Source organism: Dendropsophus ebraccatus, chromosome 11, assembly GCF_027789765.1.
Source record: "Dendropsophus ebraccatus isolate aDenEbr1 chromosome 11, aDenEbr1.pat, whole genome shotgun sequence".
Taxonomy (NCBI): Eukaryota; Metazoa; Chordata; class Amphibia; order Anura; family Hylidae; genus Dendropsophus; species Dendropsophus ebraccatus.
In genome coordinates this window covers 11195327-11267415 of record NC_091464.1, presented here as the reverse complement: position 1 = coordinate 11267415, position 72089 = coordinate 11195327, and the positions used below count along the sequence as shown (strand labels likewise).

General features: G+C 45.2%; 1 protein-coding gene across 4 annotated transcripts; it reads left to right on the top strand.

Annotated features, from left to right (window-relative positions):
* The first annotated feature begins 17204 nt into the window (after nucleotides 1–17204).
* On the top strand, nucleotides 17205–68788 carry RASSF5 (Ras association domain family member 5). 4 transcript variants are annotated; one of them, XM_069944537.1, is made up of 6 exons: nucleotides 17205–17758; nucleotides 26507–26616; nucleotides 55883–55987; nucleotides 58610–58904; nucleotides 67227–67342; nucleotides 67991–68788. In XM_069944537.1, the coding sequence occupies exons 1-6, from the start codon at nucleotides 17605–17607 to the stop codon at nucleotides 68141–68143; spliced, it is 933 nt and encodes a 310-aa protein (XP_069800638.1). In that variant the 5' UTR covers nucleotides 17205–17604; the 3' UTR covers nucleotides 68144–68788. The 4 variants fall into 4 exon arrangements, with proteins under 4 accessions (XP_069800638.1, XP_069800640.1, XP_069800641.1 ...); XM_069944539.1 differs by lacking the exon at nucleotides 17205–17758 and adding an exon at nucleotides 20260–20434; XM_069944540.1 differs by lacking the exon at nucleotides 17205–17758 and adding an exon at nucleotides 20268–20352.
* Nucleotides 68789–72089: the final 3301 nt, after the last annotated feature.

Sequence of the window (72089 nt, the reverse complement as noted above, 5' to 3'; positions counted from 1 at the left end):
CAGAAGTATATAGATGATACATATATACAGGAGTACATAGAGGATACATCATATATCCTCTATGTACTCCTGTATATATGCATCCTCTATGTACTGCTGTATATATGTCTCCTCTGTACTGCTGTATATATGTCTCCTCTATGTACTGCTGTATATATGTCTCCTCTATGTACTGCTGTATATATGTCTCCTCTATGTACTCCTGTATATATGCATCCTCTATGTACTGCTGTGTAGGTCTCCTCCTGTGTATATATGTATATATATATATAGTTACACTGATCAAATTTTCCTGCATTGCATATTCCCTCGTGAATATTATATATATATATATATATATATACGCACACACAGGAGGAGACCTACACAGCAGTACATAGAGGATACATATATACAGCAGTACATAGAGGATACATACAGTATATACAGGAGGAGACATACACAGCAGTACATAAAGGATACATATATACAGGAGTAGACATACACAGCAGTACATAGAGGATACATATATACAGCAGTACATAGAGGATACATACAGTATATACAGGAGGAGACATACACAGCAGTACATAAAGGATACATATATACAGGAGTAGACATACACAGCAGTACATAGAGGGGACATATATACAGGAGGAGACATATACAGGAGTACATAGAGGATACATATATACAGGAGTACATAGAGGATACATATAAGTATGTGTGTTTGTTGTTTTGTTTATTATTATTTTTACTAATGGGGGGTGCACACACGAGGGGGGTGTTCTAAAAAGAAAAATGCCTATACCCACAGGACCACAGCAGTGATATAAACTATTGTAAAAAAAAAAATACAGAAACCCCAGCTTTCCCAGCATCTTGTATTTGTAGTCAGTATAATGGAGGTCACCCAGCTTTTCCACCATCTTATACTCAGTATGATGGAGGTCACCCAGCTTTCTCAGCATCTTATAGTCAGTAGGATGGAGGTCACCCAGCTTTCTCACCATCCTATACTCAGTATGATGGAGGTCACCCAGCTTTCCCAGCATCTTATAGTCAGTAGTATGGAGGTCACCCAGCTTTCCAGCATCTTATACTCAGTATGATGGAGATCACCCAGCTTTCACAGCATCTTATACTCAGTTTGATGAAGGTCAACCAGCTTTCCAGCATCATATACTCAGTATGATAGAGGTCACCCAGCATTCCTAGCATCTGTCTATGGGTACGTTCCGTGTCATCGCTGAGCCGCCCCATAGACTTATACAGGAAAGTGACTTCTGATCCCTTCACAGGGCACAGTAGGATATTTGGTCACAAATGATGAAGATGTTATAGGTAAGGGCCAGAGTGGTCCTTAAAGCATGGGCCGCCAGCCTGCTACTTATGGGCCAGTGCTGTGTGCTTGCCCCCCGGGCTAAAATTTGCCAGCCAGCCCCTGATAAGGGGGCTATGTATAAGGGGGGCTTCCTATAGGCAGATTTTCTGACTTTGCTGATTGAAAAAAACAGACTAAACACAGGAATTCCGTCCAGTACAGAGAGTCACGGCTCAATGTGTCCATCAATCACATGACTGCCTTCTCTCTGATCGCTAAGATGCTCTGGGATACACAGGATTTCCTGTTTTCTGACTTTTTTTCTCAAAAAACAAAACAGTCAGAAAACAGGAAGTGCCGTGTTCTCCATGACAACTAAAAAATAAATAATGAATGTAAATTGCAAACTTACTTCGTATCACATCTACTGCTGATTTAGATTTTGAAAGTTATAACGACAGGGACACATTAAGTGCCCAAACCTCACCGTGTCTAGCACACACATGTAGGCTAGTTTCACACAAAGTAAAATAAAAACAAAATACAACAGTAGCTTAAAGGGAACCAATTAGCCATCCTAATACCCCCAACACACCTTCCAAACCTATATCTAGATCTTGTTCTTTCTAGTGATCTCCTTACTCCTAGGTCTGTAACCCTGACAAGGGGGCATTCTCTACGTCTAGAGGAAAGAAGGTTTCACCATTAGCTCAGATTCTTTAAAGTAAGAGCAGTGAGACTATGGAACTCTCTATATTCTTTACTGTACGAGCAGTGAGACTATGGAACTATCTGCAACATGATGCTGTCATGGCTGACTCATTTTATATGAGTACAATGGAGGTCTGGAAGCCTTTCCCACACCTCCCAACTTTAGCTGGATGCAAAAAGGGACATAGACACGCCCCAACTACACCCTAAGACACGCCCCTAACTACATCCACATCTGAATACACACCCCTTAACCATGCTCAAACACTTCTCCCCCTGTAAGATGTAAACGAGCGCCATGTTTGACAATGCGGCCCAATGTACATCTTGTGCGATGTATGCAATCCTTGATCAACCGATCGAGGGTGCATACCATTGTGGGAGATGTGTGCATGTTGCTGGTTTGGAAGCCCAGATCCTGGATCTAAATGAGCAGCTGCAACGATTGAGATGCATTGGCAAACTGGAAAGGGGTCTGGTGCTCACTGAGCAAGCACTCCAAGGGGTAGATGGGGGAGAGAGTGATAGCATGGAGGTACAGGAGGAAGAGGCAGCTAGTTGGGTCACAGTTAGAAAAAGGGGTAGAGGGAAGAGTGTGAGGGAGGCCAGTCCTGATCTGGCACACCCCAACAAGTTTGCCAAATTGGCGGATGAGGGGGATGTTGATTCAGGGGTGGCATTGCTGCAGCAGGACACTGCCTCTGAAAGCCAGGGGGGTGTCTGCTCCAGTAAGGTGGGAAACAGGAGTTCAGGGCAGGCCAGGCAGGTACTGGTAGTGGGGGACTCAATTATTAGGGGGATAGACAGGGCAATCTGTCACAAAGACCGGGATCTTCGAACAGTGTGTTGCCTTCCTGGCGCTCGAGTTCGTCACATCGCGGATCGGGCTGACAGATTACTGGGAGCGGCTGGCGATGACCCAGCAGTCATGGTGCACATTGGCACCAATGATAAAGTTAGAGGTAGGTGGCGGGTCCTTAAAAACGATTTCAGGGACTTAGGCAGGAAGCTTAAAACTAGGACCTCCAAGGTGATATTTTCCGAAATATTACCTGTACCACGAGCCACACCTGAGAGACAGCGGGAGATTAGGGAGGTAAATAAGTGGCTCAAGAGCTGGTGTAGGATAGAGGGGTTTGGGTTCATTGAGAACTGGGCCGACTTCTCGGTCGGTTACAGGCTCTACGGTAGGGACGGGCTGCATCTCAATGGGGAGGGTGCAGCCGTGCTGGGGGAGAAGATGGCTAAGAGGTTGGAGGAGTGTTTAAACTAGGGACCGGGGGGGAGGGCAACTACAATATAGTAAGTAAAGACAGAGTAGATGGAGAGCTGGGCCTAGATTATGGAACTGGGGGTGGAGCGGCGGGAGGGGTTAGAATAGTCACTAGTGATAAAAGGAAAGGGAATATGGACAAATATATTAAATGTATGTATACTAATGCTCGAAGCCTCACTAATAAAGCTGAGGAATGAGAACTCATAATGGTTGAAGAGAAATATGAGATAGTGGGGATAAGCGAGACATGGCTGGATGAGACCTATGACTGGGCTGTTAATATCCAGGGTTATAGTCTATACAGAAATGACCGTAAAAATAAGAAAGGGGGAGGGGTCTGTCTATATGTTAAATCCTGCCTTAAACCCATACTGCGGGAGGATATAAGTGATGATAATGTGGAGTCTCTTTGGGTAGAAATAAGAGGAGGAACGAAGAATAATAAAATTCTTATAGGAGTGAGTTATAAACCTCCAAGTATAGTGGAAGAATCAGAAAATCTTCTTATAAGACAAATAGATGTGGCAGCGAAGCAGGGGGAAGTCATTATTATGGGGGACTACAACTACCCAAATATAAACTGGAAAGCAGAAACCTGCAGCTCCAGGAAGGGAAGCGTGTTTTTGGAAATAGTAAAAGATAATTACCTTTCCCAACTAGTAGAGGAACCAACAAGAGGGGGGGCCCTTCTGGACCTGATCTTAACCAATAGGCCCGACAGAATATCAAAAATAGAGGTGGGGGTTCCCTAGGTAATAGTGACCATAACATAGTAAGTTTTCAATTATCCTTCAATAAAATTATTAGTAGAGGGGCTACAAAAACATTAAATTTCAGGAAGGCTAATTTCCAAAAACTAAGAGAGGACCTTGGGAACATAGACTGGGACAATGCCTTCAGAAATAAAAGTACACAAGAGAAATGGGACATATTTAAGAGCATCCTGGGTAAATCGTGTGAACGACACATACCATATGGGAATAAACGTAGAAGAAATAAGAGAAATCCAATGTGGTTAACTTCAGCTGTAAGGGGTGCAATAAATGATAAGAAACAAGCATTCAGACTACTAAAACAAGAAGGTAGTGGGGAAGCATTGAGCAACTATAGACAGAAGAATAGAACGTGTAAAACGCAAATAAAAGAAGCAAAAATAGCAACAGAAAGAAGGATGGCGACAGAAAGTAAAACAAATCCCAAAATGTTCTTCACCTATATAAATAACAAAAGACTTAAAACCGAAAATGTTGGTCCCCTCAAAAATAATCTGGGTGTAATGGTGGAGGGGGAAGAGGAAAAGGCCAATCTACTAAATACATTCTTCTCTACTGTATTCACAGAGGAGAATCCCATAACAGACGATATGACTAGGGATAATATAAATCCTTCCATAAATCTCACCTGCCTAACACAACAAGAAGTGGGGAAACGCCTTAAAAACATTAAAATCCATAAGTCACCGGGCCCAGAAGCTATCCATCCTAGAGTTTTGCAAGAATTAAATACTGTGTTGGACAGACCGTTATTCCTATTATTTAAAGATTCTATTACGACAGGGATTGTTCCACAGGACTGGAGCATAGCTAATGTGGTGCCAATATTCAAGAAGGGGTCAAGGAGTGATCCTGGAAACTACAGGCCCGTAAGTCTAACATCTATAGTAGGTAAAGTATTTGAGGGGATTGTAAGAGATGCTATACTGGAGTATCTTAATGAAAATAATCTTATGACGCAGCACCAGCATGGATTTATGAGGGATCGGTCCTGTCAGACTAATCTGATCGGCTTCTATGAAGAGGTAAGTTATAGACTGGACCTGGGGGAGGCTGTGGATGTTGTGTATCTGGACTTTTCAAAGGCATTTGATACTGTGCCGCATGAAAGGTTGGTCTACAAAATGAGGATGCTGGGACTCAGGGAAAATGTATGCAAATGGGTAAGTAACTGGTTGTGTGATAGAAAACAGAGGGTGGTCATTGATGGAACATATTCAGATTGGGTTTTAGTTACTAGTGGGGTACCACAGGGGTCAGTGTTGGGTCCACTTCTTTTTAATATTTTTATTAATGATCTTGTAGAGGGGCTACAGAGTAGAATCTCCATTTTTGCAGATGATACTAAACTGGGTAAAGTAATCAGTACAGAGGAGGATAATATCATATTACAGAGGGATTTGGAGAAGCTAGAGGCTTGGGCGGTGAAATGGCAAATGAAGTTTAATGTGGATAAATGTAAGGTTATGCATTTGGGCCATAGAAATAATAAGTACAGTTATGTGCTAAATAATAAAACACTGGGTAAAACTACTTCCGAAAAGGACCTGGGGGTATTGGTGGACAGTAAACTCAACTTTAGTGATCAGTGCCAGGCAGCAGCTGCCAAGGCTAATAAAATAATGGGGTGCATCAAAAGAGGTATAGATGCTAAAGATGAGAACATAGTTTTGCCTCTTTATAAATCACTGGTCAGACCACATATGGTATATACTGTGTACAGTTTTGGGCACCGGTATATAAGAAGGACACAGCTGAACTGGAGCGGGTGCAGAGGAGGGCAACAAAGGTCAGTAAGGGAATGGGGGGGTTACAGTACCAGGACAGGTTATCACGCTTGGGGTTATTTACGCTAGAAAAAAGACGTCTTAGAGGCGATCTGATCACAATGTACAAATATATGAATGGACAGTACAGAGATCTTTGTAGTGGTCTTTTTTCTCCTAGGTCTGTAACAATGACAAGGGGGCATCCTCTACGTCTAGAGGAAAGAAGATTTCATCATCAGCATCGACGCGGGTTCTTTACTGTACGAGCGGTAAGACTGTGGAACTCTCTGCCACATGAGGTTGTCATGGCCGATTCATTAAATAAGTTCAAGGGAGGCCTGGATGCTTTTCTTGAACAATATAATATTACAAGTCATGGGCATTAGATTTCTGGTGATACGTTGATCCGGGGATTGTTCTGGTTGCCATTGCAGTCGGGGGGGGGGGGGGGGGGGGGGGGAGTTTCTCCCTGTGATGGGGCGGTTGTCTTCTGCCCCATAGGGGTTTTTCGCCTTCCTGGATCAACACAGTAGGGTTCACCTAGGTTGAACCTGATGGACTCTTGTCTTCTTTCAACCTTATTTACTATGTTACTATGCTGGGTGACCACTAACATACTGGGTACAAGATGCTTGGGGAGCTGGGTGACCTCGATCATACTGACTACAGGATGCTAGGAAAGCTGAGTGACCTTCATACACTGACTACAGGATGCTGGAAAGCTGGGTGACCTTCATACACTGACTACAGGATGCTGGAAAGCTGGGTGACCTCCTTCATACTGAATATATGATGCTGGGAAATATGGGTCACCACTTTAGGCCCCCTTCACACGTCCGTGTCAGTTTTTACTGTCAGAAAATCCTGATCAGGAGACCTCAAATGTCATCAGGAAAGTATCAGGATTTCCTGACAGTAATCCGTTTTTACCTTCAGGAAACCATCAGGATAAAGTCTTTAAGGATTTCCTGATCAGAAGAAAAAATAGGACATGATGGGAGATGTAGTTCTGCAAACTGGATGGTCACACCTCGCAGAACTACAACTCAAATCATTTCCGGCTGACGGTCATGATGGAAGTTTTACTTCTGCAGCCTGTGGCCACCCAGGTTGCAGAAGTACAACTCCCATCATGACCTGTCAGCAGGGCATGATGGGAGTTGTACTTCTGCAACCTGGATGGCCACAGGCTGCAGAACTACAACTCCCATCATCAGGGGCGCCGATAGGGCAGTACAAGTGGTACTGCCGTATGGGGCCCGGACCCTAAGAGACATGGGTCTCTTGCCATGCGTCCGCTAAGCTAGGGGGGCCCGCACGGCCCCCCTTGCCACCTGTTTTTGAGCATCCCAAGAAGCTGCGGCCGCGCAGCTTCTCAGGATGCACAGATCGCTTTGATGTTCCGCCCGCACAGTGAGCACAGTGAGCGGGCAGAACATTAAAGCGATCAGAATACAGGAGCAGGACCTGTCAGCGTCCTCCTCCTGTATTCTCTCCCATAGGCTGCCGGCACTTCATACCAGCAGCCTATGGGAGGCCGGGCCGTGAGCTCTCCGGCAGGCGTGATCATGTGACGTCATCAGGTCTGCCGGAAGTCCCGTCCCTGCGGCTCGCAAGATGGAGCCAGAAGACGAGGAGGAAGAGCTGCTGCCTGCACAGCGCGGATTAGGTGAGTAGGATGTTTGTTTTTTTAGGGGCAGAGCAGGGGGCATCATTAGCTCATGGGGGGCACCTCTGGGGGCATTATTAGTATATGGGGGCACCTCTGGGGGCATTATTAGTGTATGGGGGCACCTCTGGGGGCATTATTAGTGTATGGGGGCACCTCTGGGGGCATTATTAGCTCATGGGGGGCACCTCTGGGGGCATTATTAGCTCATGGGGGGCACCTCTGGGGGCAATATTAGTATATGCGGGCACCTCTGGGGGCATTATTAGTATATGGGGGCACCTCTGGGGGCATTATTAGTATATGGGGGGCACCTCTGGGGGCATTATTAGCTCATGGGGCGCACCTCTGGGGGCATTATTAGTATATGGGGGCACCTCTGGGGGCATTATTAGTGTATGGGGGCACCTCTGGGGGCATTATTAGCTCATGGGGGGCACCTCTGGGGGCATTATTAGCTCATGGGGGGCACCTCTGGGGGCAATATTAGTATATGCGGGCACCTCTGGGGGCATTATTAGTATATGGGGGCACCTCTGGGGGCATTATTAGTGTATGGGGGCACCTCTGGGGGCATTATTAGTATATGGGGGCACCTCTGGGGGCATTATTAGTATATGGGGGCACCTCTGGGGGCATTATTAGTTCATGGGGGCACCTCTGGGGGCATTATTAGTTCATGGGGGCACCTCTGGGGGCATTATTAGTTCATGGGGGCACCTCTGGGGGCATTATTAGTTCATGGGGGCACCTCTGGGGGCATTATTAGTGTATGGGGGCACCTCTGGGGGCATTATTAGTGTATGGGGGCACCTCTGGGGGCATTATTAGTATATGGGGGCACCTCTGGGGGCATTATTAGTTCATGGGGGCACCTCTGGGGGCATTATTAGTATATGGGGGCACCTCTGGGGGCATTATTAGTTCATGGGGGCACCTCTGGGGGCATTATTAGTATATGGGGGCACCTCTGGGGGCATTATTAGTGTATAGGGGCACCTCTGGGGGCATTATTAGTGTATGGGGGCACCTCTGGGGGCATTATTAGTATATGGGGGCACCTCTGGGGGCATTATTAGTTCATGGGGGCACCTCTGGGGGCATTATTAGTTCATGGGGGCACCTCTGGGGGCATTATTAGTATATGGGGGCACCTCTGGGGGCATTATTAGCTCATGGGGCGCACCTCTGGGGGCATTATTAGTATATGGGGGCACCTCTGGGGGCATTATTAGTGTATGGGGGCACCTCTGGGGGCATTATTAGCTCATGGGGGGCACCTCTGGGGGCATTATTAGCTCATGGGGGGCACCTCTGGGGGCAATATTAGTATATGCGGGCACCTCTGGGGGCATTATTAGTATATGGGGGCACCTCTGGGGGCATTATTAGTGTATGGGGGCACCTCTGGGGGCATTATTAGTATATGGGGGCACCTCTGGGGGCATTATTAGTTCATGGGGGCACCTCTGGGGGCATTATTAGTTCATGGGGGCCCCTCTGGGGGCATTATTAGTTCATGGGGGCACCTCTGGGGGCATTATTAGTTCATGGGGGCACCTCTGGGGGCATTATTAGTGTATGGGGGCACCTCTGGGGGCATTATTAGTGTATGGGGGCACCTCTGGGGGCATTATTAGTATATGGGGGCACCTCTGGGGGCATTATTAGTTCATGGGGGCACCTCTGGGGGCATTATTAGTATATGGGGGCACCTCTGGGGGCATTATTAGTTCATGGGGGCACCTCTGGGGGCATTATTAGTATATGGGGGCACCTCTGGGGGCATTATTAGTGTATAGGGGCACCTCTGGGGGCATTATTAGTGTATGGGGGCACCTCTGGGGGCATTATTAGTATATGGGGGCACCTCTGGGGGCATTATTAGTTCATGGGGGCACCTCTGGGGGCATTATTAGTTCATGGGGGCACCTCTGGGGGCATTATTAGTATATGGGGGCACCTCTGGGGGCATTATTATTTCATGGGGGCACCTCTGGGGGCATTATTAGTGTATGGGGGCACCTCTGGGGGCATTATTAGTGTATGGGGGCACTTCTGGGGGCATTATTAGTATATGGGGGCACCTCTGGGGGCATTATTAGTTCATGGGGGCACCTCTGGGGGCATTATTAGTGTATGGGGGCACCTCTGGGGGCATTATTAGTTCATGGGGGCACCTCTGGGGGCATTATTAGTATATGGGGGCACTTCTGGGGGCATTATTAGTTCATGGGGGCACCTCTGGGGGCATTATTAGTATATGGGGGCACCTCTGGGGGCATTATTAGTATATGGGGCACCTCTGGGGGCATTATTAGTGTATGGGGGCACCTCTGGGGGCATTATTAGTGTATGGGGCACCTCTGGGGGCATTATTAGTGTATGGGGGCACCTCTGGGGGCATTATTAGTGTATGGGGGCACCTCTGGGGGCATTATTAGTTAATGGGGGCACCTCTGGGGGCATTATTAGTTCATGGGGGCATTATTAGTTCATGGGGGCACCTCTGGGGGCATTATTAGTATTTGGGGGCACCTCTGGAGGCATTATTAGTTCATGGGGGCACCTCTGGGGGCATCTGCTGTTACATAGGACTGCAGGTGACATCTACATTATCTGTACTCAGAGGGATATCACTGTTATCTGTGCTGTTACATAGGACTGCAGGTGACATCTACTACATGATCTATACTCAGAGATATCACTGTGTTATCTGTGCTGTTACATAGGACTGCAGGTGAAATCTACTACATTATCTGTACTCAGAGATACCACTGTGTTATGTGGTGTTACATAGGACTGCAGGTGATATCAGGTGATTTCTCCAGGTTGCAGAAGTTCAAACTTCATCGTGCCCTGGTGTGCTGGTGTCTGTATACATGTGTGCTGGTGTCTGTATACATGTGTGCTGGTGTCTGTATACATGTGTGCTGGTGTCTGTATGTCTGTATACATGTGTGCTGGTGTCTGTATACATGTGTGCTGGTGTCTGTATACATGTGTGCTGGTGTCTGTGTGTGAGATCAATTCTAGAGAACTGGCTCATATATCCCATTTTCCCCAGTGGCTTAAAATGTAACCTCTGTTATACAGTTATAAAATTGTAGAACCTAAATGTGAACAAGGTGCAATTGAAATAGAGACTTACTTGTATAGCTGTCTCTTGTGCTCTGTATGCAGTGCATTATACTCACCCCTGCAACGTACAATTTATAGCGTGTCTACAAGCCCAGCGGGGCTCATTATGATGGAGACTAAAACTTATACAAGAGTGGGGTAGGGGTTCCCCTGTATTCAGAATGCTGTTGAGTACTAGGCAATGCCCCGTCTGGGATTATTGAATTTCGAGGGTCTATGCAGAGCAGGATAAAGAGACCTCTGCTGCACAAACAGGATCTCCTAGAAAGCGTTCTCACCGCCATGTATTCGCTATCACTGGCTTGGGTGAGCTAAACTAGTCTGCCTGGGGGGGGGGGTGATTTGTATATGCTCACTAACATGGAACAGCCTCATTATATTAGCCTTATCAACATATTCTATGTTAGTGAGCATACCGGGGGGGGGGGGGGTATTGGTGAACATATACAAATCAGACAGCCCCCCAGACCCTCGAAATTCAATAATCCCAGACGGGGCATTGCCTAGCACTCAACAGCATTCTGAATACAGGGGAACCCCTACCCCACTCTTGTATAAGTTTTAGTCTCCATCATAATGAGCCCCGCTGGGCTTGTAGACACGATATAAATTGTACGTTGCAGGGGTGAATATAATGCACTGCATACAGAGCACAAGAGGCAGCTATACAAGTAAGTGTCTATTTGAATTGCACCTTGTTCACATTTAGTTTCTACAATTTTATAACTGTATAACAGAGGTTACATCTTAAGCCACTGGGGAAAATGGGGTATATGAGCCAGTTCTCTAGAATTGATCTGAACCAAATTATATCTCCCAGCAAGGCGTGGGTCGAACACACAATTTTTTTTTTATTAATGTGGGGGGCCCAGACACTTTGGTTGTATGGGGCCCCGAAATTCCTGATGGCGGCCCTGCCCATCATGACCTGTTAGCAGGACATGGTGGGAGTTATAGTTTTGGGGGGGAGAGGTGATCTCACCTGTCCCGGCGTCTGGTGGCTGTCCAGGGTGGTAGTGAGGAGGGTTCCTCTGCAGTCCGGCGGCGGCGGGGCTTTCTGCCCCCAGATATGCCATATTGTGATATAATCAGTGCGGAGTGAGCGTGGGAGGAGGGGGAGGAGGGAAAGGGGGGTTGCTGTCGGGCACCGCTTGGTGAGGTCCGGTATAGGCAGCAGGTTAACCTATCTGGTCCTGGGTTAGTCTGATGCGGCCGTAGGAGCTTCTATTATTCCCCACTGCTAAATGAAGCAATGAAGGGGACACTTTGGGTGCCGTTCCGGGACGGCGGGACAGCACCCCAAAATCGGGACTGTCCCGACAGATCCGGGACAGTTGGGAGCTATGCTTTCCCTATAAATATAATATTAAAAGTAATGGACCCTAGGTTACATGTGATAGGACGCTGATCCAGGGATTATTCTCATCACCATTGGAGTCAGGAAGGAATTTTCTCCCTGTGATGGGGCATCTGCCTCATGGGGGTTTTCGCCTTCCCCTGGATCAGCACAGTAGGGTTTCTGTAGGTTGAACCTGATGGACTCTTGTCTTTTTACAACCTTATTAACTATGTTACTATGTATGATGGAACAGGGGGGCCTTTCTAATTTCAACATCCAACGGTGACAGCAAGTAACCTAGTACAACGTCCATAGCGAGTCCATTAGTAATTTCATCTATAATATAGATAAATGACATAAAATAAAGCCGTTTCTGACTATTTAGAACAATCACTTGTATCTGAACCTGTGTGTGATTAGAGCTGTGGTAATGACTGGCACCAGTAACTGGAGGGCACTGTGTCACCGCTATACACTACAGCAACGGAATAGAACAGCAGCAAAATGCTTTCACTGCCACATCACAACTTCAAGATAATAATATAACGTCTGAAAACGGAGGTCTACTGGTTGTTATAATACTGTGCAATAACCCTTCTAATCGTATAAAAAAAGGGGGGGGGGCAAGGCAAGCATCGCAGCTGAGGAGCAACCTCCACCCCCATATAACCAAAGGTAACTTCGCTGGCCTATACAGGATACATGAGGAGTGTCCCTACTGCCTCCGCTCCATGTAAGAAGAATACCAAATCTCCAGCCAAATCAACAGGTGTCAAAAAGTTATATAGACTTGTCATTTACTTCTTAAAAATTCCAAGTCTTCCAGTATTGATCAGCTGCTGTATGTCCTGCAGGTAGTGCTGTATGCTTTTCAGTCTGACACAGTGCTCTCTGCCGCCACCTCTGTCCATGTCAGGAACTGTCCCCTTTAACCCCTAGACGACCCTGGCGTACCTGTACGTCCATCAGTAGCTAGGGGAGTTCAGAGCAGAGCACTCTGATTTGCCGCAATCCTGGGTGCTATATGTACCTCGGGACAGCGGCTTTTAGAGGGCACAGTCCGATCGCCGTGCCCGCTAATTAAGTATTCAGATGCAGCTGTCAAAGTTGACAACTGCATCTGAATACTTATTGCAGCCCTTCCCTGGTGGACTAGTGGGCGGATGACCCGCCTCCCCCCCCCCCCCGCGCACAACACGATGGCGGAGGGGTGATCCTTGCTTCCGGCACCGGCCAGGGTCTGCACTGTGATGGCGCTGATCCCAGTTCGGCACTCTATTGCTTAGAGAATAGAAATAGAATAGACTGCCTATCTCATTGATCTATGCAGTATTACTATACTGCATAGATCTCAATGAGAGATCAATGTGGCTATACTAGATGTCCCCCAGGGAAATAAACGTTTGTTATAGCCGCGTGCGTAATCGCCCAAACTGTTAATTTATTTCATTACTGATCTCGCACGGTAAATGGTGTAAGCGCCAAAAAATCCTAAAGTGCAAAATTGCGCATTTTTGGTCGCATCAAATCCAGAAAAATTCTAATAAAACGTGATCAAGTCGCATATGCGCAATCAAAGTACCGATAGAAAGATCACAACGCAAAAAAATAACTTCTCACACAGCCCCATAGACCAAAGGATAAAAGCGCTATAAGCCTGAGAATGGAGCGATTTTAAGGAACGTATATTTGTTAACAATGGTTTGAATTTTTTACAGGCCATCAGATAATATAAAAGTTATACATGTTACATATCGTTGTAATCGTAACGACTTGTGGAACATATATAACAAGTCAGTTTTACCCCAGGGCGAATGGCGTAAAAACAAAAAATCTCCAAATAAAAAAAAAAATCTTATTTTTTTTTCAATTTTACCACACCCAAGAATTTTTTCTGGTTTCGCAGTGTACTTTATGCAAAAGTTCAGCCTGTCATTGCAAAGTACCATTAGTGGCACAAAAAATAGAGGCTCATGTGGGTTTGTAGGTGAAAGAATGCAACTGCTATGGCCTTTTAAGCACAAGGAGGAAAAAATGAAAACACAAAAATTTAAATTGGCCCGGTCCTCTAAGGGTTAAAGGTCATGTATCATCTGAATTTTTGTTTTGTGATTTCTTCAAATTTTTTATATCTAAACATTATTCTAAAATCTTATTGACTTTTCCAACAATATAATCTAGAAACTTTATTAATCGCAGCTATGCCTACAAAATGAGCAAACAATTGTATGAATGTAAACAAAGCAATGTGGGATATTAGGATACCAGCTCAAAATAATAATGGAAATGTAAACCATACAGGTATATGCTGATGCAGAAACTAATGCCTCTAGGATGTTGGTATATAATTTGATCAAACCATTTTGCCCCATGTACCACGTGCAGGTCCCCTACACTAAATCAACGCTGTGTCGGGGAGGGGGGCCCCTGAATGGCCTTGCAACCCCAATGTCACAGGCCAAACCCACTGGGCCCCCCCAAACCCCACAGGCACCGCTGGCGGAGAAGGGGGCCACCAAGCAACACCAGTGTGAACAAGGTGCCATCAGAAGTGGATTAAAATAGGGGCGTTTTGGGCGGCAGCCCGGGGCCCTGAGCTCCTGGGGGGCCCATGACCACCCAAAAAGACTTATACTTTCAATGGTGTACTGTCTCCTGGCTACACTTCCGCCATGATTTGCAAAAAATCACAGTTTTTTTATGGCAATTTTGCACAAATCTGGACATCATGACATTATCTGTCCTGTACTATGAACGTACTATGAACGCCAGGCTAGTGCCTCCATAGTTACAGTGGGGTGGGGGGGCCCAGGCTTGGTGAGCAGCCCGGGGCCTATGGTAAAGTTAATCCGCCCCTGGGTGCCATACTCACCACTGCACCAGGAGGTAGAATGGGAAGAATAGGAGGTACTTGCCATGTGTACTCAGGTGCTTCCTGCTAATTGGGGTCACATGGGTCTTACCAGGAGGAGTGCTAGCCAGAGAAAAGCAAAATACGGACACCTGTGAACATATGGTTAGTACCTCCTCTTTCTCCCACTCTACCTGCTGGTGCATTAGTAAGTGGTAAAAGATTGTTCACATTTGTGTTGCTTGGTGGCCGCTTTCTCCGCCTGCAGGCTTTGGGGGGCCCTTGGGGTTAGGTCCTGTGTCAGTAGGGTTGCAGGGCCATTCCGTGGCCCCCCTTCCCAGCTTGCGCATGCTTTGCGGGGTTGGCAGTCGCTGACCGAGACAGTGTTGTTTAGTTAGGGACTCAGTGTATCAGAGACCTGCACGTGGTACATGAGGCAATATGGTTTGATCAAATTATATACTAACTTCTGATGTTGTTTTTTTAACTGATAGGCTTTCGTATCAACCATGGGTGCGATGTGCAGCGATTTCTGTTTCTCTGTTCAGCCATTTCTGTTTCTCCAGGCTTTTCTCTGCCGGACCTGCGCCCACACTTGTGCTACCCTTTACAAAAGCCCAGTGCCAGTGTGTCCGGGGTGGTATTACTACTCCTGGCCATCGTGACAAGTGCCCCAGTAGAAACACCAGAGGCCCACCTGCTGTTCCCATCTAGCACCCCGGGCAACGGCATTAAAAAACAGGATGGCGTCAAGGATAAAGGTATGAAAAATACCATCATCCTCAGTGCCCTGTGTGCAGTAGGGATGTAGTGTTCCACTATGTGTTTTTTTTCTCTTCTTACACTTTGGTAAAACTGTATCACTCTAGTGTCACAGGATAGGACAAGTGGCTGCTGTTCCTTACTGCAACCACTGGATGGCACACTTTCACAGCACAGCTGCAGCTAACACTAGGTTCAGCTATACACACACTTTCTCTCTGTAGTCTGCACTTCCTGGAGATATTCAGTCTAGTTGTAGACAGAGAATAGAACAGAGTTTTCACTAAGTTAATTACCCAACCACTATGGGTTGCTAGATAAGACCCCTAGGGAATCCAGAGACAAGGGAGTCTTCACCCTTGCCTACGCCAAGAACCGACTAGCTAAACAGAAATCCCTTAGAAAAGGGACAGACAAACTCAAGACTGATACTACAGTAGAGCACAGTGCTAGTACACCACTCTCTACTGACAGGCGCTCAGCTTTGTAGGAGGGACACTACATGCCAGCTCCACCCAGAGCAGAGACCTGGGACTCGTACTACCCCAGAGGACGGGTCACCCGACACTGTGGGGCAGAAGGTGCTTAGGTGAGATAACTGGGACTCATCTATACGTGAGGACTAGGATTTCTTCAAACACTTCACCACATTTGGGCAGAGTACAAAGTACATTAGGCAAGGGCCCTCCTATCTGGTCCCTATCTCCTGTCATCGTTTATTCTATCTACTATCTACCTGTTGGAGTATTGTATTGATTATTTTTTGCATTAAGTACTTGAGCACTGTCTGTAACTGTTTGCACTAAGATACCTTTTCCAAGTAAAGTTTACAAGTTGTTAAAAGTGGGACTCTGCCATCTCTACCATGGCACTTGCACCTCACCCTAGTCCTAACCAAGGTCTGGTTGCCGTGTGTCTGGGTGTTACCGCTCCTGGCCACCGTGACAAGTAGCCTCCAGAACCCACCAACAGGCCCAATATCAGCTCCCACAACCCGGGCCACGGTGGGGACATATCAGCGGATTAGATTGGTGTAACCTGCTGATAGTTTCCCTTTAATAATTTTTTTCCTATTTCCTATAAATAACAGGACATTGGTTACCCCCCGTAATCTATATTTCCATGCAGGTCCTTGTTCAGTACACTCATGCCATTTCTTTCCCTTCGCTGATCTCAGTTTCCACAATACTAATATTCCTATATAAAGGTTCCATCTAAAAGCTTCTAGAATCCCCACGCAGAGAGTGATTACGTGTAATTTAAGCATCAGTCTTTATTTGTTTCTGTTCTATGGAAGTGACAGGAAGGTTCATGTATGAAGACCCTCCAACGCTGCATGTGAGTACTGCCAGAAAGCGTGTCCTGGTGCGGTGGGTGGCGCAGTATATGGCTGACTGGCTTGTCACGCAGCTAACGGGGTTACATGATGAAACGGATAGAAAAGCTGAGGAGATCTGACTAAGGGAAAGGGGAAAGGAGAGTATGCACATGGGTCCCTGTGTAACACTGCAGGGTTTTAGGTTACAGTCTTAAGCACTCCAGCATTTTATCTTATCTTACAGAAATAGAAAGTTTTTTTTTTTTTCCATGAGCTGGTACAAAGAAGACAGACGGATGCGAATCTTGACGGAGAAATCTGTCTATAAGCCAGTGCAGCCAGAAGCTGTTGTCAGCCGGAATTTCATTCCTATTTACCTATTCACTGTGGCGACAGGGAGTAAGAAAACTCCTTCCTGCGAACCTGTTCCCTGTGCCGGGCAGTCCTGGAGTGTGACGGAAAGCAGCACTTTTCCTTCTCTATGAAGGCTTTTCATCTGCTCCGCTCTGATCATCGCCTTCTACTTTCTTTGGAAAATACTTCCTGCTAATTGTCTCGCTGCTTTTGTGGACGGTCAGAGCTGCCAATTGAATCTTCCATTAGGGCATCATCATGGTGATGTGCGGAGAGAGATCTCTTCTTCTCGCTATTCCTGCGGAGTTTGACCTCAATGAGCAGGACTGAAAACGGGAATGGCACACCGGAGGACGGAGACCACCGCAGCATGTTTTGGAATTGTGACAAAGAAAATCCGCAGCCTTTTCCGACACTTCCCAAAGTCAAAGTCATGGTCAGAAGGCTTCCAGCTTGTCCCGACCCCCAGCCATGAACTACTGATAGTGAGAGGTATGTCTGTTATGGATGCCAGGTCCTATGCTTGTAGCTATATTACTCCAGATATGAGAAGTGCTGCCTGCTTCAAGGAAGGGAAAGTTGTAAAAGAGTTTCCCATTTCTTTTTCCACATCCACGTCGTATAGTAAGGATCCTAAAAACAGGTAAGTTACAAAAAAGACTGTACAGAAGGGAATAGGTGAGAGTCTATTACATCCTGGCAATGTGCCCCGGGCGTTGGGTGTCAGGGAAGAGGGGCGATAGTAAGGCACTGTGCCTAAACCACAGTATACCGGGCTAGGGCGGTAACCTGATCAAGGAAATATATAACTATATAATTACATTAAGTATTGATCTTTTGTATGTCTGCATCCATAGATATCACATCCACCATCGGTGCCACGTACACTACAGCAAAATATATTATTCCATATATTAGTTGTATACCTGTGTATACAACTAATATATGGAACAATTTACAACTAATATATGGACACTAACTATAGAAAAAATACAGGTCCAGCTGATTGATAAGATCCACTGTAACACTGATGTGGATGGAAATGTTTATGGAGTTTTTCAGGACTGGAAGGAACCCATAGATGGAACCTTTTCCTGGACTTTTCCTTTGATCCGGATAAAAATACCTGAATCTTTCTATATAAAAGTGTGCGTAGTCAGAGAGAGGAGTCCTCTATATATAGTGAGTAGTGATTCATCTAAAAATATATACAGAGCATTCATTCTTCTGATTTGTGTAATGAAACTTTTGGGGTCTCTTTCAATCCCAGTTGCCACATGTGCTATTATATTGTATGAATGAATACGGAGTATATATATAGCCTTCTGCTGGCTCCCTGAATATTATGTTTTTACGTGAAGTTCCCATGCCATGATATCATTTCTATACAATAAATTAGCTTCTCTTACCGTGTGAAGGATAAATGTATTTGTGTGTAAGGCTGGGTTCATACTACGTTTCTGCAATCCATTTTTTCGAATGCCTTTGTGTGCATCTGTTTTGGTCCTTTTTTCCATTGACTTTAATTATAAACAGACACAAAAATGAGGTCAACTACATTTTTGTGTACGTTAAAAAAAACTGATCCTTAATATCCTAGGACAGCCTGGCTCTGCACATGTATAGGCAGCATGCAGAATACAGGAATGTCCTGTTGGGCCCAAATTTCCTCTATGATTCCCAGTGACACATAAGAGAAATACATGCAGGCACTATGGGGGGCAAAGTGGTGTGCAATGCTATTCTAAACATTCTAAGCTATTTCAGTTGAGTCTTAAACTGTATCTAAATCCAATACAGTATGCTGGGATCACATACGGTGGACCAGGGGCGTAGCTAGGATTCATGGGGCCTTATTGCAAAAATCTGTAAGCCCTTCTTGGTTGGTAACCTGCCCAGTATGTAGCACCCCCCACTATAGCACCGCCTACACACACACACCACCCCCACCACCACCATAGAATATCTGACTGTAGGAAGCAATAAACTACTGTGGCAAACCCCATCTTCCCTCAAAGCACCACCAGATTGATCCCCCTCCCCCCCACAAATGTTCACTGGTAAAGGCTAGAACAGGTCTTGTGGCTTCCACTCCAGGCCTGCGGACCCCCTTAGTGCACAGGCCCTGTAGCAATTGCGTGGTCTGCCTTCATGGTAGCAACGCCACTGCAGTGGACAAAAAGTTGTCATCTATTTAGTTAAAGAAGAAGTCTGTGAAAGTAAAAAAAAAAATAAGCAGACTTGAAGCGGGACACTGGAACATAATAAACAAAGTTTACTTATCAATCCTCGTGCCCCTTAGTGCCACTCCCAGGTCCAGCTGTCAGATACCTGCTGCCTGCAGCTCTTCTAGCTGCAACTTTACGTACCCAGCTGAGTGACTGTCCACTCAGCCAATTAGTGACTGCGGCAGGACACCATAATGTGGGACCATAATCACGGGACCCGTGATCGGTGTTACAGAGGAACAAGAAATTGTAAGTTTACCTTGTTTATTATGTTCCCACAAAACCCCCCCCCCCCCCCCATTCTGCTTTTTTTTTACTTTGACAGGACTTCTCCTTTAAGCTTTTGCACCTTGGACCATATAATATATATATATATATATATATATACCTCCACTGCAGTGAAAGGGTTATAGATGAGGCTTGGGACCACTGCGATTCAGTAACACTCCTAGTAGTTGCCATAATCAATGACTTGTGAAACCCCAGAAGAAAGGTCACAGGCTCCTGTGCAGGGCTCAGTTACAGATGGAGAAGCTGGGAAGAAGACGGCCAAGCCGAGGATCGATGAATCCGACTGTTTCCTATGCGGATCCAAAACCTCTCTGCTTTCTATTTCTTCCATCTCCCCTCATCTCCTTATAGTTCCATATTAATCGCTGTAATATAGAATCTGTCAGGTATTAATAGAGTCTTTAAGCATTCCCATTTCATTTGCAGCCATGCTCCGGCGTTGCTATAGTAACCCAGCAACACTGCCATCGTTGCAGAAGGGAATCTTGGGCGCTTCTGGAAAGGCTTTTATGCCCACTGTTACTATGGAAACATGCCAGCCATATAGATGGAAAACATTTATATAGGGTAAGCTATGCCAGATACCGGAGCCGTAAACCATTCCTCTCTCGCTGAAATTAACTCTTGTGAGTCAGAATAAAAGACTTAGGTAAGGCCATATATATTAGTAATGCTGAATGGTGTGGACAGTACTTAAGGTTTCAGCCATAGGCTCATATGACCATGGTAGGCCCACAGGCCTTAAAAGGGTATTCCACTACTGGTGGAATCATCCCCCCTCCTGGAGACTAACACTTCCTTCCATACATGTTATTACCTTATCAGTCTCCTTCCCCCAGTTCTGAGCTGCTGCTTTCTGCTGAAGACACATCTTCTCTTCATCCCCCCTTCCATCCGAGTAAGCTCATGTGAACAGTGTCCCTGGCCGTCTGTTTCTGCACTGTGTAATGCCAGGAGATTTAATCTTAGCTCAGGCTACTTGTGACCTTACTGTGTGATTATCCCTACCGGCCTCACGAAGAACAGAAAACCAGCCAAGTACACTGTTTCCATGAAGGGAGGAGGGGGAGACAGAGAGAATAGCTCACACATAGTTTTCTGTGTCTTCAGCAGAAATCAGCAGCTCAGAACTGAAGGAAGGGGACAAAAAAAGGTAATGACATGTATGGAATGAATTGTTAGTCTGCAGGAGGGGGGGGGGTGATTTAACATGTATTTTACCCAAGTGGACTACCCCTTTAAGGCTCTATTACACATGGCAATTATCTGCAGAATCATCTGTGTAAGAAAGAGAGCGATCAGCTGAGGAGCTAGCAAACATTTGCTTGTCTGAATCGGTCTCTGCAGTAACAGCCTGCTCAGCCAATCACTGACTGAGAAGAGACAGCGCTGCGGCCAGTGATTGGCTGAGTGGGCTTTCACTGCAGAGACTGGTTCAGAAGCGTCTTCCCCTCAGCAATAATGTCCCTGTGTCCCCATATAGTAATAGTGCCCCATGTACCTCATATAGTAATAACATGTTGTGTGACGCCATATAGTAATTGTGAACCCTGTGCACCCTTATTGTAATGATGCCCCCTCTAACAATGCTCCTGTGCCTCCATATTGCCCCACTGTGCCCCCCTCATACTAAACCCCTAATAATATGATGCCCAGACAGACACAATGATGTGATAGCATCGTGTTAGCCAGTGCGGCGATCGCATACTGGCAGCTCATTGGCTGTATGCATATGAATAACAGAGGAGAAAACTCATAGCTCCCCAATCTGCCATCCTGGCTCCTTCCTATATCCCGCTGCTCCTCTTTTCTTCCTGCTTCTGAGATTAGATTCCCCAGCAGGATCTGCCCACTCAGCCAAACACAGTGGGCAGGAACTGCTCTCCTCATCTCCTCATATGGGAATGAGAGAAGAGGATCTAGAATGGAAGCTGCGGGGGAAGGTTCTGTTGTTTTGCTTATGGTGCAGGGTGTAAAGTGAAGGATTAGGCTAAATGCACAGATCCCTTTCAGCTTTTACTGTCAGGAAATACCCATCAGGAAGTGCTTCAGGAAACCATCAGTATTTCCTCACAGTAAAAGATGCAAAACAAGAGTCCGTGGAGCCTCAGTTACGAGTCTCAAAACACGGGATAGCCAGATATCTCTAGCCTGTTGCCAACGGGGTGCCTCCATGATGGGGAGAGCACCACACCACCCTGATAAATAACCCCTTAAGCCCCGCTCAGTTGCGAGTATTGGAACATAGACAGGGAAAAAACAGGGTGGCCCCTTTTGTCAATGTCTAACTCAAGGTGCGAGTATTGTGATCATGACAAGGGCTTGCAAAGGCAGGCTTCCATCCACAGACAGCCATTTCGGGGTTTTTGCCCCTCGTCAGTGTGGGGTAGGATTCTGGCTAGTTGGGGCAATGAAAAATCAACCAACAAAACACAGTAATCACTGAACTCAAGGAGAACAGCGAATACTCGCACCTTGAGTTAGACATTGACAAAAGGGGCCACCCTGTTGTTTCCCTGTCTATGTTCCAATACTCTCAACCGAGTGGGGCTTAAGGGGTTATTTATCAGGGTGGTGTGGTGCTCTCCCCATCATGGAGGCACCCCGTTGGCAACAGGCTAGAGATATCTGGCTATCCCGTGTTTTGAGACTCGTAACTGAGGCTCCACGGACTCTTGTTTTGCATATTTAAATTTTTGGGGGCATCAGTGGAGACTCTTGATTGAGTACTTCATTGGAATTTTTTTCGCTGTTCTCCTTGAGTTCAGTGATTACTGTGTTTTGTTGGTTGATTTTTCATTGCCCCAACTAGCCAGAATCCTACCCCACACTGACGAGGGGCAAAAACCCTGAAACGGCTGTCTGTGGGTGGAAGCCTGCCTTTGCAAGCCCTTGTCATGATCACAATACTCGCACCTTGAGTTAGACATTGACAAAAGGGGCCACCCTGTTGTTTCCCTGTCTATGTTCCAATACTCGCAACCGAGTGGGGCTTAAGGGGTTATTTATCAGGGTGGTGTGGTGCTCTCCCTATCATGGAGGCACCCCGTTGGCAACAGGCTAGAGATATCTGGCTATCCCGTGTTTTGAGACTCGTAACTGAGGCTCCACGGACTCTTGTTTTGCATATTTAAATTTTTGGGGGCATCAGTGGAGACTCTTGATTGAGTACTTCATTGGAATTTTTTCCGCTGTTCTCCTTGAGTTCAGTGATAACTGTGTTTTGTTGGCTCACAGTAAAAGATAAATAAAAATACATACCTGCTGCATGCATACAGCACCGCGCTCTTTCGGAATTCTATGGGGTCACCTTACCAGAATTTCAGATGAAAATAGGAGAGGTTGTAAAATTTCCTGACCTTTTCTTTTTTTGGAACAGACACCCTTCAGGAAAAAAAACTGAGAGGTGTCCATGCCCAATTGTCCATGCCCAAAAGTCTAAAGGTCTGAAAATTTATCCAGATTTCCTAAAAAGAAATCCAGTTAAAGGATAACTATAATCTTTAGTGGGTGGCAAGATACATTGTAAAAAAAAACCCCGGCCGCTGTGCTCCATATGCAAGTACGTGTCGCATACGGATTTCTTCCAGCAGCGCAGATGATTGCATGCAATGCAACTGCAATCACTGCACTGCTGAAAGAAATCCCTATCTGGCATGTTCCTGCATCAGGAGCGCAGCAGCAGGTTTTTTGACAGTGTATCCTGCCGTCTGCTAAAGATTATAGTTACCCTTTAAATTTACTAGACGTGTGCATGTGGCGTTACTCAGCACACTGCCACTATCTGGTCACACTGATGACTATAATACCCAAGGTGCCGTAATTACACTTAAGGTGCACTTGGCAAATGGCCATTAACTCCAATAACCAACAATAACACGTTAGAAGAACCCGTCTTCACACAAGGGGCTCCTATGCCCCTTATACATTAAAGCAAGCAGACATTGATGGGTACTAATGGTTGATACAGCCATAGGTCAAAGGCCGTATCCATGTTTTCCAAGACTCCCTGTGGCTGCATCCAGCTTCTTCAGCCACCGGTAATCAAAGGCCGAATGATCGTACTTGAACATGCTCGAGTCGCAGTCATCTCTAGTTGAGGACCATAGACATTCTGTGCCTAAATGATTGGTCCTTACCTAACATGGCCAGGAGAAGCATTCATTTTACATGATATCCACTGGAGGGGCCTGGGGGGCTTCGGGAGGCTATTAATGATTATCTTCAGTGGAATAGGAGGACAGAATAGAGAACAAGACTTTCCTGACGTACGACTGACGCAATGTCGGTAATTATGCAGCAATTAGTGTCTCATTCTCATTTCCCAGGAACGTGTAAATTGTTATTGCCGCTTTATTTCCATCAATGGCTGCAGGATTGGTAGCTTACACAAGCAGGCGCTGCTCTGTCACAGGGTTGTGAGCCTCGCCAATGGGTCAGCAGAACAGCTGAATAATACAAGAATAAATATAGCTGCCAATGTTTCAATCTGTTTTCTCTTCTTTTTATGTTTCTACTTATTAATGTGTTTGTGCAACTAAAATTATTAAAGGAGAAGTCCCACGAAAATCAAACATCACTGATACCAGAACATAATAAAGATTGTGTACTTACCTGTCCAAATGCCCCCGCAGCACTGCTCTCACTACTCTCAGACAGCCTCCAGATGTCATTTTCTCACGGCCCCAGTGGTGGATTGCCTGCTCAGCCAGTCAGTGACTGCTGTAGTATCCCGCCCCACACACTGATTGGCTGAGCAGGCAATCCATCAGCAGGGCCGTGACGTGCAGTAGGCCAGTGGTCAACGGATGGGTAAGTATACATTCTTTAATATATTCCTCCACCCCCAGCCTGCCAGTGATTTTTTTATTTTCACATGACTTCTTCTTTAACCCTTCACTGCTTATATTAAATCAAGGCTACACAGTGACAGGGGCTGCAAGACCAATATTCAGCTGAAGGATTTTTTTTGCAATTTCTGGGCCACTTTTGTGTCACAGTTAAAACCCATTTACTTACCTTAGGTGCCTGATTTACAGGCAGTTTTTGGTTGTGCAACCCCTCTGACCGTCAAGATCACTGTGTAGACATTGCTACTGTTGTAGATTGTGTGCTCAAAGGGATCGTCTGGGAAAAATTTATACTAAGCCATGCTGCTGTGTGGGGGACATGACAGTGATGTATACAGTGGTACCTCGTTCAAGAGTAACTTGGATTAAAAGCGTTTTGCAAGAAGCGCTTACAGTTTTTCAAAATTGTAACTTGGTTTAAGAGTATTGCTTTGGTTTAAGAGCTCCCTGTACTGGGTGGGGGAGGGGGGGGGGAGGGGCATGGTCTACATAGCAGGGTCTACAGCCCTGTACTCTGACCCAGGAAGTCTCCCTCACCTTCCAAATCATAGCAGATCCACTTCAGGCTGGGGCTTACATCAGGGGACAGGACTGTAGAGATAATCTCTTCATAGCTGTAACCCCTCTCTACCCGGACAGAGTGTGGCATTTATGTGCCCACATGTGCCCTGCTCATTCCTTCATGCTCCCTGCAGTCTCTGTCAGCCCGTGTGTTCCCCATTCTCTCCATTCCTGCTAAAATGTGCCTGCACTTACACTCAGCTATACACACTGCTGCTATAATGTGCCTGCACTTACACTCAGCCATACACATTGCTGCTATAATGTGCCTGCACTTACACTCAGCTATACACACTGCTGTATAGAAAGGTTTCTGTCACTGACCTCCTGCACACCTCTGTGATTCTCACTTCCTGATTGGTCCATGCTGAACACCCCCCCCTTCCCCCATTGCTATCATGTGACCACATAGACCTCTGACAGCAGCCCTGCTTCTCTATTCTAGCCTGTTCTACTACGCTACTGCATTATGGGGATCTGCAGTTCCATTCTGTATCTACAAACTGTTGTGTTATTAGGTTTATGCTCTTACTATACATTATACACCACATGCTGATTGCTATACTGTACAGTAAATTATAATATCACATATTCAACTGTTTCTAAATGTTTGTTTAACATGTTATTCAGAATTTTAAAAAATCCTTATTTGTGGGGTGGGGAACAAATTTTCTGCATTTCAATGATTTCTTATGGGAAAATTTGCTTTGATTTGAGAGTGGATTTGGATTATAAGCACGGCCCCGGAACAAGTTCGTAATCCAAGGCCCCACTGTACTTACCTGTCCCACTCCTCCAACCTCTGCCAGATCCTAGGCCAGATCCTCTGCATTGCTGTTAGCATTTTAAAAACATTCAATAACATGCCGCTCCCAGTGGAAATGGCCTCTCAACATAGGCTCTATACTGACTGGCCATTTCCTATGGGAACAAGATGTCAGCAGATGTAATGAGAACGCTGACAGCAGCGGTGGGGAGCGGGACAGGTAAGTATACACCACCCGTCATGTTCCCCATAGCCCTGGCAGTATGGCTAAGTATTATTTCTTCCTGAGCAGACATACTAGCAGATTTAATAGAGGGAATAACTCCCTGTAAGAGCTGCTACCAGTCTTCTCGTTCCTGTTCCAATCTCTGATAGAGTTTGGACAGGGTGAAGAAGTCAGGATTGAGCAACCACTCTCTTTAAGGATATCAAGGGTTTAATGATCTACAAATGTCATCTTGAATAAAGGCCATGTATCTAAAGAGGCAGCAAGCCCAATGATGAGCTATCACGTCTGATAATGTGCACTTATCCTTATACACAGATTATAAATTATCTCGTCACTGGGAATGTCAGAGCCTGATCCATCTCGAGCACAACCATGAGAGCGGCCCCGTATCTCCGGAGAAGAAATTCATCCTCCAGATGCAGAAGGTAACATCTCTGCCCTATGTTTTATCGCTCGGCCACCAGATACAGCAGCTATTTTCAGCTACACTTTCCCAGTCTTATTTTTAGTAGATCCTTTAAATGATTTATTATTTAGGTGCAGAAAGGCGGCGTATAGTGTTTCCCTCTATCGTTCCCCATGCTCGGTCTCGCCATGCACTGATTACACATCCAACACAAATACTAATCTTCTAGCACCTTCTCCTAGCAACCCCATCCGTCTCCATGACGGGAAGCAAACGATTCTTATATGCAGAGCCCTGCAGGCCCAGTGCAAGGTGATATAGCTCACATCATTGATCTCCCATCAATGGAATGGTCATCTACTGGCAACACCTACTGTGTCCATAGGAGAAGTATAATTGTCTTATTTACTCTCTCCTCCCATGCATCTTCAGCATTATGGGTTATATACTGTATACTGTGCGCTGTATGACATGTACAGTATTTGCATGTCCAGCACTGAGTAGAGGGAGCAAAGGCTGCTCACAGTCATATTGCAAAGCAATAGACATGTCAAATCTTTGGGCGGATTGCGCTTGAGAAATCACAAGTATTGTATTGCCCCCCAAAAGTTATACAAATCACCAATATACACTTATTACGGGAAATGCTTATAAAGCGCTTTTTTACGCATACTACTGCATTAAGGCTTCACTTCCTGCATAACATGGTGATGTCACTTCCTGGATAACATGGCGACGTCACTTCCTGGATAACATGGTGATGTCACTTCCTGGATAAAAATGGTGATGTCACTTCCTGAATAACATGGTGATGTCACGACCCAACTCCCAGAGCTGTGCGGGCTGTGGCTGCTGGAGAGGATGATGGCAGGGGGATGCTCAGTGTCCCTCCAGTGCCCTGTGTCCCTCAGTGTCCCCCTGCCATCATCCTCTTCAGCATCCACAGCCCGCACAGCTCTGGGAGTCGGGTCGTGACATCACCATTTTATCCAGGAAGTGACATCACCATTTTATCCAGAAAGTGACATCACCGTGTTACCCAGGAAGTGATATCACCATGTTATCCAGGAAGTGACATCACCATGTTATCCAGGAGGTGAAGCCTTGATGCAGTAGTAAACGCAGGGAAAAAAGCACTTTATAAGCATTTGCCGTAATAAGTGTATATTGGGGATTTGTATAACTTTTTTTGGGGGGGGGGAATACAATAGTTTAATAAAAATTTTCACTGGACTTCTCCTTTAATTCTGTAGTGTGAACATACCCTAAAACTGCTTATCAAGGGGCATGTTCTGGGTCCAGATCTCCAGTTTTAATAAGAGCTAACTACACACTGATGGTGTCCTGCTTAGTCCTTCCCCATTATCTATAACGGTGGAGACTGCAGGCTGCGGTGATATACCTTCTGTTTTACAGATTGAGGTCATACTTTTTTTTTTTGTCCTAGTAAAAATATTGTCAAATGAGTATTTCCTTTAACCCTTTTAGGACCATGGCTTTAAAGTGAATGTATCATCAAAAAATTACTTATTATTCAAATAATTATGTTAAACATATTTTTAAAGAATTTTTGGTGACGTGTTTTCTAATTTTACATTTTTCTATACATATATAATAATCCTGAGATCTTGCAGTTTTCATTCTCACCACTCAGGCCAAAACTAAGATGAGACTTTCTGTTGTGTCTGTGGTGATAAGAAGCTGCAGTAAAGTGATCTGAACAGCATTGCAGCGTCATGTGACACCAGCAGATAGAGGAGACTATAGCAGCTCCCGGTGGAATGACCTTGTTATTTACAGGTCACAGAGTGCTCAGTAATGTTTTATATTCACCTCAAGGGGAGAGTCTGTCTATCGTCATCTATGTCCTTGAGGCTTGCTGTAAAGCATGTTACTAAATGCTGTTAAGAACAACCCAGGCAATATGGCCACCCCCATAACAATGTACGAAAAGTGACATAAAAAAAAATTATAGTCAGAAAATCTGATTCTATTCAGTAAAAGAAAATTTAGGTGACACATTCCCATTAAGGACCCATTTAGAAATCTGACCTGTCTGAACTTATCCTAATGATTCTGATACCCATACAATTTTCTTGTGAAAAATGCCCCAATTGCATGAAAAAGTGGCAACATTAGTGTTAAAGGAGTTCTCCACCTAAGAGCGAAAAAATTAAATGCTAGTTGCTCTTACTCACCAAGCACCCCTCTTTAGTATTTTGAGCCATCTCCTGTCTTTCTAGCTGCTGCCATTCCTGAGTTACAAGTTTTTCTAAAAGCTGATGATTTAGCAGAGCTGATGCGCGAATGGTATAGCAGAGCTGACGCATGCATGGTGTAGCAGAGCTGACGCATGCATGGTGTAGCAGAGCTGATGAGTGCATGGTGTAGCAGAGCTGACCCGCGCATGGTGTAGCTATGTGCTGCATAATGGGCATCTGTTTACCCTGGGTGGGGGTCTAGTGTAGGTTTAGATCTCTGCTTGCTGACTGTAAATAAAAACATACTAGTTCCATCCAGACTCTAAGAACATCTATAACACTTACAATATGCAGAGCTGTAACACAAAGACAGGTACAAATGCCTGCATTCACTGACAGCAAGCAAAGATAGAACTATAACTTTTCATATTATAGAAACCTGGGCTCAGGGACACATGGAAGCAAGCACAGGTGCATGGAGATGATGCAGATAATGTCTCCTGGGGGTCAGGTTACCAAGTCAATAGACAGCTAAACCGCCCCCCAGAGATGAGATCACATGTCCTGTGACTACAAAGGAAGGGGGGAAGATGGAGCTGAGCATGGTCAGAGCGGACCCAGAGTAGAGTATTTTATATGTCCAGAGCGGATAAGAATGACAAAAAAACAGGGATAGGGTGCAAGATAGGTTATACCTGTGTATTAGACATAGGGTGGTATTGGGAAGAGGGACTGTTTAGAATATTGTTTTTGTTACCAGGATAACCCCTGTAAACCATGTAGGTTTAATTATGTGATAACTTTATTTATACACATGCGACAATACCAAATATGTGTATATTTATTATTTGCATTGGGGGATATGGGGATTATGTATGTATTTCAATATATATATATATATATATATATATATATATATATATATATATATATATATATATACATACATACAGTATATATATATATATATATATATATATATATATATATATATATATATATATATATTTATTTATTTATTTATTTTTTACTTTAGATTTTACTGTCCCACCTTGGGGACTTTATCCGACAGATTTTTAAAGCCAAAGCTAAGAATGGATTCGAGAATCTCAGTCTTTCCTTTATGACCTGTTCTCTGTTTATTGTCTGTTCCTGGCTTTGGCTTCAAAAATCTGTCAGATAACTGTCTCTGTGTAAAGGCACCCTTAGGGCTGAGCCTGACCATCCACCATAGTTATGGCCCTTGAGGCCTCCAGTTGTCATAGCTATTATCGGGGCTTCGCACAGCCCTAATGGTGAACAGAGGGAGAATTCTTCCTCTGTTCTTCCGTATAGATGCTGCAATCGCACTGACTGCAGCATCTATAGGGTTAACTGCCTGGATCTGAGCGCAGTAGTTGCAGCGGGTGCCTGGCTATCACTGACAGCTCCTGCATCCGTTCCATCCAAGGACGTAACTGTACGTTCTTGATCAGGAACGTACCACAAAAATGGACATACAGTTAGATCCCTGGTACCAAAGGGGTTAAAGGGGTTTTTCTCCAAACCAAATCACAACGGTAATTTAGGTGGGATTGTTCCTAAAGCGCTATCTTTCTGTCTCTCATTACACGGGTGTTTAGGCTGGTAAGGGAGAGGGATCTTGATCAATGTAATATACCAGTTGCCATGGCTATTGTCATAATAATACACCTTTGAATGAGATATTTCATGTGTGGGTGGCTACACGTGGGCAGCAGCTGCTTTGTGATATGTGAAGTTACTGGCAATCTATGTATGCTCGGTTTTAATATAAGCGGATATTTCGTCTCTTAACCAGCAACCTGGAAATACGGTCAAGAAGCATTTCATAGAGAAGGAGATGAGCACACTGATGGAGTTTTGTTGGGTAGGATGCAGTAAACATGGCCGCTTTCTTCCAAAAACAGCACTGCTCTTGTCCTCAGTTTGGGTGTGGGGGGGTTTGCAGCTCAGTTACATTAAAGTGAATGGAGCTGAACTGCAATACCAGACACAACCTGAGGACAGGGGTGGTGCTGTTTCTTTTTTTTTTTTTTAAGTAGCTGTGCATTTCTTAAATTATCACATAAAATGTTATTAAAGGGATCGATCCTGTCAGACTAATCTGATCGGCTTCTATGAAGAGGTAAGTTATAGATTGGACCTGGGGGAGGCTGTGGATGTTGTGTGTCTGGACTTTTCAAAGGCATTTGATACTGTGCCGCATGAAGGGTTGGTCTACAAAATGAGGATGCTGGGACTCGGGGAAAACGTATGCAAATGGGTAAGTAACTGGTTGTGTCATAGAAAACAGAGGGTGGTCATTGATGGAACATATTTAGATTGGGTTTTAGTTGCTAGTGGGGTACCACAGGGGTCAGTGTTGGGTCCACTTCTTTTTAATATTTTTTATTAATGATCTTGTAGAGGGGCTACAGAGTAGAATCTCCATTTTTGCAGATGATACTAAACTGGGTAAAGTAATCAGTACAGAGGAGGATAATATCATATTACAGAGGGATTTGGAGAAGCTGGAGGCTTGGGCGGTGAAATGGCAAATGAAGTTTAATGTGGATAAATGTAAGGTTATGCACTTGGGCCGTAGAAATAATAAGTACAGTTATGTGCTAAATAATAAAACACTGGGTAAAACTACTTCCGAAAAGGACCTGGGGGATTGGTGGACAGTAAACTCAACTTTAGTGATCAGTGCCAGGCAGCAGCTGCCAAGGCTAATAAAATAATGGGATGCGTCAAAAGAGGCCGAGATGCTAAAGAGGAGAACATAGTTTTGCCTCTTTATAAATCACTGGTCAGACCACACATGGAATACTGTGTACAGTTTTGGGCACCGGTATATAAGAAGGACACAGCTGACCTAGAGCGGGTGCAGAGGAGGGCAACAAAGGTCATTAAGGGAATGGGTGGGTTACAGTACCAGGACAGGTTATCAAGCTTGGGGTTATTTACGCTAGAAAAAAGACGTCTTAGGGGCGATCTGATCACAATGTACAAATATATGAATGGACAGTACAGAGATCTTTGTAGTGGTCTTTTTACTCCTAGGTCTGTAACAATGACAAGGAGGCATCCTCTACGTCTAGAGGAAAGAAGATTTCATCATCAGCATCGACGCGGGTTCTTTACTGTACGAGCGGTAAGACTGTGGAACTCTCTGCCACATGATGTTGTCATGGCCGATTCATTAAATAAGTTCAAGGGAGGCCTGGATGCTTTTCTTAAACAATATAATATCACAAGTTATGGGCATTAGATTTCCGGTGATACGTTGATCCAGGGATTGTTCTGGTTGCCATTGGAGTCGGGGGGGGGGGGGAGGGGAGTTTTCTCCCTGTGGTGGGGCGGTTGTCGTCTGCCTCGCGGGGGTTTTTGCCTTCCCTGGATCAACACAGTAGGGTTCCCCTAGGTTGAACCTGATGGACTCTTGTCTTCTTTCAACCTTATTTACTATGTTACTATGTTACTAAATTATCACATTCCTGATCTTGCATGAAAAACGGCGCAAACTGAATAAAAACTCATTCAAAAGTCACATATATGCAAATGAGCCGTCACACAGCCCCATAGACCAATAAATAAAAACGTTATAAGAGTCAGAATAGGGCAAATTTGAGCGCGTTGAGGGTTTTTTTTTTTTTAGATGGCTGTGATTGGGCTGTCATTACAGATGGACCAATCACAGTGAGAATGACAGGAGGAGCTGGCTGTTGACAGGTCTCTCCTCCTCTGTGTTTTGGATGGGAGAGAACAGCAGCGTCAGCACAGTACTGGAATCACAAGCATACACAATAACACAGATCTAAGCAGAGAGATATAAGTATCCTCCGATGCTGCATACATCCTTCTGACCCTTTAACCCCAACAATCTGATGGAACTTAAAAATACCCTATAGGGCAGCGCTTCTCAACCTTTTTCTACTGGAGCCTCACCAGGCAGACCAATGGGAAGCGGGGGCTTCACCAGACAAACCAGGGGCCTCACCAGGCAGACCAATGGGAAGCCAGGGCTTCACCAGACAGACCAGGGGCCTCACCAGGCAGACCAATGGGAAGCGGGGGCTTCACCAGACAAACCAGGGGCCTCACCAGGCAGACCAATGGGAAGCCAGGGCTTCACCAGACAGACCAGGGGCCTCACCAGGCAGACCAATGGGAAGCCAGGGCTTCACCAGACAGACCAGGGGCCTCACCAGGCAGACCAATGGGAAGCGGGGGCTTCACCAGACAAACCAGGGGCCTCACCAGGCAGACCAATGGGAAGCCAGGGCTTCACCAGACAGACCAGGGGCCTCACCAGACTGACCAGGGGCCTCACCAGACAGACCAGGGGCCTCACCAGACTGACCAGGGGCCTCACCAGACAGACCAGGGGCCTCACCAGACTGACCAGGGGCCTCACCAGACTGACCAGGGGCCTCACAAGACTGACCAGGGGCCTCACCAGACTGACCAGGGGCCTCACCAGACTGACCAGGGGCCTCACCAGACTGACCAGGGACCTCACCAGACTGACCAGGGGCCTCACCAGACTGACCAGGGACCTCACCAGACTGACCAGGGGCCTCACCAGACTGACCAGGGACCTCACCAGACTGACCAGGGACCTCACCAGACTGACCAGGGGCCTCACCAGACTGACCAGGGACCTCACCAGACTGACCAGGGGCCTCACCAGACTGACCAGGGACCTCACCAGACTGACCAGGGGCCTCACCAGACTGACCAGGGACCTCACCAGACTGACCAGGGACCTCACCAAACTGACCAGAGGCCTCACCAGACTGACCAGGGGCCTCACCAGACTGACCAGGGGGAAGCCTGGGCCTCATCAACTGTGGTGGAAGTCCATTTAAAAAAATAATGCTTGGGCTACCTTCCACCTGTCTCCTAAGCTCTATGTACCAATAATGCAAGTATTTAAAGGGAACCTGTCACCCCCCGTACCGGGGTGACAGGCTCCCGACCCCCCGTTAGAGACCCCTATACTTACCTCATCCCGCCGGGTCCCGCTTCTGGATTCGGTCGGGTCCCGGAGATCTCAGCCGCTGCAGCCCGGCGCGCGCGCTGAGAGATGAGTCCAACGCTCATAGAGAATGACAGGAGAGTCCAGCGCTCCGTCATTCTCTATGAGCGTTGGACTCATCTGTCAGCGCGCGCGCCGGGCTGCAGCGGCTGAGATCTCCGGGACCCGAACGAATCCAGAAGCGGAACCCGGCGGGATGAGGTAAGTATAGGGGGCTCTAACGGGGGACGGGAGCCTGTCACCCCGGCACGGGGGGTGACAGGTTCCCTTTAATAACTTAATGGGGTATTCCACCTAAGAGCTAAAAAAAAAAATGATATGCCCCAAAACCTAGCTTGTCTTACTAAACAAGTCCTCCTGACTATCTTGAGCCAATTTCTGTTATTCTAGCTGCTGCCATTCCTGAGTTACAAGTTTTTCCCATCATGCATCTCCCTGATTGGTCTGTTTGTGTACTCGCCCCCTTAGCTTTCTTTCCTGCCCGCTGCTGTCATTACTATTGCAGTAACCACAGAGTTGTTTTTTTCACTGATTTTGCATCACATCACCCCAGTATGTATTCCATACTAGCTGATGATATAGCAGAGCTGACACGTGCTCGGTGTAGCTACAGTATGTGCTGCATAACGGGCATCTGTTTACTGGGGGTGGGGGTGTAGTGTAGGTTTAGATCACTGACAACAAGCAGAGATAGAACTATAGGACACATGGAAGTCTATGGAAGCAGCTCTTAGGGCTCTTTCACCCACTGTTTTGGCAGTGTTTTAAAGGGGCACTCCGGCTAGGACCACTTTTTTCACAATCGGGGGGGGGGGGGGGGGGGGGTTGGTTGTGGATGAAAACAATTACATTTACTTACCTCCATAGATCTCACTGCTTTGATCCCCGGTTTCGGGCAGCTTCCTGGTGACACCTCAGACCTGTTCAGCCATTCAGCAGCAAAGACGGCCCCCAAAGGACCAGACAGAGTTGGTGCAAGGCATTGGGGGACAAGACAAGTATTCGTGGTCAGCAGACCAGGTCGTCCGGGCAGGTGGCTTGGGGTGGAAGGTCAGACAATCCGAGTCAGCAACAGGAGAAACAAAGTGTACAGACAGGGGTTAGACAGGAAACGTAATCCAAAGAACAGGCACAGGTCAGGATACACAGGAATACAGCAGACAGATACCATTGCTACGTGTGCAAGAATGCAACAACACTCAGACAGGGAAGGGCAGGTGGAACTAGTTTAAATAGGTGCAGGTGGCTTTGGGTTGGCATACAGCAGTAGCAGGTAGGGACAAGCTGCCTCTATAAATCTAGAGCAGTTTGCTGAATGCACACCCTAGTGGCCAGAATTGTCACTGCAGCAAGGATTAGAAGGATGGAGAAGACAGCAGAAGACATGAGGCCGAGCTGCACCAGAAATAGCAAAGGAGTGGACCGGAGCACGACGTACCATGAGAATAGGGAACCTGTGGACCAGTCACCCCAGGAATGGTCACAGCCAAAACAAGTTAATAGACCATGCCTAGTAAGTTTGGTCTAACATTAGCTGGATGAGCATTTATTTTGGCTTGTATATATATATATATATATATATATATATATATATATATATACATATTTGATAACAGAAATGTGGTGGAAAACCTCTCTATAATAAAATAAAATTGGACCTTTGAGAAGCACAGTTTGGAGGTTCCTGAGCAGTAAGTAAAGGCGGCTGCTTTTTATCATTATTATGACAGAATTCCACTTCTTATTAATGAGCCCAATACTAACCATTCAGTCTGCGAAGTCTTCTCATCCATCACAATCACACATCCAGCCTGGCCGTCCCATTCACATGACACTGTAGTGAATGCCGCTAGGAGGCCTGTCCTATGTGAGGGATAGCAAGGCTTATTAAAGGTGAAAGCTGTAATATTATTATGATGACAGTTCCTGTTTACTTCTTATCATCGTTTTAACCCTCAGTAATTACCGACCAAATGATACAATAAAGAAGGACATTAGTCTTATATAGTTATAGTATAACATAATACAAAACTGCAGAGTAGAGCATCGGGGTTGCCTGGTTTAGAAAACTAATTTCCAAATATACTATAGAAAGGGTTATCCCCTGGGCAGGACCCCATCCATCACAAGAACCTTCTCCCTGAAATAAATATGGCTGAATAGAACTTTCACGTGTAACCTAATTTAGTGCTCAGCAATATTCAGGAGTCCCAGGCAGTGTCAGACTGGGGTATCTGGGGCCCACCAGAAGAAATAATTGCGCTGGGCCACTCCGCTGAGAGTAGTAGTAGGTGGTAGTACTGGGTAGGAACCCGGTTAGCCACTTGCCTGATGGTTGTCATGGTATGGGCACGAGGGATAGCAGCTGTAGACCGGGAACCTGACCGAGCGGGGGCAAGGCAGCAATTCTTTGTTGTCCTTAGTCAGGGCACCAATAATTACACCAATGCCAAGGTTCAGAAACAACGGTAGTTGTGTATTTATTATAACGGTGGTAACTAGTAGCAACAGTCTCTTCGGATGCAACCCGGTATAAGGCAGACTTGGATAAGGCAGAGTAATGGGTGATGCTGCAATAGGCTGTGGGCATAGCGTGCCAGATGATGGGAGTAGTAGTTATACTGAAGTTGAGATGCTGGGCGGAATTAAACTGAAATGAATACTTGCTGTTGATGATTAGAGAAGATGATGAAAGGAATGACTGAAGAACGGCACTTAGATCTTGTGGTTAGGATGAGAATCTTGAGAACTTGAGAAAAGAATGCAGCCAGGTCCCGATTGGACCGGAACACTTCTAGTCAGTGCAGCAGCAGGTACCGCAAGGTTGCGGCCTTGTTACACAGGAGCAGCAGCAACACACACCCTTCTCCCCCGAAGGTGGAGAGAAGACTTAGGTAGGACAGTAAGTCACATGGTATTCCCAGCCAAAGCTCGATGGCCATTGGGGTTACCATGGAAGCAGGGGACAGTCACGTGACACCAAGCCATTGCATCATCACACTATTAGGACATATAGGACCAAATATACATGAAAATGAGTGAAACAGCAGACCTGAATACTGAGAGGGGTGACACAATACACACAGTTTGCAGTGGACCATAGCTTTCCAGAACAGAGGCAACAACACACTGACTGACTCAGATATAAAGATACATTTTGAAGGAAACAACAAGAGAAGGAACTCTGTTCTGGGACATTGCATAATCCTGGGGGCCCACCAATGAAGAACCAGTGAGAAACAACATATCAGTCAGTCAGTGCAAATTCTAAAGCTGGGGACCCACCGGAAGATCCTCCTGTCCTCCGGTGGGCAAGTTCGACACTGGTCCCAGGCACATGCAAGTATTCTAGAGAAGGGTCAGTGATGAATTGCTTTATTTAAAGGAAAACTTTTGGCAGGTTTGTCCATCTGAACCTGCTTATAGTTCACACTCTTTTGACCCTTGACAAGGTATGTGACCACTGGGGGTGATGTTATTAGTGGTATGATACAGCTCAGCCAGAGATGGTAATTGTTGTGACGCCAGTGCTAGTCCAGTACACAGGTGTGGTTGTGGTACCTGCTTTGTGTTGTGGCTGGCTGTAATCCCCAAAATGGTCGGTGGCCTCCTGGGCTGTAGTGGGTCCCTTGGACTCTTGTCATGGTAGTCCTGAGTGGCAATTGACCCACCCGGACTATAGGTAGCGCCACCCACAGAGGGGGAAAAAATAACCTAAGGTATATAACTGGTGTGTATAGGTGCTGGTGCAGAGGAAAAGATGACTGAGTCCCAATGATGAAAAAAATAGAACAGCTTTACTGTACAGTCTCTTGATAATACAAAACACTTTTGCAGAAATAGATAAATCTTTGTACAGAGTTGAGAAGTAGAGGAGAGGAGTTTGTCAAGGGAGTCCCGACCCAATGTAGTATTGCGCTCTGCCAGAACTTGAGAGAATACTTGAGAGTGATAGATACTTGTACCCAGGTTTAGACTACAGTCTGACCACCTTCTGCCCTACAGTTTTGGGGTACTCATCCTAATAGGGTGATACAAGCCCCAGCCTTGGTTACCTGGGTGAAGCTAAGTTGCAGAGGGTGTCCTGGTTAACCTGCACTGCAGGATAGAAAACGTAGACCTTCTGGTAGCTTTGTTCTATCCAGGCTAGTTCCTTTTGTGTAGTAGGATACTGCTGTGCACCTTGTAGAGTGGTTCTCGGCGTGGGCTAGGATGATCCCCGACTTGTCTCCCTTGGTAGTGTCTAGCACTGCATAGTAGATAAAGTAGATAGACTGGAAGAGCTAAGTGTCTCTGGTTGCTTCTGCATGCACGTGTCTTAACCAACTCACTAACTAGACCACACTGAACTGACTTCCTCCCACAGGGGCTAACTAGCTACTTCCCCAGGGGCTGTGTTTTTGTGTGGAGAGCAGGGATACGCAGAGGAAGAAAGAGCACCTCCTATAGGTCAGCACTGAACACATGGTACAACAGTAACAGTAACCCACTGCTAACTACAGTTGTGCATGATAAAACTAGACTTAGAAATAACACTGACACCTAGTGTTGAAACTAGAGAATACTACCTTCATTACCACTGACCCTGAAGAGAGAACTTTACGACAGGTGCCTAGGGCACTTAACAGTGGGACACCACAAAGGGTCAAAAGAGTGGTTAAACCTCCAGCTTTTAGCTCACCCAGTTTTACTGAAATTCCCTCTATTTCTAGCATCCCACACCATTATTACTGTTTGGGGCACTAAAGGGTTGAGGAAAGTTAAGGAGGGTGCTGAAAAAGTGTGGAGTGTAAAATTTCAGCTTATTCTGCGGAGGTGGTCAAGGTGGAAAAAATAGCACAGCAATCCAGGCTGAATGATGAAGCAGAAGGAAAGTGAAGGCCTCTGATCAGAGAAGACGCCTCCTGTAAGTCACTGGATGTAACTAATCGCTTATGCGGTCTGTATTGGTAGTGATAGTTGTGACAGTGTGGCAGTATTACATAGGTATTATACAGTATTATCACTGGTAACATCGTTCTGTGTATAGAGCGTTTAGTTCACTAGCAGTAGAGAGGTAATATTTGTCTAGCACCCATAGGACTGATGGGCCCCACCAGCTGTAGATCTCTGCTACAGGGCACTCCTGGGAACCCAGTACACCTGTTGCAGATTCCCAGGTATCATGCAACTGTGTGTGCTCCTTTAAGACCACACTTACACTACTGTTCAAAAGTTTGGGGTCACATTGAAATGTCCTTATTTTTGAAGGAAAAGCACTGTACTTTTCAATGAAGATAACTTTAAACTAGTCCTAACTTTAAAGAAATACACTCTATACATTGCTAATGTGGTAAATGACTATTCTAGCTGCAAATGTCTGGTTTTTGGTGCAATATCTACATAGGTGTATAGAGGCCCATTTCCAGCAACTATCACTCCAGTGTTCTAATGGTACAATGTGTTTGCTCATTGGCTGAGAAGGCTAATTGATGATTAGAAAACCCTTGTGCAATCATGTTCACACATCTGAAAACAGTCTAGCTCGTTACAGAAGCTACAAAACTGACCTTCCTTTGAGCAGATTGTGTTTCTGGAGCATCACATTTGTGGGGTCAATTAAACGCTCAAAATGGTCAGAAAAAGAGAACTTTCATCTGAAACTCGACAGTCTATTCTTGTTCTTAGAAATGAAGGCTATTCCATGCGAGAAATCGCTAAGAAATTGAAGATTTCCTACAACGGTGTGTACTACTCCCTTTAGAGGACAGCACAAACAGGCTCTAACCAGACTAGAAAAAGAAGTGGGAGGCCGCGTTGCACAACTAAGCAAGTAGATAAGCACATTAGAGTCTCTAGTTTGAGAAACAGCCGCCTCACAGGTCCCCAACCAGCATCTTCATTAAATAGTACCCGCAAAACACCAGTGTCAACATCTACAGTGAAGACGCGGCTGCAGGATTTTGGGCTTCAGGGCAGAGTGGCAAAGAAAAAGCCATATCTGAGACTGGACAATAAAAGAAAAAGATTAAGATGGGCAAAAGAACACAGACATTGGACAGAGGAAGACTGGAAAAAAGTGTTGTGGACGGATGAATCCAAGTTTGAGGTGTTTGGATCATAAAGAAGAACGTTTGTGAGACGCAGAACAAATGAGAAGATGCTGGAAGAATGCCTGACGCCATCTGTTAAGCATGGTGGAGGTAATGTGATGGTCTGAGGTTGCTTTGGTGCTGGTAAGGTGGGAGATTTGTACAGGGTAAAAGGGATTCTGAGTAAGGAAGGCGATCACTCTGCACCGCCATGCCATACCCAGTGGACAGCGCTTGATTGGAGCCAATTTCATCCTACAACAGGACAATGACCCTAAACACACCTCCAAATTGTGCAAGAACTATTTACAGCAGAAGCAGCAGCTGGTATTCTATCATAGGTAATGGAGTGGCCAGCGCAGTCACCAGATCACCACCCCATTGAGCTGTTGTGGGAGCAGCTGGACCGTATGGTACGCCAGAAGTGCCCATCCAACCAATCCAACTTGTGGGAGCTGCTTCTAGAAGCGTGGGGTGCAATTTCTCCAGCTTACCCCAACAGATTAACAGCTAGAATGCCAAAGGTGTGCAATGCTGGAATTGCTGCAAAAGGAGGATTCTATGACGAAAGCAAAGTGTGATGTAAGAACAATGTTATTTCACATACAAATCATTATTTCTAACCTTGTCAATGTCTTGACTCTATTTTCTATTCATTTCACAACGTATGGTGGTGAAGAAGTGTGACTTTTCATGGAAAACACAAAATTGTTTGGGTGACCCCAAAATTTTGAACGGTAGTGTAAATTAGCAATGACAGACTCCTGGCGACTTCTGGTGCAGGCAACGTCACTGGAGCTGTGGTGATAGTGAAAAGTTAATTTTTCTTTATTTCCATAGATGCATAGAGGTGGTTTGTACAACTGTTCCCGATTCAGTTGTCATGCAACTGTGTGTGCTCCCAGGCACTTCTGGCAGCATCTCTGGAGCTGCAGAGGTAGTTATGTGACAAGTGAATTTTTCTTTAATTCCATGGATGCACAAAGGCGGTTTAATACTATATGGGGGGCACAGACGGGGCCCTATTACTATACAGTGTCTGCACAGAGAGGACTACTACACAAAGATACAATACAGGCAGGCAGCACTCCAATGCAGTGATAAAATGGCTTATCTATTCACCCATCATGTGCAATGTTTCAATTCCACAACCACGTCCTGCAGGAAGTGGTGTATACTTTCCAGTCTGACACAGTGCTCTCTGCTGCCACCTCTGTTCATGTCAGGAACTGTCCAGAGCAGCAGCAAATCCCCATAGAAAATCTTTATTTCCCGACTTTATCTTTCTGATTGCCTCAATATATAATAAAATATTACACTGATATTCACGAAATGTAAATGTATCTCTAACATATACCAATCTGTTCTGTATTCCTTTTCATTACCTGTTCTGTTTGTCATTTACAAAATTTGTTATTTATCCTTTCTACTAAGGATTTTCATATAGTTATTTTACACCCCCCCCCCCCCTGTACGACACTGTTTTGTCTGTACGAAAATATTGTGTGATGTCACATGTTATATTCCTTTTACTATGTATAAAAAAGAAAAATATAATTAAAAAAAAAAAAAAAAGAAAACCTTTCCTGCTCTGGACAGTTCCTGACATGGACAGAGGTGGCAGCAGAGAGCCCTGTGTCAGACTGGAAAGCATACACCACTTCCTGCAGCGCAAACAGCAGCTGATAAGTACAGGAAGGCTTGATCTATTCTTAAATAGAAATAATTTACAAATCTATATAACTTTCTGACACCAGTTGATCTAAAAGAAAAAAAAATGTTTCCCTGACTCCCCTTTAAATGTTATGGCTGATTGATATACTGTACACCCCTGCAGTTACTGCATTATTGTTGGATACATTCATTTACATTTTATTGTTTTTTTAAAACCCTGGGCACCCGCTCCTCACTGCTCCTCATTCATGGCCTGATAACATTACTGAAATGCCACGATATATTATCAGTGAACTATGACTATATACAACTACTCCATAGCAAGTCCCCATCCCACTTCTCTATTGCATTACAGCTTTACTGAACATTAGCCTGCGCCTTATGGACGACTCCGCTGAGTTTTCGCCAACATTGCTTTAACCTTTAACAGTCAGACATCTGTGGGTGGGAAAGTTATCACCCGTACTGCTAGCGGCCTCTCCGGAAATACTACGTAGAAACATCGCTGCTGGGTTTGTGCAAGAGGAAGTTAAGAAAGGTGCAGAAAGTTTCCTTCTCATATGAGCACTTGGTTTCTGCAGGTTTATTTTACTGTTTATATAGGGCAGCAGTGAAATATCATAAAGTCATGCCCAGAATTGGCTGTATATGAGTATAGGAATTGGATGGCATTGCATGATTCATTTTAGTTGATTATATAAACAGAAAAATGTAAATAAAAAAATGACTCACTGCTAGAAGGGAAGTAGCTTGTGGCTTGGTTTGCATGTAGTGGCCGAGGTGCTCTGTTCCATCATAGGGTAATGCTTCAACAGGAGAGAACCCCATAGAAAACCTCTCCTGTTCTGGACAGTTCCTGACATGGACAGAGGTGGCAGCAGAGAGCACTGTGTCAGACTGGAAAGTTCACACCACTTCATGTAGGACATACAGCAGCTGTCATCAAAAAGACCCCTCCCCAGGACACCACCCAAACGAGAGCCCAAATATTAGAATTCCAGTGGACTCTTAAAGGGGTTATCCAGCGCTACAAAAACATGGCCACTTTCTTCCAGAGACAGCCCCACTCTTGTCTCCAGCTTGGGCAGGGTTTTGCTGCTCAGTTCCAATGATGTGAATGGAGCTTAAAGGGGTTATCCAGCGCTACAAAAACATGGCCACTTTTCCCCCTACTGTTGTCTCCAGTTCAGGTGCGGTTTGCAATTAAGCTCCATTTACTTCAATGGAACTGAGCTTCAAAACCCCGCCCAATCTGGAAACAACAGTAGGGGGAAAGTGGCCATGTTTTTGTAGCGCTGGATAACCCCTTTAATTGCAAACCGCACCTGAACTGGAGACAAGAGTCGTGTTGTCTCTGAAAGAAAGTGGCCATGTTTTTGTAGCACTGGATAACCCCTTTAAGATAAATCGGTTGGATTGCCATCCTATGCACCCCCTTCATTAAATGTCAGACCCCCATTTACACACAAAGGGGGAGATTTATCAAACATGGTGTAAAGTGAAGCTGGCTCCGTTGCCCCTAGCAACCAATCAGATTCCACCTTTCATTTTCCAAAGAGTCTGTGAGGAATGAAAGGAGGAATCTGATTGGTTGCTAGGGGCGACTGAGCCAGGTTCACTTTACACCATGTTTGATAAATCTCCCCCAAATGTACAAAATTCCCCCTTTTTCTTCTACACGCCCTCTATTACCCTGCAGTGTGAGGCACAGATCACCGAGAAATGAATGTAAAGGGAAATTCTTCAATTATTTATACTCAAAATCCCCTCCGAAAGTTTACGGGAATTCCTGAGAGACAGAGGCTGGGTATATGGATAAGGTAATAGAGATGACAGCGGGATTCTGGTCACACAGGAAGACATCTATATACCCAATATACATATATACCTCTCGTCTCTGCACCTAGAAATCGCAGCCTCGAGAAGGGACATAAGGGAAGTGGTTTTACAGAAATACAAACTGCATTAGAGGAGGAGGAGGGAGGGGGCAGAGGAAAGAGAAGGCTGAGAACTACAGAGCTGTGTCTCTACCGGCTGACAGCCCAGCAGCAGCCGCAGCCGCAGCTCCTAGCCAGCCAGCCGTGCAGGTGCCTCAGCAATGGCAGGAGCACCGCCATACCTGTCCTAGCCTCACCGCTCTACTGTCTATGTGTCAGGGGGGGGAAAGCAAGAGACTGACATTATTAAAATACAAAGTGAACGGATATGGTTTACACAACCCCTGCTGACTGCTGACTCCTTGTACTTGGTTCTTCCATCACCGAGGGGCCCATGACAGTCAGCGGAAGTATGAGCAGTGGGTACTGCAGCCTGGAAGAGGACATCGAAGACTATTTCTTTACCGCCAGAGAGAACCTATCCAGGAAGACTGTAAAGGTAATGATACGTTACGTTACGGGGGTAGTGGGACGCCTGCCCATGTGCCTTGTGTGTGATGGGAGCCATAGGCTGCTAACTGGAAGGGGTTCCTGGCCCAAATGTCTGGTGTGTCCTGAAGTGACCAGAAGGAAAGGGGTCAAGTTGCCCCTGTAACTCTATGGATAGGAGTCGCAGGGGCATGTGGCATTTTGCATTGGGTCAATGCTATTTCTATAAGAGGAAGTTAGTGGTACAAGGACCATGTAACAATGCAGTGTATTATATGATGAATAGTGTCACTATAGACCAGGGTTAGGGAACCTTGGCCCTCCAGCTGTTGCACAACTACAACTCCCATCATGCCTGGACAGCCAAAGCTTAAGCTTTCCCTACCCCTGCTATAGACACATTCTATCTGTCAATTACAGTTATAAGTAAACTCATCAGTTCACCCTTCAGAAAGAAGAAGGCGACACTAATATTTGAATAGTACAAGGTGCATGGTCAAAACACATCCTGTTCAGTTAACCAGACTAGTGGAACTTGTACACTGTGGTGGTATATGTTACCTGCTACTGGGTGGACTCGATTTCCTGGATCTGCAATTGCCGCCTGTAACCAGGTCATTGTGACACATATTTCTTAACTGGATGCTGATAATTCCCCAAAGGCACACCACGCATGCTGGTGGTGGGTAATTATGTAGGAAATCACTTACATGGTTCCAGTTATATAGTATTATATTGTAGCCTGTGGGACACGGAGTTGATTTATACTGATGGAGTGATAATTATAATAGTGCAAGCAAAAAAAGAAGTTCCTGATAGTAACTGATTAGATTCCAGCTCTTATTTTTCACAGGTTCTGATAAGTTACTATGGACATTGCAGTTTCTGATGAGTTCTTATGGACATTACAGGCTCTGATTGGTTACTATGGACATCACAGGTTCTGATTGGTTACTATGGACATCACAGGTTCTGATTGGTTACTATGGACATCACAGGTTCTGGTTAGTTGCTATGGACATCACAGGTTCTGATTGGTTACTATGGACATCACAGGTTCTGATTGGTTACTATGGACATCACAGGTTCTGGTTAGTTGCTATGGACATCACAGGTTCTGATGAGTTGCTATGGACATCACAGGTTCTTATAAGTTGCTATGGACATCACAGATTCTGATTAGTTACTATGGACATTACATGTTCTGATTAGTTACTATGGACATTACATGTTCTGATTAGTTACTATGGACATTGCAGGCTCTCATTAGTTACTGTGGGCATCATAGGTTCTGATTAGTCACTATGGACATCACAGGTTCTGATTAGTTGCTATAGACATCATAGGTTCTGTTTAGTTTCAATGGACATAACAGGTTCTGATTAGTTGCTATGGACATCACAGGTTCTGATTGGTTGCTATGGACATCACAGGTTCTGATTAGTTGCTATGGACATCACAAGTTCTGATTAGTTGCTATGAACATCACAGGTTCTGATTAGTTGCTATGGACATCACAGGTTCTGATTAGTTGCTATGGACATCACAGGTTCTGATTAGTTGCTATGGACATCACAGGTTCTGATTGGTTGCTATGAACATCACAGGTTCTGATTGGTTACTATGGGCATCACAGGTTCTGATTGGTTACTATGGACATTACAGGTTCTGATTGGTTACTATGGACATCACAGGTTCTAATTGGTTGCTATGGACATCACAGGTTCTGATTGGTTACTATGGACATCACAGGTTCTGATTGGTTACTATGGACATCACAAGTTCTGATTAGTTGCTATGGACATCACAGGTTCTGATTGGTTGCTATGGACATCACAGGTTCTGATTGGTTACTAGGGACATCACAGGTTCTGATTAGTTGCTATGGACATCACAGGTTCTGATTGGTTACTATGGACATCACAGGTTCTGATTGGTTACTATGGACATCACAAGTTCTGATTAGTTGCTATGGACATCACAGGTTCTGATTAGTTGCTATGGACATCACAGGTTCTGATTGGTTGCTATGGACATTGCAGGTTCTAATTAGTTGCTATGGACACCACATCTTCAGGTCATCTCTAGTTGTACCATCAATGAAGGCCGCGTGCGCACGTGGTGGAATTCTTCTGCAGTGAATCTCGTCTCACGTTATATGGACATTTTGATTCACTGCAGATTTAACCCCTTATGTACAGAAGATTTCCCTTTTTTCCCCTGTGCAATCCATTGGGATACACTAGGTTTGGACGCTGCTCCTGTAATGCTCTGTAAGCAGCTGCGGATCAGTATCACCGTGCTCTCCGAGCTCATCCTTCCTTGTCACTAGTTGTGATAAATCTCCCTTATTCATGCACTGTATCACTTCTCACCACGGACATATATTGATTCTCCTCCCGCAGGTCATTGGCCGGTGCTACCTAGGGCTTCATTCTGCTGTGTACTGGGGAACCACTCACAGAATGGAGACTCAGCGTATTCATGTCTCTAGGCAATAGCTCATACTTATTCATTCAACGCCTGAAGCACAGCGAATGCAAAAGTGCCAGAAAGTGACAGAGATTTGTAATTCACTTCTATGAAAAGTATTGCAGTACTTATCAGCTTCTGCATGTCCTGCAGGAAGTGGTGTATTCTTTCCAGTCTGACACATTGCTCTCTGCTGCCACCTCTGTCCATGTCAGGAACTGTCTAGAGCAGCAGCAAATTCCCATAGGAAACCTCTCCTGCTCTCCAGACTGGGAAGAATACCATTTTTTGCAGGACATACAGCAGCTGATAAGTACTACCATTTCTGGCACCACTGGATTTGAAAGAAAACATGTTTTGTTAAACAACCCCTTAAAAGGATCCAGGATTTAAAAAAACATGGCCACTATCTTCCAGAAACAGCATGACTCTTTTCTCCAGGCCAGGTGTGGTTTGCAATTAAACCCCATTCACTTTAAGGAAAGAGTCTTTAGAAAATTACTAAAAAAACTTAAATTTTTTGAAAAAGTTTTCTTAATGTTGGTTATGAGATTGGGAGCTCCATCGGAGAGAAGGACTGATATTGCTGTCTATACAACTTTTACTCTAGATCCTGAAGGTTTCCATACACAGGACCAGCCAAACATCCCAATGCGTATAGAGGCCCACAAAGTTTCTGCAAACAGATAATATTGGAGGAAAGAACTAAGCATGCTGGATTCCCACTGTTCCTTTTGTTCTTGGGGGTATAAATTGCTGCTAGAGACGTCTGGCAGTGGCAAAGCATGGTCTGCCTCTATGGGGCTGCTTACATAAGTGCCTTTCCCGGACAGACCCTGGCCTGCACCCCCCCCCCCCCCCCAACCTCCAGTGTACTGGATTCATGGGGCCCCATACAGTTTTTTGCTATGGGGCCCCATATATCCTAGCTACACCCCTCCATTCAGAACCTCTGAATGCTGGACAGAGGGCTCATGTGTACGGTGGTATTCAGAGGGATAGCTGTCAGTAGAATGAACACTTGGCTGTTAGCTATTACAGGTGTGGGGCAGCTTAAGCCTTATAATAAGCTGACACTTCCTATTCTGTACAGATCACTTTTCTGTCTCCTTAGTATAAATTATTATTAATACATTTTTTATTAAAGTATTGTATTGCCCGCCAAAAGTTATACAAATCCCCAATATACACTTATTACAGGAAATGCACATAAAGTGGTTTTTTTTCCCTGCACTTACTACTGCATCAAGGCTTCACTTCCTGGATATCATGGTGATGTCACTTCCTGGATAACATGGTGATGTCACTTCCTGGATAACATGGTGATGTCACTTCCTGGATAACATGGTGATGTCACGCCCGACTTCCAGAGCTGTGCGGGCTGTGGCTGCTGGAGAGGATGATGGCAGAGGGATGGTCAGTGTCCTCATCCTCTCCAGCAGCCACAGCCCGCACAGCTCTGGGAGTCGGGTCATGACATCACCATGTTATCCAGGAAGTGACATCACCATGTTATCCAGGAAGTGACATCACCGTGTTATCCAGGAAGTGACATCACCATGTTATCCAGGAAGTGATATCCCCATGTTATCCAGGAAGTGACATCACCATGTTATCCAGGAAGTGACATCACCATGTTATCCAGGAAGTGACATCACCATGTTTATCCAGGAAGTGGGAAAAAGCACTTTATGTGCATTTCCTGTAATAAGTGTATATTGGTGATTTGTATAACTTTTGGTGGGCAATAAAATACCTAAATAAAAATTTTCGCCTGACTTCTCCTTTAACCTCTTAAGGACATATGCCGTATCCGTACGTAATGACGCTGATCCCGGCTCGGTATTTTATTGCATTGGTCTGCAGCAGACCATAGCAATAGAGCACTGATCTGATGTATTGGTGCTGTATTATACAGCTACACTGATCTCTATGAGGACTCGGATCATGACAGTCGGCTCAACCAGTCAGCGGCCGAGACGGAATGTGTGAAAAAAATGAAACCCCAAACTATAAGCATCCACTATGTAAGATTCGTCTGCTTCAGTGCTGAAACACAGGCTGGTAACTGATTGGTGATGGAAATCAGATACTTGTCTAAGGTCAGATGCAGGTAGGTTGGTTGTTTTAAGAGTCTCTGTTATTGCGGCCTTATACTTCGTCAGTGTAATGGTTGTGTGGGGGTTGTGGTTGGTTCTATGCACAAGCATCCGCTCTGCTTACAGGAAGTGCAGCAACACATTAGTAAACTGCTTCCGCTTTTCATTTGAAATGTTTCATGAGCCGTAACCCAACAGCATGGGGTCATGAAAGTAGACTCTGTGATTAAGAAGTTCTATGTAAGTGACACTGTGGAAATATATAGAACAATGTGCAATTTATAGAACAATATATAGAACAACGTGCATTTTATAGAACAATATATAGAACAACGTGCAATTTATAGAACAATACATAGAACAACGTGCATTTTATAGAACAATATATAGAACAACGTGCATTTTATAGAACAATATATAGAACAACGTGCAATTTATAGAAAAATATATAGAACAATCTGCATTTTTTAGAAACTTTGGTGGAGTACGGTGGTGGATGTTGTCAATGGTATGATACAGCTCAGCCAGAGGTGTTATAGTCGTGACGCCAGTGCTAGTCCAGCACTCAGGTGTGATGTTGGTACCTGCTTTGTGTTGTGGCTGGCTGTAATCCCCAACTGGTTGGTGGCCTGCCGGGTTGTGATGGGTCCCTTGGGCTCCTTTCATGGTAGTCCTGAGATGCAATCGACCTACCCGGACTATCGCTACCGCCACCCACAGAGGGGGGAAAAATAACCCAATGTGTACGGCTAGTCTGTATATGTGCTGGTGAGGAGGAAAGGATGAGTGAGTCCCAGTGATGTAAAAATATAACAGCTTTACTGTACAGTCTCTGGATAGCACAAAACACTTTGGCAGCGAAAAGATAAATCTTTACATGGACTGTAGTGCTTGAACTTGTCTGCTGAGGAGATGCTTGAAGAAGTAGAGTAGAGGTAGTTGTAGTGGTGCTTGAAGAGTTAGAAACAGTAGAGCAGCATAGGGGAGAAGAGTTTGTCAAGGGAGTCCCAACCCAATGTAGTAATGTACTCTGCCGGAACTTGAGAAAATACTTGAGAGTGAGAGATACTTGTACCTGTGCATAGACTATGGTCTGAACACCTTCTGCCCTACATCATCAAGCCTCTCGTCCTAATAGGGTGATACAAGCCCCAGTCGAGGGTATTACAGATGAGCGAACCGGCCGAGTTTCGGATCCGTAGGAACCTGAACGCTCAGCTTCTGATTCCCGCTGTCTGCCCACTCCGTGGAGAGGGTGGATGCGGCCTGAGGACCGCCTGGAAAACTGGGATACAGCCATAGCCATAGGCCGTATCCCAGTTTTCCAGGCGGTCCTAAAGCTGTATTCACCCTCTCCACGGAGCGGGCAGACAGTGGGAATCAGAAGCCGAGATTTCAGGTTCATACGAACCCGAACCTTGGCCGGTTTGCTCATCTCTAGTGGTTATCTGGGTAAAGCTAAGCTTCTGAGCCTTACCTGCTCTGCGAGATAGTATACATAGACCCTCTGGTAGCTTTGTCCTATCCAGGCTAGTTCCTCTTGTGTATCAGGATACTGCCCAGCACCTTTTAGACTGGTTCACGGTGTGGGCTAGGATCATCCCCGACTCTTCTCCCTCTGTAGTGTCTAGCACTTCATGGTAGGTATAATAGAAATACTGAAAGAACTGAGTGTTTCTAGTTGCTTCTGCATACACGTGTCTTAACAAACTCACTAAACACACTGTCTGCCTGACTTGTCCTGTACAAGGGTCCTGGCAGAGCCAGGCCCTAGCTTGGCTACAGAAGGGACATCTGCTTTGTTTGTCCTTCTCCCACAAGAATCCTGGTAGAACTGGCGCTACACCTCCTCCCAAGTAACTTCCTACAGGGGCTATACAAGGGACCCTGTGAGTAGTGGAAAGGAATGTGTGCAAGAAGAAGAAAAAGAGTTATAGGTTAGAAGAGTATCTCCTATAGGTCAGCAAAAGCACATGGTACAGATAAAACAGTAACCCTTTGTTAGCTTCAGCACTGCAATACATAAGAGCATACATATAAAACACTGACATCTTGTGGTGAAACCCTAAAATACCTTCATCACCACTTAATCTGGAGTGATGATATTTTGCTACAGGTGTACATGAAAAAGAACACCTGTGTTGGGACACCACAACAATATATAGAATGTGCAATTTCATGAAGGGCAGTTAAAGTATAAAGGCAATATCAGTCTAAGCCAAGAGTAAGTGATTTAACCAACGAAAACTCTAAAGAAGTAAAATATAAAGAAATAAAATAATACATTTTCAGCAGGACCAGATACTACTACAGGAGTCACTGAATAATACTGGCATACAGTTATTAAACATAAACCACTGTACACAGACCACTATCACCAATAATACTACCATACCAGGAAATAATTCTGCCACCTCTTGACCACTACCATTACCACCACACAGTGACTATGATAACTGAATAAAAACTGTAGACAGGCCAATACCCTCTCATACAGAGCCCATATAGTGGTGATCCCAGTGATCACAGTGCTGTTACATCCAATGATGCACAGGTGACATCTTTTTGGAGTTGTCTTCTTTCGTTTTCTTCTCTTTCTACCACAGAAAGTCATGAAGCCTTTTTCCAACCATGAGTCGTCTCTGCAGCCTTTTGTATCTGAATTAAAATTACATGAATTAAAATAATATGCCTGTCACCCGGTCCCTCACTGCCTGTATATACTAACGTAGGGTTTCAGGGAGGCAGGGAGTAGCTGGGGTGACAGACAGCAGCAGGTAGTGTGCAGAATCAGCAAAGCCCCTCTTTCTTGGGACCCTCCCCCACCTCCTCTCAGGCTGCCTCCATCTGCTCTATGTGCTGCTGCTGGCAGTCAGGACACAGGGAGAGAGAGGTAGAGGGGCTGCATCCTGCACAGTGCAGCCTTGGAGCAGCTCCTGGAACTGCAGATCTGACAGCATGTGAGCTGTACCGGTGTACATGAATATGTGAGTCTGTGTGTATGGTGCATTTGTGTGTGTATTATCTATGCATATATGTAATGTGCATTTGTTTATATCTGTGTGTATGTACGTATTATGCATGCATGTGTACTATGCATGCATAAACAATACTATTGTTGCATCTGGGATTATGTTAACCATGGCTACATCTGTATCTGCGTATGATGTATGTATTGTGCATATTTGTATGTAATATTTGTTTACACATTTTTTGCACTCATTTGTCCAGGAGACTGGACCGGGATACAGTAAGTATAGCTGTTATATAGCTGCCTTCAGTAGACTGGACCTGGATACTGTAAGTTTAGCTGTTATATAGCTGCCTTCAGTAGACTGGACCTGGATACTGTAAGTATAGCTGTTCTATAGCTGCCTTCAGGAGACTGGACCTGGATACAGTAAGTATAGCTGTTATATAGCTGCCTTCAGGAGACTGGACCTGGATATAGTAAGTAAAGCTCTTATATAGCAGCCTTCAGGGGACTGGACCTGGATACAGTAAGTATTTCTGTTATATAGCTGCCTTCAGGAGACTGGACCTAAGTAAGTATAGCTGTTATATAGCTGCCTTCAGGAGACTGGACATGGATACAGTAAGTATAGCTGTTATATAGCAGCCTTCAGGAGACTGGACCTGGATACAGTAAGTATAGCATTTATATAGCAGCCTTCAGGAGACTGGACCTGGATACAGTAAGTATAGCTGTTATATAGCTGCCATCAGGAGACTGGACCTGGATACAGTAAGTATAGCTGTTATATAGCTGCCTTCAGGAGACTGGACATGGATACAGTAAGTATAGCTGTTATATAGCAGCCTTCAGGAGACTGGACCTGGATACAGTAAGTATAGCATTTATATAGCAGCCTTCCGGAGACTGGACCTGGATACAGTAAGTATTGCTGTTATATAGCAGCCTTCAGGAGACTGGACCTGGATACAGTAAGTATAGCTGTTATATAGCAGCCTTCAGGAGACTGGACCTGGATACAGTAAGTATAGCTGTTATATAGCTGCCTTCCGGAGACTGGACCTGGATACAGTAAGTATAGCTGTTATATAGCAGCCTTCAGGAGACTGAACCTGGATACAGTAAGTATAGCTGTAATATAGCAGCCTTCAGGAGACTGGACCTGGATATCCTAAAGGCCCTATTACATGGGTCGATCTTGAAGAGCAAGCAAGCGCTTGATTGCTCCTTGTTCCCTGCTTGCTACTGGTACTATGGCGCTATTATATGTGCTGACAGTGAGTGGGTAAGAGTGCGGGAAGGGGGGGGGGGTATGAGGAGTTGCTAGAGGGGCTCCCTGGATGATCTTTATATTGTCCGGCCAGCCCATAGGAGATATCTTCAGTCTGCTGCCGCCGCTCCTATTGCATGGAGCTATGTCCAGCAGACCTGCAGTCGTTATCACTGAAATTTTTTTCAACTTGTTGAAAGTAAAGTGTGGTGTAGTACTCCACCAAATGATGTTATGACAGGTGGTTGTGACAGCTCGGCCAAAGATGTAAGTGTCCTGATGTCAGTGTTAGTCCAGCACACAGGTATGATGGTAGCACCTGCCCTGTGTTGTGGCTGGCTGTAATCCCCAAAAATGGTCGGTGACCTGCCGAGCTGTGATGGGTTCCTTGGGCTCTTGTCACGGCAGTCCTGAGTGGCAATTGACCCACTTGGACCATCGGTACCGCCACCCACAGAAAGAGAGAAAATAACCCAAGGTGTACGGTTAGTGGGTATGGATGCTACTGCGGATAAAGTATGACAGAGTCCCAGTGATATAAAAATAGAACAGCTTTTACTGTGTAGTCTTTCAGTAGTACAACACACTTATAGTATAAGTATAGTATAAGTATATAGTATAGGTAGTAAACAAATTGGTTGTCTCTAGCTGCATCTGTACACCCTCGTGTCTGAGACTAGACAAGACCAGAATTTGGTCCCGGACAAGGGTCCTAGCATAAGCCAGGCCCTGGCTTGGTTATAGCAGGGACACTTGCTCTGTGTGTCTTTCTCCCACGAGAGTCAAACTAGAACTGACTTAGACTAAAGGCCCTATTACATAAAATAATTATCGGCCGTATTCGGACGATATGAGCCCTTACAGCCGATAATCGTTCCATGTAATAGAAGGCAACGATCAGCCGACACGACTGATGTCGGGTGATCATTGCAGTCGTTTGTCTTTCAACATGTTGAAAGGCAAATGACTCATATAGCAGCGATCTGCTGCCGTCACTTCGTGGAATAGAATCGGCGGCAGCAGACCGCCACTATCCTCTATGGGCTGTTAGGCGAGAGTAGACAAGACGTTCCAGGAGCTTAGAGATGAAGGGGAGATTGGAGACAGGCCGATAGTTGGCTGCACAGGATGGATCTAAAGAAGGTTTTTTCAGCAGTGGGGTTATAATAGAGTGTTTGAATGAGGAGGGAAAGATACCAGAGGAGAGGGAGAGGTTGAATATTTTGGTGAGGTGAGCAGTGACAGCAGGAGAGAGGGACTGGAGGAGGTGCGAGGGAATAGGGTCACTAGGGCAGGTAGTAGGACGAGAGGAGGAGAGGAGCTTGGAGACTTCTTCCTCTGTCACTGGGTCAAAGGCTGAGAGCGAAGGGGGAGAGGGAAGGGGACCTGTCGAAACGTCCTGTTTGCCGCTGTTCATATTTTTCTGATGATTTTTTCTACAATAAAATTTATGAAGCATGATGGGGAGTGCAGAGAATAAACTTTTATAATACTATTGGAACTTTTTCTTACTGAGAGCACCACCCTATACACGGAAGCGCCACCTAAAAGATTTTTTTCTACGTGTAATAGTGAGCGGGAAAGGAGTGAGCAAAGTCGCCCCGTGTTGTAGGGACTTAAGCTTCACTGCTACCATGTAACTCCTCCCACAGGGGCTTGTAGTGTGTGTCCCTCTGTGAATGGTGGGGAAGTGTGTGAGAAAAGTAAGAAGAAGGGTGATAGGTTAGAAAAGAGCACCTCCTATAGGTCAGAAACAGTCACAAGGTATACAGAGAATCCTTAACCCAATACTGACTTTAGCTGTTAATATAAAAGTGTATAAGACACTGACATCTAGTGGCGAAATTTCAGAACACCTTTATCACCACTTATCCTGGAGAAAGAAGCTTTTGCGACAGGTGCATAAGAGAAGAGGAAATGACACCAGTGGTGGGATACCACACAAGGATCAACCGACATTGTTCAGGCACCTCAGGGCACCAGTAAAATTATGCTTATTATGATTGGCCGGATCTTCCAGCTAATAAATTGTGGGGCAGATGGGCACTTTATGTGGCACTGTATGTTGAATGAATGTGATTTTAACTTACCAGCAAAAGACATTGAAAACATGGTAACTAGAGATGAACGACCCAAAGCTTACGAACCGAGATTAGTTCCGAACTTTGCAAAAGTTCGTTTTGGTACCGAACTAAACTTCAGAATGAGTTTGTAAAGATGGTGGCCAACAATTCAATACACAATCCAATCCCTGTGTTCTCCTCTGGGTCACCAGTGTGTCTCCAGCCTGCTCAGCCAATCACTGACTGAGATGAAACAGTTCTGCAGCCAGTGATTGGCTGAGGAGACTGTCACTCTCGTTTTGCTTGACTAGCCATGATGCTGTCCTGTCTCAGCTAGTGATTGGCTGAACGGACTGTTGGTGGCTGCGAGGACATTGAATAGTAGGACATCAGGGAACATGGACAGGTAAGTATTAATGAGCGAACCTTGTAAACCGCACTAAAACATACGCTTCATTTAACGTTCAGATGAGACACAACTGTATCATGTAATTTGGAATATTTATCTTCTAAAGAAAAATAAAAAAAAAACCCTTGGCAACCTCACTTTTTAAAATTCTCTTCCTAAAGCCTTTTTAGTTTGTTTTTAAGGAGATCATTGCCTATCATTCCGAAACACTTTTATTCCTCGGAAAATAACAATTCTTTTATTATTACTGGAAATGGACGATACCATTTCACATGGTTAGACTGATTAGGAGGATGTCTTATTGACAAGGAGAACAGAGGGGAAATAATATAATGGAGACTCTTCAGAATTATTATATTATAGGGAATACAGCGATTTACTAACACAAACATATAACATATCCACTCCGGTCTCAAACTGGCAGCTATGTATAGCAGGAGACCTCTGGATCAAGTTCCAACACATTGTCAGTTCAGTGTCAGTCCTTTATGGGTGAGTGCCGCTACCATTCTCTGCTTCATTGGATTTATCCTGCTTTATTTGGCTGAGCACCACTGTATGTACTGGGAGCAGCAATGGGGTGTCTGGGTGATGGTACAGCCACATTTAGTTACTAATGAATTTTTATTCCAACATTTGCAGGTTCAAGATGCACCAAAAGAAGAAAAAAAGCCGAGTATCCAGGAGTTACGGCAGAAAATAGAGACCTTCAATATGATGGTTCAGAATGGGCTGATCATGAAGATGGTAAGATAGCTTTCACTGCAATATTATGTATCATTTTAATAACATCAACATCAAGCAATGTTCCCACGGTAAAAATGACGGCCATTTTTTAAATATGCATTTACTTTATAACAAAGGCCGTTGTTTGTATAACTTGCTGTTAAATGACATCCGTCCTAGAAAAACGGCCGTCATTATGACATTGTGTAAACATAGCCTCAGGTCCACCTTTTTCTCTGCATTGTGGATCCATAAAAATGCATAAAAGTAGAAGCCAAATGTCCTCATCTTTAAAAAAATAAATAAAATCCTTCCCAATTCCAAGTAAAATAATTGAACTAAATCCGTTGATTAAACTCACATCTTTAGCAATGGTATTACTTTCAAAAAACCATCCCAGCCCCTTCTGCGCTGCCATATACATCTATACCGTCAGAGGTAGAGGGAGCAGTCACACGTTCCATTATTAGGGCCAGATTTTGGAATTCGCAGCATCATCGTTCATTATGATGCCGGGAGCTCCGAAACTGTTTAAATATTCATGCTACTGTACTGACAATGAGCATCCCTATCGTGTGGCTGCCAGGTGCCGACTGGTTTCCATGGCACCCGGAGGCCTACCCTATAAAGATCAATGGCCTCTGGGTGCCATGGAAACCAGTCAGCATAGCTATGCTGCCAACTCGATGATCTTATGATAGAGTCTGCATCAGGCAGGTTATACTTGCCAAGCACCAATCTGACTGAACAAAGCTAAACAACTAGTAATCTGGCGGGACATAAAACATGTTCAAAAATATATTTAAAAAAAAAAGTTTGAAAAAAATAAAAAAAAAACCTTACTAAATAAAATGGAACGGTATTAAGGTATCACTGCATTTAGAATTGTCCAAACTATTAAAATATAATGCTGCTAATCCTATACATTGAATGGCATAAGCAAAAAAAAAAAAAAGCTAATTTTTTGACAGATTTTTTTGGCTCTGTAGATGGAAAAATAAAGGACGGCTTTTAGACATCAAGGGGGAAAATCTGGCTGCATCTACAAGGCCAAAAGAGACCGATAGACTGTGTCTTTGAGGGATTAAAGGGGTTATCCGGAGAGGAGAGAAGGTCCTAACTCTTCTGCTTTCCGGCGCCCCACTTCCTCCCTCTGGCTGTCTCTGGTGATGAGAGGGGGGCAGGAGCACGTTAGGGCATTGTGTGCAGTCAAAGCCTTGCCCGCACCAATTGTCCAATAGATACTCAATGTCACATTGCTAACATTGGTTACCAATAATCATTGCCTGCAACGTGCTCCCTCTCGTCTCAGAAGGTATCACCAGAGACGGCCAGAGGGAGGAAAGGAAGCGCTGGAGAACAGAAGAGGTAGGACCTTTTCTGCTCTCCGGATATAACCTTCAAATAGGAGTGGGGTCCTACTAGAGCATGAGCTGTATGGAGTACTGAGACCCCCATACACATTAGGTAGTTTGCTTTACCCCTCAAATTGTCATGTTGGCTTTTCTCTAACATGTATGGGGACCTTTCTGCCAAGTAATAAGAGAATCAGAAGAGGTATTAGGAATTTAAAGGTGTACGCTGGCAAAAATCTTTTTCTTTCAAATAAACTAGTTTCAGAGCGTTATATATTTTTGTAATTTAATACTATTTAAAAATCTCAAGTCTTCCAGTACTTATCACCTGCTGTATGTCCTACAGGAAATGGTGTATTCACAGTGCTCTCTGCTGCCACCACTGTCCATGTCAGGAACTGCCCAGAGCAGGAGAGGTTTTCTATGGGGATTTGCTGCTGCTCTGGACAGTTCCTGACATGGACAGAGGTGGCAGCAGAGTGCACTGTGTCAGACTAGAAAAAATACACCACTACCTGCAGGACATATAGCAGCTGATCAAAGCTAAGCGAAACGTGCGTAGGGTGAGTGGGTGAGAGGAACTTGGCTGAATACACGCATCCTCCTGGGTTAGTATACATGTAATATGATTGGGTGACTTCACCTGTTGTGTGGTACCTATCCAGTACCCTTGGCACTTTATAGGTTTTTGCCTGTTTGAAGAAAAAACTATTTTTCTCTTGCCATTCTATGTCTTTCTTCCTGCATCTGTATTTGTTCGCCATCTAGTGGAGGCTGCCTGCATTACAACATCCATTCTTTTTCCTATGAGCATTCTCTATGCATGTGCAATATATTATTCCATAAAGTATATATGTATGTCCCCTCACCAATTTCTTTATCGTATGGTTCTGTTTCATCTTTTTTCATTGTTTTAATGAATTTTATTAAGGATTAATTATTTAAATAGAGATTACAATAATATTTATTTTTGATTGTCCTGCATTCTTTGTATCCCTTTGTTGATCCTTTTTTGTTTGATTTGTAGCTGATAAGTATGGGAAGACTAGAGATTTTTTAATAGAAGTAATCTACAAATCTATATAACTTTCTGACACCAGTTGATTTCAACAAAAAACATTTTGTCCAATGTAGTCTGGTGATAACTGTATGCAGTGGCATTTTTACCTGTAAAAAAACAAACTAAGAAACGTATAAAAAGTCATCATGGGTGATTATTGCTGATGTAAGGTGTAATGTACGATGTGATATATAACATGATGATGTTCCATTGTCTTGCACGGGTCAGGCGGAGGACGGCACCTACACTGGATTCATTAAAGTGCATCTCAAGCTTCAGCGTCCGGTCACTGTATCCGAAACACCTGATTCTTCCTCCATTATCTCCACCAAGCCGGTGCCATCAAGTAGTCCAGCCGACAAAAAGACTTCTTTCTACCTTCCCCTGGATGCTGTGAAACAGCTGCACATCAGCAGTCTGACAACGGCCAGCGAGGTCATCAGGGGTCTCCTCCAGAAGTTCCAGGTGCTGGATGATCCGCTCAGATTTGCTCTGTTCAAGCAAATGCAAAGGGATGGACAAGGTGAGTTGGATCAATAGGGCTCACATCACATCAGACAAGAGGTATGTTCATTTGAAAGGGGTTCTCCCATCTCAGCTAACATAGTTATAACGGTAGGACAGGTCAAATCAAATATTTTTGCTAATACACTGCTCTTTTCCACCCATTGTTGACAGCTCATTGTCTGAGTTACCGACTCTAAAAGCAGTGGTCTGACTGTCATATATAGCTATAGTGTACATATTTATTAGTATATGTGCTATGTAGCTACATGATATATAAGTCCAGCCACTGCTTTTAGAGCAGAGTGGTGGTTCAGTAACCTAAATAATGAGCTGTCAACAATGGGAAGGAAAGAACAGCATATCAGGGGCTCCATAGCATTGACACATGGCCAGGAGAGGATGGCACTTGGTCTTCTCCCGACTCTTTCTTACTATCAGGACGGGTCTGAACACTCAGTCCTGGACTGATCAAAACTTTCGGCACGGCAGAATATCTCCCTCTATGAACCTCGGAGGAGCTCTAGTATAGTCTATGCTCGTGGGATAGAGAGGGCTTAGAGTTTAATAGGGCTGAAAAATATATTTTGGGCAGATTGATTATAGACGTTACAAATGATTTCCCAGATGGACATCAAAAGAATTTGCAGCACTGTGTAATCTTCCTCTGAGAATTTGGACAAACCCGGGCAACCTGACCAAGCTTTGGCTGAATCACATCTCTAAAGAAGAGCCACGGCCACACTCTTTTTTTAAGGACTTGTTCACACGCTGTATATTTTCAATAAATAGCAGCCGTTTTTGCAGATTGCAAAACCAGCCACTATTTATTGAAAAGGCGAATTGACGTTGTTACCTATGGAATCCCGGCTGGAGTGTATACACACTGGGATTCCAACCGGCTGCATGGAAAACTGACATGTCAGTTTTGTGCGGCTGCTATTCAATGAATAGCGGCTGCATGAAATTGACAGTGCTAACAATGTAAAGTACGGCTCTGGACACACTTTACATTGTCTGCTATAGGTAATTGGAATGTAATGTAATATATATACACCCGAACGTGCCAGCATTTCAATTAAAAGAAATGAAGCTCATCCGGTCGGTACTACAGAACCGGCTAGGGTGAACTACACAGACAGCGGGCGTTCTGTGACACAGTCGTGTAACAAAACGGCCGATGTCTTAGAGCGTCTGAACGTGGCCTAAAGATGGTTGACAGCCATTTGTTTGGACGGCCGTAATTTCACACCCAAATAATGGCCATTATTCCAAAATGGATGTTTTTTGGGCACAAAATGACAGTTTTACAAAATAATAGCCATCAAACGGCCAAAAAAGACATTGTGTGGTTGTGGCCTAAGGGTCCTTTTACATGGCCAGGACATTGCCCGTTACCGAAATGCCAAGTGTGAAAAAAATTGGATTGTGTAAACGAGTGCCAATGAGGGGGCATTCACATAGTCTGTGGATTTTAATAAAAAGATGAGTAATCATTTTGGGGCTTTGTTCACATGTATAAACAATGGCTATTGCGCGTGTACTGCCACAGTTTAACACTACCTATGGCCGTTACGCTAATTCCGTCCGTAGGTAGCCTTAAACAATGGCCATTCATGAGAGAGAGAGAGAGAGAGAGAGAGAGAGAGAGAGAGAGAGAGAGAGAGACCAATGTCTGCTTGTTCTGTCCATCCACTGTATTTAACTATAACAGCCTATTAGGAGCCTCATGGTTATAAACATAGGTGCAGGAGCAGACTACCTTTTGCTTAACCCTTCATGTACTGCAGTGTGTGAGTGACCCAGTGTTCTCTTACATGCTGCAACACAAAAAAAAGGGTTAATAAGCTAAAGACAGTTAGCTCTCTCCTTCACTACTCCTGCACTGATAACCTCTGACCTCTGTTCTCTGAGCTCCTGCAGAGGTCAGGGGTTATTAGAGCAGTGAGGCAGAGAGCTGATTGTCTTTAGCTTATCAACCCTTTTTTGTGTTGCAGCATGCAAGAGAACACTGGGTCACTTACTGCAGTATATGAGGGGTTAAGCAAAAGGACACAGGAGGCTCTTATCTTCCCTGTGCATCGGCCCCCTCCCCCCAGGGGCCCCATAGCAACTGCCTTCTCTGCCTTTATGGTAGCTACGCCATTGCAGTTGATAAACCTAGACAAACACCCAGATGCATTCTGGGAGATAGCAATGCAAACTCCTCTTAGGTTTCTATTCATTGTAGGAGAAAGGCATACTGCACACGCATGGAAAGGAGCGGCTATAAGGGAAGATTCACACATGATGTTCTCCCCAAAAGCTATTGGCAATAAATGTTTCAGACATGACAGACATATCAGAAGTTATCGATGGCAGCAGGTACTACTGATAAGATCTGCTGTGATCAGGAGATCTAGCTGTGGAGACAGAACAGTCGCTGTACAATCCAATCCCCGGCTGCTCGCTAACTGCGACTGTTTAGCTCCATTATAGTCTATGAGGCTGAACTGTGGGAATTAGCGAGCGGCCAGTGAGTGGATTGGAGCCCGCTGCCATCAATAACTTTTTCTATGCCTGATGACACCTCCAAGGTTATTCTTAATAACAGTATAGCCATCTCAGCTTGCTTCCTACCCATAGGCGTGCGTGGTCACTGAGGTCTGTGCTCTATTCAATCTCTATGGGGCTGATGAACACTTCTGAGCACTGAATTTGGAAGCTTTCAGTGTCTCCATAGAGAATGAATGGAGCTCAGGCCTCAGTGGCTGCACAGGCGCAGGGAGCGATCAGTTGTGGGGAAGATTGCATCCCCATTCTTGGGATCAGTGGGGGTCCCGGGGGTCGGACCACCAGCAATAAGCTTGGTACCCCCTTTCCTATTGGAATAAAAGCGATGGCTTGTGGGGGTAAAGCTGATCTCTAGGCTGTATTTCTCAGCACCACTTTTACACATCTTGGGGGAGGTTTATCAAGACCGGCGTACTCGTCCCAGGTGTAAACCATGATAAATGTGGCACAGGAGTTCGGCTTGCCGCACTCTAAGTAAAAACCACGTGGATGAAGAAAAGTCATCCTCTAAGGGGTCATTTACACTGTCCCTGCACGGTCCGTGTGGTAGGGCGCTGCTCGACTGGTCACTTATTAGGTTGTTATGGGTGACGCCACTTCTGTGGTGGTTGGTCGGCTGTGTACAGCTCAGCCAGTGATGGTACTGTTGTGACGCCAGTGCTAACTCAGCACACAGGTGTGGTTGTATACCTGCTTAGTTGTGGCTGGCTGTACTGTTCCCCAATGGTCGGTGACCTCCCGGGTTATGATGGGTCCCTTGGGCTCTTGTCACAGTGGTCCGGAATGGAAATTGACCCACCCGGACTGTCTGTACTGTCACCCATAGAAAAGGGGAAAATGACCCAAGAAATGTGTAGCCGGTATGTGTAGGTGCTGTTGCAATGATCACTGAATCCCAGTAGAATCAATAAATTGGTTTTACTGATAATCTGTTGAGCAGTAAAAAGAAGAGGAGAGGAGTTTCTCATGAGAGCCCCAACCCAGGGTAGTAGTGTGCTCTGCCGGAACCTGAGAGAGAGAGATACTTGTGAGAAGAAGACTTGTACCTGTGTTTCATCTAAACCACCTTCTGACCTGCAGTGTCAGGATACCCGTCCTATCAGGGTGACTCAAGCCCCAGTCTTGGTTACCTGAGAGTAGCTAAGTGTCTGAAATTATCTGGCATCACCTGCGCTGCAAAATAGAGTATGTAGATCTTTGTATGGTAGCTTTGCTCTATCCTGCACTTTTAAGAGAGGTTCACGGCGTGGGCTGGGGTGATCTCTGGCTTATCCTTCTGTAGGGGTTTAACAATGTATAGTGTCTGTAGCTAAAGTCTTAGGAAGAAAAGTCTCTGGGTTCTCCATATACGTGTGTTTCTGACCACTAACACAACTCAACTGGAACTGTCCTGGACAGGGAACCTAGCAGAGCCAGGCCCTGGCTGAGTTCAGCAGGGATGCCTCATTTGTGTGTGTCCTACTCCTCAGAGAATCAGAGGGAAACTGACTCTACACTTCCTCTCCTCAAGTGACTACTTCCTACCAGGGTATGTAAAAGTCCCTGTGAGTGGTGGAGAAAAGAGTGTGCATAGAAAGAAGCATAGTGATAGGTAGAGAAGAAAGAAGTAAGTATCTCCACTGGTCCACAGAATCACATAAAACAAAGAATCAGTAACCCTTTAGTGACTACAGCTGTGCAACATATATACAAGTTTAGACATAAAACACTGACATCTGATGGCGAAACTCACAAACACTTTCATCACCACCAAAATGTTGTCATATTTTATACAGATCCAAACCCGCACTCCAGTCTAGTAGCCTAAACTAGCAGCATTGTATACCCCATCATAGTTATGAGACTTGCATCCAAACTGGGATTTGTGGCCACCGTGGAGAGGTTAAAATGCAAACACATTATGGCTATGTTCACACACCATGAAACGACGACCATCATTTAATGGCAAATAACAGACTGTAAAATGGCGGTTGTCTAATAAAAACTGCATCATTTTGACAGTGTATGAACATAGCCTAAGGCTGACTGCATGAAAACTTATGTTGCCACCTGAGGGTTGTCCTGGGATTATGGGGACGGCTAGATCGTCCGCTGATCCCAGGCTAATTTCGATCCCAACCAGCACTGAAGACCAATTTGGACGTTTCCAAGATCTTCCTGGTCTTGGGGTTTTGGGGAGCAAACACTGTGGGAATACCTATTTCTGCCTGAACCCATTCATAGTCCTTTCTGCTCCAACCTGACCTCCTATATCAGAGGTCCTCAACTGGCGGACCGCGGTCCGAACCCGGACCGCGGAGGCTAGCTGTCCGGACCCCTGATCAGACCTCCAAACCGCCCTGGATCCATTGCGTTCCGGGACAGTTAGGAGGTCCCGCTCCCTACCGCACTGCCTCCCGCCCCATAGGCGTAGTGTCCTTAGATGTCAGTACACCTGTGGGGCTGGGGGCAGTGTCGGTCCGGCCCCCGGCTGATACGCGCTCTGTAGGGATGTCCCGGGGATTCCCCAGCAGAGCGCGCACCACAGACCTCAGTGTACACTGTCGGCCAGCTCTACCGGAAGTGCAGGCCGGCGGCGTTCACTGAGGTCACTGGTGCGCGCTCTGCTGGGGATTCCCCGGGACATTCCTACAGAGCGCGTATCAGCCCGGGGCCGGACCGACAGGAGAAGAGAAGACAGGTGCAGCGGGGGAGCGAGGTGCTAGGTAAGTTGGGGTTTGTTTGTTTTTTGCCTGGGGGCCATCTATAAGGGTAGAGCGCACAGGGGGGCTATATACTACAGGGGGAGAGCACAGGGGCTGTATACTAATGGGGGGAGATCACAGGGGGCTATATACTACTTTGGGAGAGTACAGGGGGGCTATATACTACTGGGGGGACCTCACAGGGGGCTATATACTACAGGGGGAGAGTGCACAGGGGGGCTATATACTACTGGGCGAAGATCACAGGGGGCCTATATATACTACTGGGGGGAGATCACAGGGGGATATATACTACAGGGGGAGAGCACAGGGGGCTATATACTACTGGGGGGAGATCACAGGGGGCTATATACTACAGGGGGAGAGCACAGGGGGGCTATATACTACTGGGGGAGAGCACAGGGGGCCTATATATACTACTGTGGGGACCTCACAGGTGGCTATATACTACAGGGGGAGAGCACAGGGGTGCTATATACTACTGGGGGGGGGGAGCTCACAGGGGGGCTATATACTACAGGGGGAGAGCACAGGGGGGCTATATACTTCTGGGGGGAGCTCACAAGGGGGCTATATACTACTGGGGGGAGCTAACAGGGGGCTATATACTACTGGGGGGAGCTCACAGGGGGCTATATACTACAGGGGGAGAGTGCACAGGGGGGCTATATACTACTGGAGGAGCAACGGGGCTATACACTACTGGGGGAGAGCACACAGGGGGGCTATACACTACTGGGGGAGCAACAGGGGGGGCTATATACTACCAGGGCAGTCACCCCCTTTGTACCTTATATCAAAGGGCCGGTGAGAGAGAAAAAATGCCAGTTTTCCTGCTAATAAGCAGCAATTCTGTATGTAAATAGTTTGTGAAACGATGTTCAGCTCGGACCTTCACCTTACTATAGACCCCGGTAAGTGGACCTTCACTAAAAGTTGTTGAGTACTCCTGTCCTATATGACTACTGTAATAAATCATCCTGGCAGCAAACGCTGAGACAGTACGACTGTAAGGTAGAATACATTAGTCATATAACTGGAGGGAAAGGAACAACGTGTAAGAGGAGCAGTAATTGCAGTACCTGTGTGGGCGAGAACGAGCAGTGAGTGAGTGGGTGCAGTGTAGATTACAAGCGGCAGGATCCACAGGGAGCCGGCACCGCACTCTCATAGTCAGGAACAAGTGACGCATTTAGCTGCTCTTCAGCTGGGCACATACTGCACTTACTGTAATTGGTTCTGAATGGAGCCAGGTGCGGAAGGAACACAATTCCCTCTCAGGTGGATCCCGGCTCCTTTTTAGTTTATATGTATTTCACAAATGTTTTTTTTGGCAGAAGCATTTGTGTTGTTTTTTACCCTCCACAAATTCCAGGTGCCAAAAATGATGAACTCATTCAGAACCACTTTAAAAATCACTTTAAGAATCATGATATGTGATCACATCTCCTAACAAAAAAGCATGAGACAAATAGAGCGGTCTCTCTACCAGGGGTTGTGATCGCGAGCAGTTGTGCAATATACTTGCTTTATTTTTTTTTTTACATACGGCCACTAGGTGTCTCCCTTCACTGTGTATGTGTACAGCTGCTGTGCGGCCACATTCAGTAGCAGAGAATCCTGGGGGAGCTTGCATTGTATGGTCGGCTCTCCTGTTACACAGCACCAAAAACTGAGGAAAAGAGGCTGAAATTCCGAGCAGAATCCCCGCCTTGGAATTCCACCTGCCTCAGTGTCTTAATGCTAAGTATAGGGCGCCTCTGCTCTCTACGGCTCTCCGCTCAAAGAAGAGACATGTAAATAGCTATTTATTCTATTATTTGCAGGCCATAATAAATGTCTGCCCAGCGGGGGTTAAAATCAATGTAGGGCTATCCAAAAGGTACAATAATAATGGGCAGCTTCATATGGATTAACTGCAACATTGTGCGTGCAGTCTCATTAAAGGGGTGGTTCACCCCAAAACTTTTTTCTTCTAAATCAACTGGTGCCAGTGATTTGAAATTTACTTTTATTAAAAAAAAAAAAATCTCCAGTCTTCCAGTACTTATCAGCTGCTGTATGTCCTGCAGGAAGTGGTGTATTTTCACCAGTCTGACACAGTGCTCTCTGCTGCCACCTCTGTCCATGTCAGGAACTGTCCAGAGCTGGAGCAAATCCCCAAAGAAAACCTCTCCTGCTCCCCAAATTGGAAAGAATACCACTTCCTGCAGGACATACAGCAGCTGTTAAGTACTGGAAGACTTGAGATTTTTAATAGAAGTAAATTTCAAATCTCTGTCTGACATTTTTTTGACTGGTGGTGCTAGTTGGCCCTGCTGGCCTAGTGGTCTGGCCTGCTGCTGGCCTGCTGCACTCACAGATGGCTGAGGTGGCATCAAGGGAGGATATAAGTGGGGGGCACCTCATCGCTAGTGTGCACAAAGGAGATTAGGGGGCTCTGCACCAAATCCGGCACTCAAATAGCTATAATAGATAATATTAGAGTACAATGCACATTTGCATATATGTTTCCTGGCAGATCAATAGGAGGCAGACCTAATTCTGATGGCCATAATATGGCGGCATGTAAGCGTCTTCATGAGGACTGCAAGCCTTGCTCAGTTCCATTGAATTATAGGGGATCTATCTTTCAGCTATAATGTCGTGTAGGTAACACACAGGCTGTATACACACAGTACAGGCCTAGAATGAGTATAACAACAAACCCAAAAACACACATTGGGGGAAATTTATCAAACATGGTGTAAAGTGAGACTGGCTCAGTTGCCCCTAGCAACCAATCAGATTCCACCTTTCATTTTCCAAAGAGTCTGTGAGGAATGAAAGGTGGAATCTGATTGGTTGCTAGGGGCGACTAAGCCAGTTTCACTCTACACCATGTTTGATAAATCTCCCCCATTGTTCTTAAAATTATTTTTTGTTTTACTACATGTCAGAATATCTCAGGCCGGGTTCACACTGTGTTTTTGTTGTCTGTTTAACAGATACCGGTACGTTGAACGTCCAACGAACCTGCAGTGTGTAGCCAGCCTTACATCCGCGCATTTATACCACATAGTATAACTCTTACCGTTCTCTAGTTCTCTTTCAGAAGCTCCCGCTAACAGAGCATCCGCTATACCTGAGGCTTTTAGCTGGACCAGAAACTGAAAAGCTCAGCTTCATACTAAAGGAAAATGAGACCGGAGAGGTTCAGGTGAGTATTCTGCACCTCAGTTTATTTCATTGACAACAAACTTAAAGGGGTACTCCAGCGAAATTCGTTTTCTTTCAAATCAACTGGTATCAGAAAGTTATATAGATTTTGTAATTTACTTCTATTTAAAAATCTCCAGCCTTCCAGTACTTATCAGCTGCTGTATGTCCTGCAGGAAGTGGCGTATTCTTTCCAGTCTGACACGGTGCTCTCTGTGGCCACTTCTGGCCACTGTCCAGAGCAGTAGCAAATCCTCATAGAAACCCTCTCCTGTTATACCTGATACTAAAAGCCTCAGGAGAGCAGTCCTGAGTAGGGATGATCGAACATCGGGAATTTTCAGGTTCGTTCCAACTCGAACCATTGGCTCTCCTTTCAAATTGAACGGAAAGCCGATGGTTTGAATTCAAACGAACCTGAAAATTCCCGATGTTCGATCATCTCTAGTCCTGAGCCCTCCCCCATAATGTCGGCCGCTGTTTGGCTGATAACGGCCCTTATTTACAGTTACATGACAGCTATCCAACAAAAATGGCGGACATTTTGACAGTGTGTGAAGATAACCCTTATGTGTCTATCTTCAGCTGGTTTTGCCCCTTCTAGTAGTCTATGGAGCCAACCTCTGAGTGTTTTCTGCTCTCTCTGCAGTGGGAAGCCTTCACGGTTCCAGAACTACAGAACTTTTTGCTGATTTTGGACAAAGAAGAAAAAGAGAAAGTACAGCAGGTGCAAAAGAAGTATGCCGCCTTCCGCCAGCATTTGCAGGAGGCCCTCACAGACGCCACAATGAAACCTCTGTAACTAAACCTCCAACCCACAGAACAAAGACTTCTGGCTCCTGGGTGCGGCGTCCATGGATCTGCCGGAATAATATGAACACGTTTTATAGACACCTACATCCAAGGCCTTAAAAAAAATGATCCAGGCTACAATGCTACAGGTTGTGCCTTCCATGGACACATCCCAGGCAGGAGGAATTTGCACTTTTTGACCCATTAAGACACCTAGTTTTATGGACCAGCACAAAGGCTCCAACGTCTCAGGGTCACCGCCTTTACATTGTATCTAATACTTACAAGAAAGTCAAGATGTCCCTGAGATCCACCTTGCAACAAGGCACCAGGAGCTTGGCGTCCGTCAGGTGAACACGATGAAGAGCCATAGTTCCCTCTTATGACCCCTCATGGTCTGATTAAGCGTTCCAGTCACAGGCCGTGTCTTTGTCTCCCATTAAATAAGCGGAGTATTTATTTATTTATTGCACAAAGTGACGTTATTCGATACTAAGTGAATTGCAGACTTTGCTTTAAGCCATTCAGATTGCATAGAGGGCCTTCATGTAGAAGAGCCTCTGACGGTATATATGGCTGTATGCTTCATATGCTTAGGTAAGAGATGTATTATAGAATCCATGAGGTTCAAGAGAAGTTTAAGTGTTTTAGTTATTAAGGGTGCGTTCACACCTACAGGATCTGCAGCTGATTTTCTGCAGCAGATTTCAGTTAAATAACTGAACACAGCATCAGATTTGATGCTGTGTTCAGTTATTTAACTGAAATCTGCTGCAGAAAATCAGCTGCAGATCCTGTAGGTGTGAACGCACCATAAAGGGGTATTCTGCTCAGCTACGATACACATTGAATCATCCCCTCCATTCTATACTTGTTATTATCTATTCAGTCTCCTTCCCCCAGTTCTGAGCTGCTGCTTTCTGTTGAAGACCTAGAAAACTGTGTGTGAACCATCCTTTCCGTCTCCCCCTCCAGGACGGTTGATGTAAAGTGTACCTGGCTGGCTTTCTAGAGGTTAATCTGAGGTCAAGTTGCTGGTGACCTCATTGTGATTACTCTGGCATTACAGAGTGCAGAAACAGCCGGCCAGGGACACTGATTCCATGAGCCATCTCAACAAAGTGAAGACAGAGAGAACAGCTCACACACAGTTTTCTGTGTCTTCAGCAGAAAGCAGCAGCTCAGAACTAGGGGAAGGAGACTGGAAAGATAAAAATTGTTAGTCTCCAATAGGGGGGAGGATTCAACATGTATTTTACCTGAGTGGAATACCCCTTTAAGTATATAAAAGTCTAAATGTGAAAAGCTAATATAACTGGATGCACTGTTTACAGACTTGGAATGCAGCAATGTTGGGTTCTAGTCACAGGAAACTCGCCTTACTTGTATCATCAGCCTGCAGAGATTTCATGGAGAGAATTGCTATATTTATATATGGATGAATAGTGAGGTTCCATAAAGTTTTTTTTTTTTTGCAAGCTACTGCACAAATCTATGTAACTGGATTCAGGTAAAAGAACGTCTCGTTCTACGATGCCTTCCCTTCAGGCTTCCCTAATCGCTTAGTGGTACAAAGAGGAAGGGAGCCTGGGAAAACAGCTCTCCGTCCATCTCTGCAACATTTACCCATAAGCCCCTTCCCCTAAAGAAAAAGAATATCCAGGATCTGTTCCTTATGTGGCAGATTTATTATATTCTTACCAAAAACTGCAAGGTAAAAGCCCCTCCATTACCGAACACTAGAGATGACCGCCATTCGGTGGTCCGAACCCGAACGTGCGGCATGTGATTACCGGTGGCTGAAAAAGTTGGATGTCGCCCTATGGAGTGCTGGAAAACATGGATACAGCCTATGGCCTTTGTCTGTATTCATGTGTTCCATCCGCCATCCAACTTCTTCAGCCACCGCTAATCATGTGGCGCACGCTCGGGTTCGGACATGCTCGAGTTGTGCTCATCTGTATTGAACACCATAGAGCAGTATTCACATTTACATTCCAATTAGGTAAAGTGATGAATGGAAGAACAGCTTAGAGGGCTCCTGTACCTGACTGTTACTTAGGCTGGAAGATAAAGGGGGCTTCTAGCTCCTCACCAACCCATAACCCTATATATTCCCAGAAATATAGACATCCGCACCCCTTTTACAGTAATATCATTCAGATGTTTTCGTCATATGCATTTGGGTGCCACTTAGTGTACCCCATATATCTCCACGTTTTATCATGTGACATTCCAGATCCTATGGCAGCTCAGAATCCGAATAAAAATTTTCGCTTTATATAATTTTTCTATTCAATCTGAAACAGGGATTTCATCTGGCAGATACAGAGGATCAATCTGTCAGCAATAAATGAATGGAGATCAATGAGCACAACGGCTTGATTCCATTACTGCATGTAACGGCCATATAATGGGATACAACCCCTGATGTCTCAGACCTTTGCTTTTTGGATTCTGCCATGCTAGGGGTTAGTGATCCCCCATATCCATATACAGATTGTCAGCGGAGATCCCCTGATTTGCTTTCTCCATCCATTTTCCACAATGACAAGTTTACAGCAGCCGGATAAATGATAGAGATGATAGACAGGGCACCTGACTTATGACCAATGCCGTCCAAGTGCATTTTACTTTCAGGTATCACCACAGACACAACAGGAAGTCTCAGCTTAGTTTTAGCCCCAGTGGTGAGAATGAGAACTGCAACATCTAAGGATTATTTTATAATATAGGAAAAATGCCACGAAAATCTTTAATCTATGTGTTGTGGCTATAAGTGAAGGTAGAGCACTATGTTGGATCTGTTGCAGACCTCACTGACTTCTAATGGGCTCCTCTAGCAGGGCTACCGCATAGATGTAACCATAACCTAAACTGCGTACTGTATTATCATACCCATTCAAGTCTGAAAAACTGAAACTGTTTAAAGGCAAACATCACTCGCCGATATGGGAACCAAAGAATAAGCCTGCTCTTATCCCACCCTTCAGCCTGATATAATACACCCGCTATAACCTGCTCTTATCTCGCCCTTCAGCCTGATATAATACACTTGCTATATCCTGCTCTTATCCCACCCTTCAGCCTGATATAATACACCCGCTATAACCTGCTCTTATCCCGCCCTTCAGCCTGATATAATACACCCGCTATAACCTGCTCTTATCCCGCCCTTCAGCCTGATATAATACACCCGCTATAACCTGCTCTTATCTCGCCTTTCAGCCTGATATAATACATCCGCTATAACCTGCTCTTATCTCGCCCTTCAGCCTGATATAATACACTTGCTATATCCTGCTCTTATCTCTCCCTTCAGCCTGATATAATACACCCGCTATAACCTGCTCTTATCCCGCCCTTCAGCCCGTTATAATACATCTGCTATAACCTGCTCTTATCTCGCCCTTCAGCCTGATATAATACACCCGCTATAACCTGCTCTTATCCCGCCCTTCAGCCTGATATAATACATCCGCTATAACCTGCTCTTATCTCGCCCTTCAGCCTGATATAATACACCCGCTATAACCTGCTCTTATCCCGCCCTTCAGCCTGATATAATACACCCGCTATAACCTGCTCTTATCCTGCCCTTCAGCCTGATATAATACACCCGCTATAACCTGCTCTTATCTCGCCCTTCAGCCCGTTATAATACACCCGCTATAACCTGCTCTTATCCCTCCCTTCAGCCCGTTATAATACATCTGCTATAACCTGCTCTTATCTCGCCCTTCAGCCTGATATAATACACCCGCTATAACCTGCTCTTATCCCGCCCTTCAGCCTGATATAATACACTTGCTATCTCCTGCTCTTATCTCGCCCTTCAGCCTGATATAATACATCCGCTATAACCTGCTCTTATCCCGCCCTTCAGCCCGTTATAATACATCTGCTATAACCTGCTCTTATCTCGCCCTTTAGCCCGTTATAATACATCTGCTATA

Excerpts from the sequence above, each read along its gene's own strand:
- RASSF5 (XM_069944537.1), top strand. The coding sequence starts at position 17,605 with ATGGCACACCGGAGGACGGAGACCACCGCAGCATGTTTTGGAATTGTG. Across the intron at positions 17,759-26,506 it reads TGAACTACTGATAGTGAGAG|ATTATAAATTATCTCGTCAC; the intron begins GTATGTCTGTTA and ends CCTTATACACAG. Across the intron at positions 55,988-58,609 it reads ATGGGCTGATCATGAAGATG|GCGGAGGACGGCACCTACAC; the intron begins GTAAGATAGCTT and ends TGCACGGGTCAG.